At 32.1% G+C, this 72,089-nt stretch overlaps 1 protein-coding gene across 2 annotated transcripts; it reads left to right on the top strand.

Annotated features, from left to right (window-relative positions):
• Nucleotides 1-25,099: 25,099 nt before the first annotated feature.
• On the top strand, nt 25,100-65,973 carry LOC140441773 (uncharacterized). 2 transcript variants are annotated; one of them, XM_072532688.1, is made up of 15 exons: nt 25,100-25,206; nt 25,263-25,307; nt 31,605-31,814; nt 36,271-36,288; nt 45,886-46,050; nt 46,301-46,339; nt 49,088-49,294; nt 51,291-51,311; nt 51,524-51,781; nt 55,958-55,978; nt 56,173-56,439; nt 56,537-56,557; nt 58,128-58,460; nt 60,908-60,928; nt 65,844-65,973. In XM_072532688.1, exons 1-15 carry the CDS (start codon nt 25,200-25,202, stop codon nt 65,864-65,866), a joined length of 1,656 nt encoding a protein of 551 aa, XP_072388789.1. In that variant the 5' UTR covers nt 25,100-25,199; the 3' UTR covers nt 65,867-65,973. The 2 variants fall into 2 exon arrangements, with proteins under 2 accessions (XP_072388789.1, XP_072388788.1); XM_072532687.1 differs by having other exon boundaries at nt 58,116-58,460.
• The last annotated feature ends 6,116 nt before the right edge of the window (nt 65,974-72,089 follow it).

Here is a 72,089-nt window from a genome sequence, read left to right as displayed (position 1 = left end):
GCATCTATCGATGCTGTCTTAGGTTTGCCTTTGAAACGCTTCAAACGAACCGTCATACTAACAGGGTTGCCATATCAATTACTTTGTACAACACTTTGGCATATTATAACAAAATTTAATAGAAATGGTATCGGTTTGAACTTTGAACCGGTCATGCTGAAACTTACAGAGTTACAGAGTAGTAGATACTGCAACTTTTATTTTGAAAGTACGATATCATAAACTCTACACTCTACAAGTAATATATCTATAAAAACCTATTTAGTTTTAAAAACCTATTTAGGCGTTTTTAGTTAATTATTTCAGTATTTATAAACAATAGTGTTCCTTGCATAACCATTGGCGTACCCAGTGCCAAAGATTCAGGTATCTATTATCCTGCCTACCAACTAAAACTACCCTCTCTTACTTGTATGCATTTGACTGTCGAACGTACCGTACTCCGAAAGTGGGGTGACCACTGTAAAAATGACGACACTCACTTTTTGGAACCCTCCCTTCTCTTATCTAAATCTTATCTATTGTTCTGAAGCTATTTTCTTGTGGCATTTTAAAGTAATTAATATTGTAATGGGAATAAGCCACAATTGAAGGTTAAAATAAGTTTATAGATGTTTGACATTAATCCAACTTGTAAATAAAATACATTTTGGAGACGGCTATCGCCGTATTTTCGTCCTTTATCGCCAATCCTGCCGGTAAGGTTAAGGCAGGACCAGTCCTCCAAACCTTTCGATTCCATCGCTCTTCTAATTCCTTCATTCCATGAGCGTCAAGTTCTACCTCTTTTTCTTCTTTTAGGGGGCTTCCATTTGTGAAGTTTTTGGGGCCAACGTTCGTCAGGCATTCTCAATAGGTGTCCAAACCATTTTGAACCTCTTCTTTCTATTCTGTCAATGACCGTTTCTGTAGCATTCATGTTATTTCTTATAGATTCGTTGGTCTTCCTTTCCTGCCTTGATGTTCTAACATTTCTTCTCAAATGATCCATTTCAACTGCTAACAATCTTCTCTTCAGGTCTGCATTAATTGTCCATACTTGAGAGCCAATATCAGATGTTCAGATGTCTTTGCTTACTTGGTCTACTAGTAAGCATATAAGTTATAGCGTATTTGATAAAATTACTGTTTACGCAACTTAGCAACTCAGCCAATGAATGTAATGATAGAAAACTGCAATTTATGTTAGGGTTTGAAAATATTACAGAGTCATCATGTAGAAATCTACAATTAAGTTAAAAAATTTACCACAGCAGCATGCCGCAGTAGAGTAATCTCTAGTATCAGAATTAATTATCAAATTAATCGATGGTAAAGATCAACCTTAAGTAACGCACTATTTTCGTGGACACCATGCATAATAAACTTACCAAATATTTAAGAGATATTCAAGTGCTTTATACATTCTTAAGTGTAATGTTTTATAACGGTCAAATTTGTTAATATTTAATATTGTATATTATGTCAAATGTAAATCTGTATCTATGGCCCTTATATTATACGAAACTGTCATTGTATCAATGACTTCGTCGTCGAGACACGTTAATTAAAAAAAAAAATAGAAACTAAATATTTGTCTTGTCACTTTTATCCCATATTCATCTTGATTATTTTGGGAGCGATATCTTTTGTAGTGTTTTTGTACACCATTCATATTTTATACCGATAAGGGCTTTCCACAGTACATACTCAACTCAAATAATTTTTATTCTGGTAGAGTTGTTTGCTGGTCTTGTCAGGTATTTTAATTAATTCCAGCTAATTGAAAATAAAGCAATAAATTCGAATAAAGTAGCTGGCTGCAATTATTAGATGTGAGTATTTAATTTGCAGAGAACCAAATTAAAAAAGAGTGGCTTGTAAAATGCAATACTGTTAAAAATTCTGAATAAATCTGTTGGGGATTAATACTTTATAGTAAAAATGGAAGGAATAAATTTAAACTAATAATAAAAGCTAAGTATAAAGCGTGAAAGTTAATATATGTAATATGTCGAATTTCACAGAAAATATTTACTTCTTTGATGTCAAAATCATTTATTTTAAAAATTCAAGGTAAATTGAAGGAAAATTCTTTAGAATAATATTTATTTGTTCTTTAAGCCGGGTCCAGACTGTGTAACAAAACATGTTAAATAACAAAGTTGTACAACAAACTTGTTGTACAACTTTGTTCTGTAACTTGTTATAATATAACATCCCATCCAAACTATATAACAAAAAACAAATCAACAAAAACGCGCATAACTTTTAAGATTTTGATACAGGATTTAGATTTTGGATCTTTCAGGTGGCTGATCCCCAGAAATTTTTTGTCGGGGGGGGGGGGGAGGGATATCAATTTGCAACAACATTCATTTATTCTTATTTCTGTACGAAGTGGAAACATGAACTCTCGGAATTACAAGTATGAGGCGTATAGAAGCCTTTGAGATGTGTGTTTTTCGAAAAATGCTGAAGATTTCGTGGACAGAGCACGTGACCAATAACGAGGCGCTGAGAAGAATGGCTGAGAAAAAACTTCTAAATATTGTAAACAATAGAAAAACGAGTTACCTAGGACATATTCATAGAGAAGAAAAATATAACTTATTACGACTTATAATGGAAGGGAAAGTAGAAGAAAAAATAGGTCCAGAAAGAAAAAAATGCTCCTGGCTGAAGAATGTAAGAGACTGGACAGGCATGGACACACATTCGATACTAAGAACAGCTCAAGATAAAGAGGAATTTGCTGTAGTTATAGCCACCCTTTCGTAATGAAGAAGAAACTTTAAGAATAAGTGTAAACAGCATTTTATTTAAATTAATTGATTCAACAAAAAAAAATAATATAATTAAGGAATAGTTATTTCTATAATAAGGCATATTAGGCTATAAGTGCACAAATCGTCAGCAACAGCCGGCAACGAGTGGTAAATAAAAGTTCAGTGATTAAAAATACTATAAGAAAAGTAAAAATTATATAATTTTATAAAAGTGTATTCTTTTCGCCTATTCGATTTAGCAAATCGCTCTATGATTGCATCAACATTTTGAGAAATTTCAGGATACACATTGATGAGTGCTAAACCAGTTAACAGAAGTTCTATTTCTAAGCCAATTCTTTGGACGCTTAAGCGTAGAACGCTCTGTTGTTGCTGCACTGACTGGCAGTGTAATTAATATTTGCAGAAATATTCTGATATTTGGATACATACCTATGAAAATCGCAGTTTTCTAATACTTCTAAAATACAATCAGAAAGTTTTCCATTATTTTGCACGACTCTTTTCCACTTTTGAATCCACAGTGAAAACTCTTGTTCTACTGTGGAATATGCAGTAAGTAGTTGATCCAATAATATCCTGGAAGGTGGAAGTTAAGATATTATTTAAAAGGGGTAAATAAATAAATCTTCGGAAATATTCTCCGCAAGAGTTAGCAGATCTGTTTTGATGACAGGTGTGACGAGGAACTATACGAGGCATCTTCAATACAATTTGTTTACTTCATAGTAAAGCTTTCTAAAAACAGATTCCGCATTTGATCTTTTATTTTGAAGAATGTATTTAGTGTCCTCTATGGCCTCAATAGCTTACTTAAAATCTAATTTTGGCGACCGAAGAAGACAAAAAAGTGACACAGTAGTACCTAAAACATCACTAAGACAAGCTACTGTTTCACAGTTTCACAAATGCCTTGGAGAGCAGCCACCAGTTCCTTTATTTGTATTCACTAACTTATCAGACAGAGCTAATGCAACAACAGTATTCACTTTGATATTTAATATAGATAAATTATACAGTTTTAACCATTACAATACATATCCAAATTACAAACAACCAATTCGTAGACAAAACTGAAGATAAGAAATACCTAATAAAAATTAAAAATGTGCTGATTTCTTGCGAAAAGTCATGTCATATACATTGAATGAGCAATAATGTGTGAACGGTCATTCTATCACATCGATAATCGAACGATTCTCTGACACTCAAATGACTCTGGACCCGGCTTTAGTACTTAAAACTGAAGAAAAAAATAGTGCTGCCACCCAGAGTGGAGATAATCATGTCCTTTTTGTAAAATTTCAGAAATTGAATGAACGAAATAATAGTGGTTTTGTAGTGTAAAAATTTTGGGACTTAAAATCACTATAAAATCTGTTCAAAAGCATCTACAAACCTTTTTAAAAAAGAAAAATTAAGGTCTTTTTTTATACTTTTATAATAATTTTGGTGTAAGGGTCTTGTGATACGGCCAATACTATGGTTGTCATAAAACAAGAATAGTTGTATTTATATTGTTGTCAGATCTTTAGTTTTTTTTTTTTGGAAATCTAGTGAACTTCCTTATTTCAATTGGATCAACCTATATATTTTTTACATTTGGAGTTACAATAACAACTTCGACGTTTAAATAAAATAGTATTGTTGATGTCGATTTAAAGTCACAATGAAGATTTAATTGATATTTGGATGTGGTGATATAATATGTAGAAGGAGAACAAGAAACGTGTAATATATTTAATTATTTATAAGGTAATTCCGGGATAGTTGCCCCACAAAAAGAAGAAAAATGTCGAGAAAAATATTATTTATGTTTATTTTTATAACTATAAAGAAACAACATAGGCAATGTTAGAGAATAGAAATTGAAAAGTGATTTTGTTTTCACTGAAAAAACACTACAATACAAAAAATCGTTTTGGCCATCTATCTTACTTTAGCGGGTGATATGCCCCTAGTAGTGGGGAGAGATACTGTAAAAGCTCCTAAATACTTTTATCCAAATCTTTTTTGGCCTTCTTAGCTTTCTCTTCTCTCTTTTCTTTTTTTCCACAAACATTGCATTTATTAGTCTACATTGTACGCCATTCATGAATCCACTTTAAGCAAATTATACACCCTAACCAGTCACAGATTCTGTCGTTTGGAAATAAAATCCTTAACATTCGACACACTCTTCATTTTCACTCCCTTTTTCAGAGCGCTCTGACGTTCTTTTGTCTTTTTTGTCTTCTTGTTTGCTTTGAAGAAATTAAGGGCGTATGGGTGAAAGTTGATGTGTTGCTTTGATAATCCGTATCTAGTGGTGTTTCATATTTTCAGTTTCTAGCCTAGCCTTTTTTGAGATGCATCCGTTGTTCTTTTGAGCTCGGTTCAACCTTGTAACGACAATACAGGAATTTATCTCAAAAAGAAATTTCGATTGAGTTTTATCTGAAGTTTGGATAGTCACAACATTCAGCTGTGGTGGTACAATTTATTTAGAATTATCTGAGAGTGGCGGTTGTGATGGAAATTGTCTAGAAGTTCCTGTGACTGGCGAATGTGATGGAGATTATCTAGAATTTCCTGGGACTAATACATATTCTTTAACCTACCAGATAGGTTACTGGTAGTGATGATGAAGGAAATTGAACATTTATTGTTGCATGATTAATGGTGTTGGAGTTTTCAATTTGCTTTTCTTAATGTGTGTCTGAGATTATATATAAATGGTCCGGAATAATTTCTGAATTCAAAGGAAACATAACAGTAGCTTTATATCCCAAAAGCTTAATTTCAGCTGAAGCTGCTTTTCCCCAAGCTTTTTCATTTATTGAACCTGCTTGACGGCGAGAAATGCGCCTTCCAGACGAGTGGCCGTCTAAAATAAGAACTGTTCTACCTGGCGGCTTTTTCGGCTTAAAATATTCTTTAAGCCATGTTAAAAAGAGTTTTGAAGTGACATATAAAATTTTTTTATCTATAAATACTTTAGAACCGGTTGGAAGCCCATCTCCAAACTCTTTTTTTTTTCTCTTACCCCTTTAAAAATTAAAACTGGGGGCAGAAATTAATATTCCCTCTGCGCTACAACATGCAATAATTCAAACGTTTTCCCCTCTCTCACTTTATATTAATGTATGCACATCTTTGGATTCTTTTGTTTTCCTGTTCGTGCCTTCACTTCTTGCAATAGATAGTCCCTACAATTGTCGTATACTCAGTGTCTTATCTCGATTTAAAAATGATTCCAACCAATCGTAGCCGGCCAGTTCAGTTTCTTGGTTAAATCTATGGTTGATCACCAATTTTTTGGCAAATTGATACAATCAATGATCTTAAAGTGGTCCGATCTGGCGCACATCCAGCTTTTTCCAATCTTTGGATATGTTTCACTAAGCGCCTCTTATTTTCGGCACGTAACATACCTTGGGGGTCCATGGGAATCTCTTGTACTATACCCAACTGCGTTCTACTCTGAAGAGTTCGTGATGAAATCTCGTAGCTACGAGAAACTTCGTTGATACCCATTTCACCTGCCTCCACTTGTCTAACAGGTTCCTGCAGATTTACAAGGGTCCACTGTCTTCTTTTCAATTGATTTCGATAAACGTAAAGAGTTTGCAGATATTAATGGAAAAATGTTACAATCAATAGTATCCAATTTTTTTGGTATTATATTACTTTTTTAATTAATGGAAATGTAAATCGGCATATCTAAAGATACTAGTCATGCAACAATCCTCGTTGGATATGTAAATACAACACACAGTCTTAAAAAAAACTTAATATATAAACTGGTTATTGGAAAACAAGATCATACCTGAGTTGGCTCGGATATTTCCAAATCCAAATGAGTATTTTCGATTACATTTAAGTGAAGAAATTTCATTATTTGAAACTTTCAGAAAATAATAATATACGAAACGATAATATTTGACTGCAACAATATGGTGCTTCATCTCACTATACGCGTGTTTTAAGGCAATACCTAAATATTGTGTTTTCTAGAAGATGAATTAAAAAGGCTAGGTTTTATCGAATGCCATCGTTATCTCCCGACAGGAATCCTTTGGACTTCTGGTTACCTCAACCCATTAGCGCCGAGATTAATAAATTACTGATTTTGTATTATTTTTTGCAATATTATTAATGAACTGTGTTTAAATAATAAAAAATATTTTTTCTGAGATATTTCATTTCTGAGATATTAAGTGTTGCCTGAAAGCAACGCCAGGCCGTTACACTACCTAGTTTTTGTTGAAAATAATAAACCAAAAAATTAAAGCATTTGGGCTACAGTAACGTAGGAAATAAACCAAAAATAGTTATTTATTTATAAAAGATGTAATTCGGTGTGATTAATTATAAAAATTTACACTATCGATAGTAAAACGATATAAAACAAGAAGTATATAGTACAATATCACACTTTAAACGCACTGTTCTATCGATAGATTTACATATTTTAGACGCACATCTTCTCTTTTTACCATCCGAAACTCGGCTGTAGATAGATGCTGTCAAGGAAGCCGACGGTGTTCCACTTCCTTTACTAAGTACACTCTACTCGTCTAAATATGTGCTTACAATCTTTCTTGTAAAATCTAATTGTTATACACTTTCTCTGCCAATTTTATTATACAATATCCAACTATTTTGTAATGCAACATCGAGCATCCACGTAAAAATTGGCCAATACCATTTTTAGCCACGAATACTGATCCGATAGCAATTTACATTCTGATCCATTTGGTCAGTTCCTTCCATACTGGGCGATTAATTTCGGTCTAGAAACAATTATGTTTCGTTAGAGTTTCTGAGAAAATCTTACTTGACCTACTTCTTGAGTGCCACAGGATGATGAAATCATTATTACTACTGCGTTATCCATCCACCGGACATATAATGGTCCATCATTTCGGTTCAATAGCTGTTTCAAAATGACCTCGATCTTTTTTCAGAAACCCATTTTTAGGAGTTAACGGACATACTTTGGGAACTCTGTTTTCGCGAATGATTCCTATGGTGTTATAACCACGAAATTTAAAAAATAAAATAAGGCCGTTCCAGAAAACAAATTATCTATATAAATATTGTATCTTAGATTGCTTTTCTCGGCTAATAATAATAGATCGTCTAATAGTAATAACAAAGGACTGGCAGCTTTTCCAAATAGTTTTTTATAATCATTATTTGATTTTGGAGTTTTTCCTTGGTATAAGTCAAAGTTAACTAAATACCCATTTTTTTTGTGTTGATACACCACATTTAGTAGCCAAATCTAATTGGCTTTCCCCTAATAAACTGCTTGCAGCTATGTCTGCCAAAGTATTTTATCATACTTTCATCGTAAGATAAATGTTCTTTTGGTACAAAATTTTTACCATAAATTTTTTTAAGCATGCCCAGAAGAGGTCATATTTTCTACGCCTTGTCATTTTGGATGAGTTTGGTATTATCTGAACAGTGCAAAAACCGGCAAATCTGTAAAAATCGATCTCTTCGCATGGCCTTGGATACTGCATAATTTTTCATATCATCATTATAATCCCAATAATGCCGCTTGGATGGTAATTGATTATACCAACTTATATATAAAATAGTAATAAACAAACTGATCTCCTCTCCTGTTATCTTTGGATCGAGACAATTTAAAAATAATGCATAGCGACGACTTTCGTCAACTAAATGTTGGATAAATGCAGCATTTACAAACTGTTCAAATTTTTTTGTTGAAGACATTTGTTCATATTTAGAATAGTCGGATTTTGGAAATACCGATGCACCCTTTGGCACCCTTCAGCCATTGAGGTTGATTTCGAGGCTCAAGAAGTCTATCTGAAATCCAATTTTTTACCACTTCAGAATCAAAATTATCGTCACGGCCAGGAATGTCTTCATTCTGTATATATAATCTTCGTTCAAACCAATTCTTTCATTGTTTGGTAGTCGTATTTCTACTTCGGCATGTAATTGACGGGATGAAAGATTATCTACCAACCTAAAAATGGTATTAATATTACATTACACTACTAAGACCATACGTTTTTATTATGAAAGATTTGATTACTATATATGTTTATATGACTACATACCCTCCTCCAACTTCATCTCCTGAATCCTCTTCAGTGTCTACATTTGTATCTGGAGGTTCTACAAAAATCTCGCCATCTAATTCATCGTTATAAATTAAATCAAGGGTTTGAGCAAGCGAAAAACCTCGTCTAGAACAAAAATGATAAAATTTAAAATAAAGGTAATACAAGCGCCTAGCGTTGCTTTAAGGCAACGACTGGGTTACAACAGGCACTGACAAGTAGTTATTGATCAATTCATATAAATTATTTAAAATATGTTTTGTTAGCATAATCAACACAAATTTAACATACATAAATAATAAGTTTGATTTATATCGAAATTATGTTACTTACCCAAATCGAATGTCTATTTATTTTCAAGTTCTAATATTATACTCAACTTCAAATGCACCAAACTAACAAACAGTTCTTAACACCGCAAATAGATACGCATAACTGAGTGTGGCGATTATGGTTGATGGAATTTGCAAGGTCATACCTCTTTTATGACTGTCTTATGACTTCAAGCTCCTCTCAAATGCAGGCATGTCTGCCGTTGCTTTAAAGCAACGCACGGTGGTAATAGGTTAAAACACAAAGTTTATAAAATAAAACCTACCGACATTCAGTAATTAAATATTAGGATTACCTTAGAGATAGGAAGAATTGAAGAGTCAGGGATGAAACAAAATATATTGCAAAGTTTTTAAAATCGCACGGCTTATTCCAATGAAGTAAACGGACAATATTTTGAGAATTTTTTGTAATTGCTTTTACTGGTTTTTTAAAATTCTTAATTTTTCTACTTCTAAAATATCAATTAATATTATGAATTTATATTTAGCTGCTGTAAGTTGATTAAGTATGATTTGGAATAAACATTTTACTGTACCAGTTTCGTTCAACTTTTTACCAATTACAATTAGGATATAAATTATTGAAGAATATTCAAATTTAACTAATTTATTCATCTAAATGTAGTGCTTTAATTTCGACGAAGATAATGTAAAAGTAGCAATAACTTCAAAATTATGAAATTTAGGTGTAGGAAACATTACAAAAAAAATCAAAATTCCTGAAAGACTTAACCCGTAACTGTACCGACAAAAAGTTATCTCGCAGCTGCTATTGACGGGTCACTGTGACCCAGTTTTAAAATTCTGAAATAAAGAAAAAACATTAGCTAATACATTTATTTTAAGTCATAAACACTTTTTTATATAACGGTAAACTAATTTAATGTAAAATAAATTCCCATTTACAATTTGGGCATATTTTTAGAGCACATTGTAAACATATAGGTAATTTGCACACAAAACAGTATGTATTTGTTTTCCGGTCTTTTTTTCCGTCTCCGTCTCTTTTCCGTCTCCGAAATTGCGCATCTCTTCCTTTTAGATCTATTCTGTATTGGCAATGGTGCACGTGTGTCATCTATATCTACTCCAAGGATATTCGCTGCGAGACATCGAAGTTTCCGGGGTACATTTACGTTGTAAAGTCTTTTCTTCATATGTGGCGTGTACAGTGCAATGCCTAGTTCTTTTAAAAAATTGTAACGGGATATTTCTTTTCCTCGGGAAAACTAATATATTATTCGGCTGTTTACACCAGACACATTTAAAATACAGTGAAAAATTGCTATAGGCCATCGACGGGTTCTTCGAGAAGTGGAATATGTTGCACATTTTTCGTCCAAAGCATCTACACTTGCTTTGGTTTGGTTATAAAACATAATTATTTCGGGTTTCCCAGTGCTCTAATCAACAGTACTGTCGTGATGCATTGATGATATTAAAACAACAGATTTTCCCTTTTTTGGGACATATGATACCAGAGTATTGTCTGATGTAAATCCGAACTCTGAAGAACTAGCAGGTCTCTTTCTGTCGGCCATAAATTCTGGAGGAATTATTCTTTTATTTTTCTTCACTGTACCTACATATGTAATTCCTCGTTTTCTTAACTCGTTGGTTAATTCCATTGATGTGTACCAGTTATCTCCAGTGACATTACGGTTGGAATTTTCAATACATTTTATCATTCTAAGAACAACCTCAGTTGGATGTGAAAATAGCGATTTTTGTTTCTGTTGGAGAATTTTTTCTGTATAGACCACCGCGTTATACATGTAGTGTGTTTGGGAATCGGCTAAGATCTGCACTTTTTTACCATATTTCGCAGGTTTATTAGGTATGTACATTCTAAATGCACACCTTTCCTGAATGGTACCAGCATTTCGTCTACTGTTACGTGAGGACCTGGAACATAGTTCTGTTGGGAGTTTTTTACAAAAGTTTCAAATAGGTTGGATATAGCTGCCAATTTATTAGTTTTCACTCTTTCAGACCTTGTAAGATGATTGTCGAATCTTAAACAGCTTAGCAAAAATAATAATCGTGCAAGTGACATCGAACATCTAAACAAATCTCTCCCTGTACCATCTGTTGCCCATAATGATTTTAAATCTTCATGGTTAGACTTAAATATACCTTGCATAAATAAAAGTCCAATAAAAGCTTCTATCTCAATTTTATCTGTTCTTTCAATAAAAGTTGGGGCAAATTTTGAGAGAGAGTTTTTACGTCGTTTGAATGTAGCGTAATTTGAGGATACTAAGTCAATTCTTGTGTTGGTATGTTCAACAATAATTTCCAACATGTCATCAGTTATTAATAATTTCCAAGCTTCTTTAGGACACAGTGGTGGATTCTGACGGGTAGAACCTTTCAGTCCTGGTAAAACTCTTATAATGTTATGAGATTTTACTTTGGACCTTTTTGGCGATTGTTTTGCCCCTTTTGTAGAATCTTTTCCATACCAAGCTAATTTTGAAATGTTCAAAGTAGCTGTTTTGTTACTTAAAGCGTTATTCGTGGCATCATCTCTGTCTAAGGTGTTTTCATGCAATAGTTCAACCTCAAATTCACTATCAGAGTCGTGTTAACTGTAAATTTCATTGTCTAATTCATCGCTGTTACTTTCACCTGAATAGTTAAATAATTTGTGTGCAGCTTGCTCCTTATTTTCTATTTCTTGGAGAGTATCTGTCGTTTCATCGGCATCTTCCAAATCTTTCCAAAACTCTTCACTGTTTAGAATGTCTTCCATCTCAGACAAAGTTAAATGCTTACTTGAAGAAGCCATTTTATCTAAAACAAAAAATGTGTATTAAGCAAATGATATAAATATTTAAATTATTCAAGCCGTTAACATAATAAAATATATATATATATATATAATAAAAATAGGTACATACCTTTATAACCAAAAAATATTATGTTACTTAAATACTATAGACGGGTCACCGTGACCCAACTACGTAATTATTTCGAATTTGACACGATCAACAAAACTGCTCACTTTGCCTTTTTATAAAATACTAACTGGCCAGAGAATAGGTGGACAGACAGCTCCCCCACTATTAAACTTAAATGGGTAGGGCGGTTTAAAACTATTGATGGGTCACGCTGACCCTGTCGGTAGCAGTTACGGGTTAAAAAGTCAAAAAATATACAAGGTGGTCTATTTCAAATAAGCAAGTTTATTAAATTTTTAGGAATACGGAAGATATGACAACAATATACATATCACAATAATATTGGCCGCATCACAGGATCTGTATACACGATCCACAGGATATGATACATATGATGTACTGGAAACAAGACTCCATTTTCTATGGTGATGTAATTAAATACTGCTGTTGCTACTATTACATTCATAATCTCTTTAAAATTTAATCTCATTCAATTTTTACAAATTCTGAATTATATCGTTTCCTTTCCGTAGTCTGTATTGCCTTTCTACAACATTTCTTATTCGTATGGAAGATTCAATAATTAAGATTCTCTGCTTCTGTTCTAGCATCTTGTCTAGTTATGTCATAAAATATGATTTCAAATTGTAACCATACTGATCAACTATAAAAATAGTACAAAGCTGAGAAAGTGTCCAACTTTAAATCTTTGTATGCTACTATTACTGAATGTTGTTTGATCATATACAGAACCCAGCCATTTTGCAACAATATTTCTCACTTTTAAACTAGTCACAGATTTTTTGGACATTAATTGCATTTTTTTGTACTTGTTTAAAATCTTAACTGCTTTTATAAAAATATTCAGTAAAAATAATATAAAATCTTTATGATATAGATAGGAGATAAAAACATGCTATAATTTTAATATTGTTGTTGAAAATATTTTAAAATTATACTCAACTTTTAATCTTATAACCTTCTCATAATTAATTACTATGTAAATGGGAATAAGCCACAATTAAACGTTAAAATACGTTTATTGACGTTTCAATATTTCTCGTAATATTACAAATATTTCAAAATGCATATATTTAAATAAACAAACTATATTGGAAATGTCCTATCGTAACTGTCTAAAATTTCTACTCTCATAAGGTTTTTACCGAAGCCTCAGTATACTTTATTAATTTGTTTTTTATATATTCTACACTACAGTACAATAATAGTATTACAATATTAAAGACCCCAATAAGATTCTTAATAATTAGTTAAAAATCAACATTTGCAAACCCTAAAGTTTTCTCGGAAATAAGATTAAAATTTAATAAGACAAAATCTTTTACTGGTAAAATATTTTATTTTGCAATTAACTTTCCTCAACGCCAAGAAAATGCAGATGGTTTTAAGCCGTAAGGAAACAGAAAGTAAAATTTCCATTGTGGTTTACTTCTTGCTCTTATTTGTATAAAACAAAACCAACATTCTTTTAGAATAAGGATTGAAGAATGTTCATTATATGAAAGTTAAAAGAGAAATATTTTTGGATCCCCTTAGCAAACGAGATGCTATGAAAGAATTAAAATAATTTCATTAAATGAAAATTATTTATTTTCAAAATTGGATCACTTCATTTTTCATAAAAAGAATTATATAATATTTTGTGTTTTATTACCAATATTTTCAATTATATTAATTTATATTTTATAAATTGTAAATTGGAAATGGGTAGATGAAAAGAATATGATAAAAAATAGCCAAAGCGAAATTACAACCGACAAGTAACGAAAATGCCCACATTAAAACTAAATCACAGAAATGATGGAAAAACTTAACAATGATCAGCGAGATAAGGACCACGGAAATTATAGAATAATTTGGGATAGTATTATTTCTGCACTTGTCAAGAGATATATGTAAAAAATAATGAATATGTAGTAGTTACTTCGAGAATTAGTTTTTTAGCTAAGAATCCAGCTACTAAGCTAAGTGGCGCTTCGCCCCATTTTCTATAAAGCTGAAAAATCCAGTTTTATAGACAATTTTTGAACTTTTTAGTCTATAAAGATAAAACCTTCAGTTTCTTAGATTAGTGTTCATATCATCCGCCTATTTTCTATAAAGCTGAAACCGGATCAGTTTTATAAAAATTTTTGAAAACAATTGTCTAAACAGCCGAAATTGTCAGTCTCTTAGGTATAACGCCAACCTAATATTTTGTCTCCTTTAATAATTGTATTATCCTAATAAATTCTTCTCCTTCTTCAGATGCAAATCCATTAATGGATGTTAGCGATCACATTTTCCATTAATTCTCTATTTCTTGCAATATGTATCAGAGATTGTATGTCGTTAATCCCTGTCCATTGTTGTCCCTGTCCAACCCAACTGGTATTTTTCATTTCACATGATGTGATCTAGATACGCCGTTTTCCTTTTCTTGATGGTTTCGAAAAGTTGGCGTTCTTGGTTTATTCTTTTAAGGACATCTATATTTGTGATTTTCGCTGTCCATGGTATTTTTAGGATACGGCGATAGAGCCACATTTCGAAAGCTTCTAATCTGTTTATATCCCTCGTTTTGAGTGTCCAGCCCTCTACGCCATATAGCAGCACTGACCACACGTAGCACTTAGTAAACCTTAGTCTCAGTTGAAGATCGAACTCTGAACAAGTCAGTACCTTCTTGAATTTTATGAAAGCTTGTCGAGCTTGCTCAATGCGACATTTTACTTCCCTGTCAGATGCCCAGTCTTCAAACAGCCACGATCATAGGTATTTAAATTTACTCACTCTTTCAATGGACTTAGTATTCCGTGTTATGGTGGAGTTTTCAAGTGCATCCAAGTTTCTGGAGATGATCATAAATTTGGTTTTTTTGGTATTAATCTCTAATCCCATTCGCTTACTGTATTCTCCGATTATAGTGACAAGTTGTTGAAGATCGACTATGTTGTCACAAATTAAGACACCATCATCAGCATATCGTATGTTGTTGATTAATAATCCATTCACTTTGATTCCCATCTTTGCATCCTCCAAAGACTCTTGAAATACGGCTTCCGAATAAATGTTAAATAAAAGAGGGGAAAGCACACATCCCTCTCAAACGCCCCTTCTTATATGTATGGGTTTGGATATAGAATTGTATATTTTTAACTGTGCCGTTTGATGCCAGTACAAGTTTTCAATGCATCTTATGTCTTTTTGGTCTATATCAACTTTCTTGAGGATCTGCATTAACTTGTGGTGTTGGACACGATCAAACGCTTTTTGGTAATCTAAAAAGCATAGGAACACATCCTTCTTCTGATTGTAACAATTTTGGACCAGCACCTGTGTTGCTACTATTGCTTCTCGTGTTTCTAAACCTTGCCTAAACCCGAACTGGGAGTCACTGATGTCCCATTCACATTTTTTGTATAATCTTTGATGTAGTATTTTTAAGAATATCTTTAAAGTGTGACTCATCAGGCTAATGAGTCTGTGATCCTCACATCTTTTTGCATTGACTTTCTTGGGCAGGGGAATAAAAGTAGAGCGTAACCACTGTTGAGGATAGCAGCCAGTTTCATAAATTAAGTTAAATATTTTGTGTGGTGCTGAAATTCCCCTTTCATCCAGTAATTTGAGTATTTCTGACGGAATTTCATCTGGTCCAGGTGCCTTATTGCTTTTTGGAATTTAATATTGCCTTTTCTATCTCCTCTTTGGTGATTGAAGTGCCAGTTTGCTGGTCGTCTGTATAAACTTCACTGTCCATTCTAATAAATTAGTATGGCAAAAGATAGATTTCACCCTTAAGTACTAACATCTTAAATCAATGGCGTAAACACTAACTAACCGCCTGACAGACTGGTTTAACATTTTAGTGGATATTTTTTTTTGTTAAATATATTAATGCAAAAAAATATTGCGATGACTTACTAAAAGTATTAGTTATCTAAAAAAATACAGTATTTAATATAGTTTATCTGTATTTATTAAAATAAAAAACATTATAAAAAGAATGGATCGATAAAAATTAAACAAACTGAAGAATCTTGATAAAAATTTAAAATCGGGTTAAGCAAAGAGTAAGAAACATTAAAAGAATAAGATTTTTAAAAAACGTTACCACAAAAAAAACTGACAGTCACTAAAGTTGGTAGAGTGTAGCGTACCCAAAACAAATCCTTTTCACGCATTCCAAGCAAATTGGTTATTGACAATAAAAGCAGACATAAGCTGTTCTTCTTTTCTCGTTACAGTGACAGTAAGAACAGTCCTTTTTGTTCTAAATTGTCCCACTCTTACTTCTGGACGCCGATGAGGTTCATCTATACCCAGTATCTCGCATATGCTCAACTTTAGTTTTTTTAGGTAAAGAGGAACTTTCTAGTCTTCTGTTTAGCTAAGGTTGGATAAGTTGAAATGCCAGTTTTCAATAAAATTGGGCCTTCCTAAATGAGTATTATTTTTAAAAGACTCATAAAGAATATAAGCATTTACTGTACTTATCAAACATTCTAAAAAATATAGCCATAGGCCAAAGGCAAGTTCGAGGACTACTTCGTAAATTTGGCACATTTTTCGGCCATATGAGCTTTTTTAGTGTCCGTATCCTCAATGGCTGCGTGATGATACCAAAATTACAGCTTTATTTTTATGTGTTGTGTGTGAAAGTAAAGTAATGTGATTTCCAATGCACTTTTACTTCTCAATACCTCTACTAGCTCTATAGATGTAAACCAGTTGTCAAAGGTTACAGATCTGTTGGTCCCTTAGAGAGGAGTAGATAAGCGCATAACAGCCTATATCGTAAGGGATCAAATGGTATCGAAAATTATCAGTAGAATAACTAACAGGAACTACGCTAATAAATGCGTATTGTGTACATCAGATGGTAACGAAGAACAAAATGTCCATCACCAAATTCAAAGAACAAGTTGTCACTCAGCTTTTGGACGATACAAGACCTTCTCCGCCTAATAACATCAACGAAAATCATATTTTAGTGAATGATAATAAAAAAAGAAGATGTATGGCTTGCTACAAAAGGCTAACATACATCCACGATTGGAAATATGCCTCAGCCAAATATTCGCAAACTCGCCACAAATGTAGTGCTTGTAAAAAATTTTATTGTTTAAATTTTTTTTTTATTTCTCATTTAAATTAATTATATTTTATTTTTAACAAAATATGTTTAATTATCACCTAGTAAAAAAAATCGTTGGCCAAAAAAAAATTTTGAACCAACCGGCTATGCTTTATAAGTCCCCCATTCAATTAAGTACAAACCCTGCATTCTTTTGAATTCAGCTAGCCTAAAGTGAACGTATTCCTTTATATCCGTCTTGATACAGGTGGCCAAAAATGATCAAGGTCATTTGTATCTAATAGGATACAAATGGCGCTTAAGGTGTTAAAACAACGTGTCTATAAGATTCCCATAAACATTCGCAATCAACTATGGGAAGAACTAAATACTGCAGCAGTTTCTTTAGAACCATTGATGCTAATTAATATGAGACGATCTTTTATGGAATATATTGACGAATGAATTAAAGAAAATGGAGGATATATCGAACACTTACTTTGACAAAAAGTTATGTTATTTAGTTTAACTATTTCTGAATTTGGTTTGTAAACAAAATGTTTTGATTATGACTTTAATTTAACATAAAAAGTAAAATGTTTGATGTAAAATCCTATTATTCTGTTTTTTGTCAAATCCTGTTATTAATTATCCTGCTGATATATTTATTTTATTTAATATTTCGTTAACTATTAACTTAAAGTTAAAGGTATATTACACCAAAATTTAGATTTATTAATGTTTTTGTCTATTTTTCCTTCGTTGCCTGGAGTAATTGCCCTCAATCAGAATTATGCAGCTGATTTGTAACATGCAAGTATCTCGAAAACTGTTAAGTTTTGAAGTTATTAACAGGTATACCTTTTTTTTATTAAAATAATGTATCTTTAATATTTTTTTTTACAAATACAGGTAACTCAACGAGAAAAAAATTTAAGTGCAAATTTATGCCACATACGTGGCATATGTGGCGCCTTCTATCAGCTACAATAAAGTGTGGATCAAATTATAATTTCTCATATTTAAAAGTACCCAGTTGTAAATTGTTATGCCTAAATGTTTACAAACATGAAAGTTATAGCGAAAAATAAAATTTTAAATTTGCACTTTAACACCCTGTATATTTCTTAATATCAACATTTTATAAAAGCAATTTGGCTTAAATCGTAATATTTTAAAGTGTAGAATCTACTGTTTCTTTTTGTACAATTTTTAAGAACCACCCTGTATAGTGCTAATTAGATTAAAAGGGACCAAATTTATTTTGATAGTACCTCGCATAATTTTGATACCAGGAACTAAAAAAAAAAAAACAAAAATAAAACTCTCTTTAAACATTTTTAAAAAGTTTGAGTGAGCTTTTCCCGAAAAGGAAATATAAACTATTCGATTTGAAATTAGACGTATAGGAACCTACTTTCATGGGCTACAACTCAACGTCTACCAAGTCTACAGACTTCATAAGTACTCCATTGTTTTTGTTTTTTTATAAACTTCTTTTTTGGTTACAAATATTTTTTTCGAAAAATACTTAATCTTTGAGATAATTGAGGGTTTTATTTTAAAAATTGAACATTTTCACTCACAAATAACTTAAAAAGTATTGGCAGTGAAAAAATTGTATGGAACAAAAGTGACTAAGAATTAGTTAGTTTATCTATTTCTGAAATTATTTCAAACGTATGTTTTTTACCAGCGAAATGGCTTTCATCCCCCAAGTAAAAGCAATCCTGGGTTCAGGTCCAAAACAGAAGTAGAGGTTAAGAAGAACCTGAATCCTTCAAATCCGAATTTTTCGGCAAATCCGTCTTGACGAGGAAAATTACACTCTAATACGGATATTTACTGGAGTACTGAGCATATAATATTTTCTAAAAATTAACTCATGTTGTTAAAAGTGGGAATATCTTAACTAATATGCTTCTTTTATAGATGCCATCATTTTTTCCGAAAAAAGGTAGATTATTGTATGTTAACATATTCTTTTCGTTAATTGAGCTTGACTTTTTAATCCACTTTTCCATTTTAGTCCCTTTATACAATGTTCAACACCTTTTGTACCAAAGCACCGATTTCAGAACCATATGCACAATATACATATTCATAAGGCAACCTTGACCTGAGTGAAAAATTAAAATTATGTGAGATCAAATTTACTAATTTGATAAGATAAGGTACATTTTATTCTAGGATTTTTTCTTAGTAAATAGATAAAATCAGTAGCAGCATCCTGTTTTTTTATATTTAGCATAAAAAAAACCAACATTATCTTGAGTTTTACGTTTTACAAATGTACCTTCTTTATTAAAACAATTTCCGGTGATAATAAATTATAAACGAATACCAGATAAAGTCTTTTTAAGATCATCACTTTAAAATTATTGTCAATTTAAGTTGATTTGCGAATGAAATTAAAAAACCTTTGATAAAAATATATTGTCAAGAGGTTTCAAGAAAGAGATAAGTTGTGATTTTATTAATATTAAAATTGGGTATCATTATAATTGTTTACTGCTTTAATTCATATTTTAAAATATGTTAAGTTACAGGGTAACATAGATAGTGTACGAGTATATTTTGTAGACTTCAAGCATACTTGTAGCATTTCTTGTAATTTGGAAGATTCCATTTTGTGAAACTGACATTCGCTTTTATATGATGGTGTTTAGTGAGAGTTTGGATTTTATTGCATTTATATTGTTTGTTAACATACTCATGGATTGCTCTATTTTAACACTTATCTCCTAACTTGGAACTTGAAGAATTATAAAGAGACAAATTATTCTTAAAAATCAGAAGTTTTTAGAAAAAAATTTATTATTTGTAAAATTTTTTATAGAGAAACAAATTAGATGAATTTGATAGGACGTAAATATTGACACACCTTGACAAAAAAAGCAAAAATTATACATGTATATGTATGAGAGCAATAGCAATTAACTTTGAGGTTACATTAAAGTTAGAAAACCTTAATGGTATTTATGACAGCAACCAAGAGTAACCACGGAGTAAGCTACAACTACCTGGGGAAAGCGTTTAAAACAAATAAAAAAGGTTATTATGAGCCTTAATATTTTCAAAAGAAACATTAACAAAAAACAAAAGTTAGGTGAAGAAGAACTATTATGGTATTTGGAAAATTACTACAGTAGTAATGAATTTAATCCAAATATAGATGACGATGAGTTCAGTTCAAGCTCCGAGACTGATGAGGAAAATAGCAATATTTCTAATAATATTACTAATCAAGAAGTACCAAGTTCTTATATTAAACAATTGAGTAATACGGGTAAGCTAAAGCAACTTGTGTTTAAGGAAACTCAAAATTTACTAGTGCCAGTACCAGGAGATAGTACACCACTAGATTTTTTTTCAAATGATCTTTGACGACACATTCCTGCAAGCTGTGGTAAATAATACAAATTTTTATGCAGTTAAGGTATTTTTACGTCTAGAAATATCTGCCAAATTTCGAATTACAGCTTGAAAACTGTTAACTGTGAATGAATTAAAAATATTTTTGGGCCTGTTGCTTCACACGAGAACAATTTATTTGAATCATCTAAGCAACTACTGGAAAACTGACTTTTTATTTGACATACCAGTTTTTAGAAAATATATGGCACAAAATAGATTCCTTCTAATATTAAGGTGTTTGCATTTTACGACTCCACAAAACACCTGCAACTTATCTTCTTGGAAAGATAAGATCTGTAGTAGAGTTTTTCAATAAAAAATGAATGAGATTTGTTACCATGGAAGAGAGCTATCGTTGTATGAAGCTATGGTGCTGTGGACGGGCCCTCTATAATTCAAGCAGTTTATTCAAAACAACCGTCGTAACCACAACAAGAAATAAAAACCCGAATACAAATGGCAAGACAAGCTTTTGTGAAATTCAGACCGCTCCTATGTAATTAAAACCTACATTTCGAAATACGCTACAGAATGGTCAAGTGCTACATATGGTCGATCTTGCTTTATGGCATGGAAACGTGGACTTTGAAAAAAACATCTATCAACAAACTTGAAGCATTTGAAATGTGGTCATTAAGAAGAATGATGCGCATACCTTGGGTGGATAGAGTTCGAAACGATGACGTCCTTAAGAGAGCCGGCGTGGAAAGAGAACTCTTTAAATTAATTAAAAAACGCAAGATTGGTTACCTTGGGCACATATTGAGAGGAGCAAAATATGAAATACCACAGTTAATCCTATAAGGGAACATCGAAGGTAGGAGAGGAGCCGGCCGCAAACAATTATCCTGGTTAAGAAATATTAAAGAATGGACAGGAATACACAATACAGGCGAGCTGTGTCACGCCGCCAAGAACAGAATTCTAGTAATGAGATAGTCGCCTACGCACTTTGGTGTATGGCATGTTAAGAAGAAGAAGAAGAACCGTCGTAAGTATGGCATTAAATTATACATGCTTACAAAAACAAATTGCCTAATTTTGAAATTTCGAATTTACGAGAGATCTTCAGATGTATATAGTGGAATCGGGCACTTGGGAAAAATAGTGTTATATTTACTTGAAGAGAAACTTGGTAAGGGACCTGCCGTATATCTAGATAATTTTTATAATAGTGTTGAGTTGGCGTCTAAGTTACTACAGAAAAATATATACTGTACTGGAACTCTAAGAATAGATAGAAAAGACAATCCAAAAGTTGTTATGACAGCAAACTTAACACGGGGAGAGAATATATCTGCATTTTCTGATGGAGTACATGTTGAAAAATGGCGTGACAAACGTAATGTGTCATACATTTGTACAGACTTTGGCAGTGAAATGAATGTTTTTAGAAACAAACAAGGACAGGAATCAAAAAAACCAGAGTCTATTATTGGGTACCAATGCGTTTATGTCCGGAGTAGACAGGCAAGACCAAATGACGGCTTATCATCCATGTAATCGTAAAACCATCTGTTGGTACAAAAAAATATTTGTACATGTGCTGCAAATGAACCTTATAAATGCACATTTTTTATTCAATAAGTATCCTAAGTCTAATAACATCTAATAATTTACGTTTGTACGATTTTCGGTTACACATAATTAGGAGTTTGCTAGCCGGGTGCGATATTGTATATTTACCTACAGGTTCTACTCATAGAGCGAATACTGCTCATACTATTAACAAAATAGAAGAAACAACAAAAGAGACAAAAGGAACTAAATAATCTAAAAGGGTGAAAAGCATGTATATTGAGGAAAATTCAGAAGCAAACACTCCATGAATGTAAAATATGTCCTGGAAAACCTGGTTTTTGTCTCCAATATTTTAATTAATATCACAGAACTGTATAAAAAATTATATTAAATTTGTTTTTGAAATGCAACATGTCTTTTGTTTAGTTTTTAATACAATATACTACTTGCAATTATGTCGGGAACAAAACGGGAAAATAAAGATATTCTTGATATGTAAAAAATTATATAAATATTGTTTACGTAAAATATAAGGTAAAAAACTTATAAACAAAAAATCAAACTTTGACTATAAATTATTATTATTGTTAAAAAAAACGCATGGTAAAAATACGAGTACTGTTTTATCTACTCGTCATCTAGTAACCCCACCTATGTCTTAAAAGCTTTAGATATCTGTGAAAAATTTTGCCGTGAAATCGATTATTTTTGCCTAACCAGACTGGGCTAATTACGGCGTTGTAGTCTTCCTCTCCTTGATCGCTTAAGTAGATCTGGGGCAAGCGTACTTGGATGGTTCAGTAATCTATTTTTGTAAGTGCTACTTAGTGAGACAACAGTACCTTTAATGACTTGGATCTGAAGGTTTTGATGTATAACATAATTGGGCATATACCACGATGCATTGGTAATATATTTCAAAACTTTAGATTGGAAACCCTAAAGTTTCAGTAAGTGAGAATTGGATGCTGTAACCCATATCTGTATACCGTAAGTCCAAACTGGCTTTAGAATACATTTATACAGTAATAATTTATTATGTAGACATAATTTGGATTTTTGTTCATGAACCAGTACAAAATCCTGTATATTAATCCTCGTTGCAGTCGTTTTGTCCAGATGTGCTTTCCCCAATTAAGTCGGCTGTCAAAATGTACTCCCAAGTATTTAACATCACTTCTTTTGGATATTATAGTATTGTTTATATGCACCGATGGTACACTCTCCCGGCTTAAAGTAAATATTCTGAGGTATTCCCGATAGTATTGACGATACGTTTAATACTGCTTCATTGTGTCTGACCTGGAAATATCGATTGGTAAGATAGGATCTCAGAAGTGCATACAGACAATTAGGAATGTGAGTTTTTATTTTAGATAGCAGCCCCTCGTGCCATACTTTATCAAATGCTTGTGAGACATCCAAAAAGGCTGCAGTATAGTATTCTTTTTTTTTTCAATTGCATCTTTTGCTACTTTGGCAAACCCTATGTACCTGCTCAATTGTTTCGTGTTGTTGCCAAAATCCAGACTGATAATCCGGTGTTCTTTTTTTTCTGTAGATTATAGAATTCATTTTTGAATTAGTATATTTTCAAATATCTTGGAGATAATGGAAAGCAAACTGATTGGACGATAGGATGATAGTTTGTGGGGATCTTTATTTGGTTTTGCTATTAGAATGATTTGTGCCATTTTCCATTGAAACGGAGAATAGCCTAACTTTAGTATAGTATTAAATACGTACATAATCAATCAAAATCCTTCTTTAGGCAAATTTTTGCAGATTTTCCCGATATTAAATCATACCTTGGAGCTTTTATAATATTAAGATCTTTAATTACATCTTTAATTTCATTTATTTTGATACTTTCTATAATAGATGACATCTGGTAGGATGCATTTAGGTTCTTGTAAATAAATTCTTCTTTTTCCATTGAGACAGTTTTTGATTTAGATGATTGAGAAACTTGGCTGAGATGATAAGCGAATGCTTGTGATTTATCTTCATCGGCCTTGGCCCAATCACCATCTTCATTTTTAATGGGACCATCATGTTTAATCTGATGTTTCTAAGAGAGTTTCCAAATAGAGTAATTTGTGTCATTCGTCGCAGTGAGAAATTATTTATCCTTGATCTTTGTATTTGTGCAGTTCTCTATTAATCAAACGAATAGCCCTATTCAGTTCAGTTTTGTCCTCAAGAAATCTGGAAGTTTGCCATTGTTTTTTGAGTTTTCTCTTTTCGTTGAGAAACATTTTTATGTGATGTGAATATGGTGCACAGTTATTACTGTTATTTTGATCTGAGGCTGCTCTCCAAGCTGCCTGTTAAATGATTAATGTAAGGTGATGAACTGCTTTGTCAATATTTTCATTTGTTTTAAGACAAAGATTTAAATTAACTGCAGTTTAAATATTAACTCTAAACAGACACCAATTTGTTGAATGATTTGAAAACGTGGGGTATTTATTTGTATTATATACATGTTCCATTACATCCATAAATATGGGAGAATGATCCGACAAAATTTCAAAGGAAATTTTAGTATCCAAAAAGTTGCTACTAATTCCTTTAATGATAGTAAAGATAGGTTAGTTGTCCAGTAGAAATAAGAGTCAAATTATTGTAGTTTAAAGTTCTCTTCGTGTTGTAATTAATATTGAACCCCATCTTGTATGTTTTGCATTAAAATCACTGGCTGCAATAGTGTGATAACCAAGCCCATTAAAATAACTAAAGAAATGTTTCTCTTTAATTATTTTATCAGGAGGATAATACGCAACTGACATCGTTATGTGTCCTTTACTAAGTTCTACAGATATTGTTCCTAAAAACTAAAATACTTAAAAAATTAAATAATATTTCTTTATGAAAAAAAAAATCACATTCCATTTTTTTAGATTCAAGTGTTCGTTATCAAATAAAATAATAATTACAAGTAATTGATTTAAATATTTGTCATTCATTCTTTAATTTGTATATGAATAAGATGAAGAAATCAAGGATAAGATAAGAAGTTTTATAATAAAATAAAAAACCGATCATGGGAAGATTTAGTGTTAAACGTTTTTACGACACATTGAAACATGATGGGTTAGTATCCTCCGTAAATCATTTTAGCTATTTTTTAACATCTGCTCTTGTTTTAGGTGTTAATGGTATTTTGTGTACTTTACTTGTGGTATTAAGTTCAGGTAAGAAACTTTTTGTAGGTATAAAAGCTAAAGATTTTGAATCAAGTAATATTTATTATTTTTTTAATTCTTCTTATCCAGCTAACGATTGTTTAGAAACTTTACAATCAATTTTGTAGACGTATCAAAAATTGCACGATCCATTTTGTCATATAAAATGGATCATGCTGTGGTTAAATTCCTTACTTCGTTATTTGCTTAACTTTAAAACTTTAACACAATAACTAAAATATATTTGTTACTTTGTTTATGAATTCTAATTAACGTTATCACGTAATTATATGTGTATTTGAACTGTTAATTATTTCCATATTACGGCCTTGGTTGATTATTATCTTTTAAAATCCAAGAACCTTAGTACACTTTGCAGTCCTTAACCTTTAATCTGTTGTATTAAGTATATTCTGATTTACTTCTGTCGTATTTACTATCACTTTTTTTAAATCGGTCTCATCCATTTTTGTAAAGCTCCATTCATGTATCCATAATTTTTAATAATGTTTATTTTATTTGCCATATGGCGAAATGGGATAACTGTGGCACCCATTAATGTTTTTTTAAACTAACAAGATATTATAAAATTTACAGTACATTCTTGTTTAATCTCTTTGGTAGTAACTAGTAACAAATTCTGGAGACATTCACCTACCAAAACGAAAATTCAATTACCTACTAAAAATCTGACCGCCATCTTTTTATTAAGGTCAATTGCTTTGTAGTTGAGTTAAATTTCAAAAACTTGGTTCAATACAGAAGCAGTCCTAATTTTTCATACATGCTTCTGAAAGTAAACTTGAGGTGTCATCTAGACCTCGGTAACAGGAGTATGAGAAGAATAGTCAGCTATTTAAAAAGGGGTCTGACATGATACGTGATTGATGCAACTGTGGACGGCGATACCAAGACAACTGTGGTTCCAAGAGTTTCTAGGTTAGTTTGTTTACAACCTATTCTGTGGATGCACAACTGCCAAGAAAATATAATAAAAAAACTATCAATCGTGGTGTCGAAAATAGGTATTCATGAGAAGCATTAGAACTAGCAATGAAAGATGTAAAATCGGGAACTAACAACGCAACGATACTACGCAAGGGCAAACATTTATGGGACAATATGTTCGGTATAAATGAGTATCCAGAGACATCTTATTACGTGTCGGAAATTGGTTGGATGACTGAACAAGTATTTTTTCTATAGTTCAAAAATGTTTTTTAGTTTAAAAATGTTTTTTTTTAAATTAACCCTAAAGGCCTGCTCTTTTGATTTACAATGGTCATTTACCGCACATTTTACCCAAACTAATTGCGATGGCTATGGCAGAATATGTGACTATACTTAAATTACCGCCATCTACTTTTACAATATTGCAGCCTTTGGATGTGTCTGTTTAAAGTCTTCATGAGATTCTTTAACATATTGGTAGCGTAAAAAATTACGAAAACAACTAACGGAATGCGAATTTTCCAACCTTTTGGGAAAACTGGACGTAGTATTCGATAAGTTTAATCCCGAAAAGTTAAAACAATATTATAAAGGGAAGAACATTCCTGAAACTATCACCGACAAGCAAGTAAGTAAACTCCAATCCCATGTACATCTACTACAGAAAGCCAGAATTGCATTGCATCAACTTCCGTTACATTGTGGTAGAATGTTCTACTAGCAAGTGAAACTTTCTTCGAAGCTTCCGTTCACAAATACTTCACTTCACCCTATATTATTTATTTACCATATACAACCCTGTGTTATTCTTTGCTATGTTAAATATATCGTTTATTTTTTATAACTCCTGCTACTGCTTTATACAATTTGAGAAAAATTTTTTCATGATATTGTACGTATATTATAATGAAAACTTAACCATAGCTTTAATTAATAGAAAAGTTAAAATTAAACGAATTCTAAATTAAGTTCATAATTTTCTTGCAATCTCATATTTTAGTATCATTAACATATATTAGATTTGTTTATTTTTCTTATATGCTGCTTATTCGTCTTTCAGTTCGGATTCTACCGTTTGTCTAACTAAAGGGTTCGGTGCAAAAACCAGTAAACTCCAGTTTTTTTACAATTTGTGGAAAATCAATAAAAACTTTTTTTTTCTACTTTATGTTTTAACTCAAAGCAACTTTTAAAAAGAAAACAAAACATAATAGAGACCACATGGGAAAAACAAATAATGTGATAAAAATAAAAAAAAACAACTTTTTAGCAAAGAAAACTGATCAACATGATATAAAAAACTAGAAATCTTGACTTTCAACTTTGTCACTGTCACTCTCCAATTTTTCTTCTTGTTGTTGTTTATCTTGATTTGTGACTCGTATTAGCTTGTACTATCAGTTATTGGTGATACGTATTTATAGTACAGAACCAACTATTATATTTTGCAACAAAAATATTACGTTATACTGATATTTGCTGTTTTTTTCTCTTCCCTCTCCTGTAGTCGGGCGTTTCCTTTGTTCCATTGACACAGTGATTAATCCTCCTAGCTAAATATCTTGTTTAGTTTTATCTCCCGTACTATAAAACTGCTCAAGTATGTTCTGTTTGTGGGTATCGTCTATTTTAGTAAAACATATTTTTCTACAATGGCAAGTTGGTCCAGTAGTTGCTTTTTAAATTAGTTCATTTGCTTAAATTAATTTTGCTTCCCCTCTACCCTGTTTACTATTTAGAACGTTTCGTTTTAATTTTTATTTCATCCTTATCCGTTATTTGCTTTTTTTTTATTAATGGTTTGAATATTTGAAGTTTTTGTATTATTACGCATAGACGTTTTTTGCTGTTCATTACTTTTATTGGTACGTTTTTTTTAAGATTGTTTCATTGTATTTTATTAGCAATGTCGGTAAAGTTCCGTTTCTTGACCATTTTACTATTACTTATTTAAGAAATCGGTGTCTTGTTGGAATTAAAATAAGAGCTGAAAACTCTAAGGACCCACAATGATACGGGAAGATTTTACAGAAAAATGAACGACACTGCACTGCGACTGCGACTGCGACTTTGCACTAAATGCAAAAACTCAAATCGCGCCTAAACCTATGGAGATATAAAAATAGAAACATAATAATGGTACCGTTAACTCTCCTATGTAACTAAACCAATCCTAGAACCTTGTAGGGAAAAATTGGGGTCCTCCAAAAAATAAAAAAAAAAACAAAAGCGCCAGGAACTGATAAAATCCTGGCAGAATTCGACCAGTATGGATGTGAGCACCTAGCAAGCGAGTCTACAACATAATAGCAAGAGTATGGGAAAAGGAGCAAATGCTTGAGAAATGGGAAATCGGTTTTCACTACACAGGAAAGGCGACCAGCTTGTAGGTGGCAATTACAGAAATAACACATTTGAACACAGTTTATAGGATATTCTCTCACATAATTTACTCACAGCTAAACTTCAAGAATTTGTCGATAATCGATAAATACACATACTTGGGTCATGAAATCAAAATAACCAGAGACAACCAAACCTGCGAGCTAAATAGACGAATCACGTTGGGATGGGCGGCATATGGAAGGATGAGAGACATTTTTAAAACAAATACCCCAATTCACCTGAAAAGGAAGGCATTTAACCAATGCATCTTACCAGTCTTGACCTACGAAGCAGAGACTGTAACTTTAACGAAAGCTACTGCCGAAAAACTGAGGGTAACACAAAGGCGAATGGAGAGATCAATGCTGGGCCTGACCCTGAAAGATCGCGTGAGAAATGAGGAGATACGACGACGAACTGGCGTAGACGATATTATACTGCGAATCAATAAACAAAAGTGGAGGTGGGCTGGACATGTTGCTAGAATGGAAGACGGAAGATAGACGAAGAGATTATTGGAGTGAAGACCAAGAGCCGACAAGTGAAGTCGAGGCAGACCACCCACCCGATGGACCGACGACCTAAGGAGAATAGAAACAAACTGGATTGCAGCAGCTAGAGATAGAGAGAGCTGGAGACGTTTGGAGGAGGCCTATATCCAACAATGGATGTGAAAATGGAGCTAGATGATGATGATGAAATTCCAAGAAAATTTTTGACAATATTAAGAGTCACTTATAAAGTTGAAATCCAAAGTAGCTACTAAAATGAATTTAGTAAAAATAGAGAACTGGGATAGGGAGATGCGTTGACGTGCCTTCTTTTTAATATCACCCTAAAAAAAGTTATAAGAGCTGCAGAACTAAATGACTAAAGTACAACTGGATATGCAAATGACGTGGACCTTGTTGTACGTACGACTATTAAATCCAAAGAGATGTGCGCTGCTGTTTCCAATTTGGCAGAAGATAAAATATGGTATAGTCATCAACAAAAATAAAACTAAGCTTATGGCATTGGGAACAAATCACACAGTTAGAAACATAGACATAGTTAGAAACATAATATTCTTCTTCTTCTTCAAGTGCCATCTCCGCGGCAGAGGTCGGCAATCATCATAGCTATTCGGACTTTTGTGACGGCTGCTCTGAAAAGCTAATTTGATGTACATCCGTACCACTCTCACAGGTTGCGCAGCCATGACATTAAATAAACCAAACATAATATTACCAACATAATATTAGATAAACCAAAAAATAATGCTTGCAAATAGAGGGCTACCCTGCATGAAGTATTTCAATAGCGAAGCAGTTGAGAAGTTAGAGCAAGGTTGATATGAAGGGATGATGTAGACGAGGATTACAGAAAGATCGGTTCTGTCAACCGGCATTAAGCTGCACAGATTAGAACCGAATGGAGAGATCAATGATAATGATGATCATCAAATCTAAAACAGAGATAATTTTTCTTGCATTTTCGATGATTACTATGTATAAATGAATCCTTTTTTAATGCGTAGTGGTAAGATAACGTTGATTTTGCCTGCCTATTTAGAATTATGTATATTTAATGGTTCCATCTTCTTTTAATAGGCTTTGGGTCTGTTTTGTTCAACACAAATGTTGTGGTAATATTGTTGATGTTGATTGCTAACTATCCTACTATCTTTAAAAAATTATTAGTAGAGGTTTGGTACCTTTTGGTGTTGAATATCTTTTTATTCGTGCCAATCTCTCACTATTTATTTATTGAACATTCTGGTTCCTTTCTCGTCTTCGCTCTCCTCACCACACAATATTCTCTTACAAGGGTATTACTTTTATAAGAATTATTTGTAATACATTCTATAATGTCTTTTAGATTGGTTTCTTGCCATATACCGTTATTTGATATTCTGCCTTTCAATATCAGTTTAGTTGCCAAGGAACTGTACCTCAAATTTCATAAAATAACATATTTATCAGCTAAAAAGTAAAATGATAAAACGCCATAAATATTTATATATATAAACACGTATTTCTAATATATATTTTAAGCGGCTCTTTTAAAGTATGTTGTTCATTTAAAATACCACAATTTACAAATACATTAACAAGATCTTATCTTTAAATCCAAGGTACTTTGCTAGATTTAGCTTTGATGTTAATTGTATTAGCTGATTTAGCTGCTTGAACTGATTGATAGAAAGATTATGATTTATAATATTTTCAATATTAAATATATTTCGATGCATCTGTCAAAAATTTTGAATATTTCGGACTTACTTAAGATGTTAGTGCAATATTGTTAAAAACATAACAGGCATTGTAAATAAAATAACTGAATTCTAACTTAATCTTCAAAACTACAGACATACCATGGTACATAACATCAAATAAAATGGTGAAGATATAATTGATTTTAAATAAGATAATCATGTACTTCTTAGTACTAGAGGAAGCTAGAGATCTTTGAAGATGGTGCCTTGTAATTATTTTATTGTAATTCCTCCAGAACAGTTCCAGTTAAAAAAATGAAAACTGTTACGATTATTTTTTATCCAGAGTTGAATCGATTCTTTCAATTACAAATTTCTAGTACCGGTCATAGGCGTCCGTCCGGGTAGGTCAACGGATATTTTAACGCTTATGTAAAACTTTTAGATCGTCCTTACGAATGAGAAAAATATAAGTAAATTAATTAATAAATTTTTTATCAGAGTAACAAGAACAAAATAATTTGTTTTTAGTGTTTGAAAATCTTATATTTTAAAAAGAATATTGACTAACGAATTGTCAGTCAATGATTTTTCCCACTAGAAATAATTAAAGTAAAATTTAATACAAACCAAAAGTTTGAAAACACATTATCAGATTGTCATATTTTTAAAATTAAATAATTAGTGCTAATAGGCACTAGCTGAGTACTGGTTCTTTTAGTAGATTTTTAATTTGATAATTAACTATTCTTAAACTATTTTTACTATTTTAGCTAATTATTGCACTGCATTGTACAATGCATCTCACGAATTATATACACTTCCATGTAACCAAGACGATTTGAATTACCGTGCCTATCCATATGACTGTCACAAATATATAGCCTGTGAAGATAATTCCCTAGTAGTCATAGACTGTCCTGAAGGTTTCATTTGGAGTGAAGATCGCAAAGCTTGTGATTTCCCTGAAAATGCAGAATGCCGTAAGTAAATCTTTAATTTTTTGTGGCAAAAATATTTTTTGTCTAATGCCATTTCTCTCTCACACACACACACACAATTTTTTGTGATGATTAAATTTCTATCGTTTATTAAAATAAAAATTTAAATGAGTATCAAGATTAAAAATTAATCTTTAAGTTACTAAATTCACCAACACGATATACATGGTCTATTTATAATTATTTTTGTAATTTGCTTTAATGTGGACCGTGTGTGCCATATTGGCTCACACCAGGAAGATAATCAAATACCTTCTCCCTAAGATATTTTAAGTTTAAAAATATAAAAACAATTTATTTTTTCAAAGAACATGTATGAATATTCACAAAACACTTCACACATATATGCGGTAGCAACGGCACATGCCGGACAAAAAGTGTACACCCTTTTGGCATTCTTTATTGCTGATGTTCCTCCTTCACGGTTCAAAAAGTTCTTATAATATACTGAACACTTTCCCCTTTTCTCTTTCTTGTCCAACGTATGCAGAGTTGTTAAAGTGTCTTCAGAAGTTGTTTGTGGCATTCAAAGACTTTGAACAATCTGTTCACAGAACTCAGTAATTGAGAGCTGTTTGCCACTTACAGATTTGTAGAGAACTAATGAGTTCACAATTGCGGTATGTGTTAGTAATTCCACAGCCAATTTACGATACCACTTTATACTTCGTCGAACAGGGGAATTATATGCAGCCTTTTGATCCGACACATCGATAAAAGTCAACAATGGTCGATGGTTTGGAAACAGGTCCACGTTTTGTTTGAACATCTATCATCAAAGGAATATCCTTGGTCATTAAAAACAAAACATCCCATTTATCTTTATATTTTCCGATAACAACTTTTGTATTACTCTGTAGATATTTCATGTCACCTCTTTTTAATTTTGCATCTACACCCACTTTTGGATTATGTTCCCTATTGACACGTAATGTTCCGACTAATTGGGTTTTTCTATTATTTAAATCATGGACCAAGTCAACACGCGTGTAAAGATTATTAGTATATAAAGTTCTGCCTGTATCTAGAAGCGGTTGCATAAGTTCTATCACCGCTCTGAATAATAACGACTTTTCAGATGGTTTAAAACTCTTTTTCACCGTATATTTTACGGCGTACGTATATCCATCTGCGACGCAAAGTTTAAACAATTTGACTTCATATTTGTGTCTTTTTCCAGGAATTTATTGCAAAAAACTAAGTCTACTACGAAATGGCACCATAGTTTCGTCATTACATAACGATTCTCTAGGAGTATACATTTTCTGAAACTTTTTATTTAGTATTTGTACAAGAGGAGAAATTTTGTAAAGTCTGTTTCCAGGTGGACAGCTCTCGTTATCTGAAATCTGAAAGAATTCTGATATTATTTCTTCTACCTTAGCCTTCTAGCCTTCTACTTATTTCACATATTTTAGAAGCTTTATTTTTGTAAAGTAAATTGTTACTCCAATAATCTCTGAATTTTTTTTTTCTGTCTAACCCCATCCAAATAATGAGAGCCAAAAATGAAAGCAATTCTTCCCTGTCAATTGGTCTCCAGTTACTCATAAGTGAATGTTTCGTTATTGATTCATTTACAATACCAGCGATTATTGTTTGTTCAGCGTATTTATTAGTTTCAGTAACCAACAATCTTGCAACTTAACGGTCGATAAACAGTAGGTAGAAATCTATTGATTTGTGGTCTGTAAGTTTTGCAATTTCTTCCTGATTTATTGCTGAAGTAAAGGATAGTTCAAACTTATTGTGACCATCTGGATTTGGCACATCGCTCCATGTTACTTTATTTCTTGATACAACATCGTCAATAACAGCTTCCAGGCTAACATTTGCAGATTTAGCAAAGCTACAAAGATTTTTTCTACAAAGCAAAAAAAAGTAAGCTACAAACAGAAATTGTGCATTCCTAAATAACTTACCTATCCTTCTTGTATCAGGCTTCTTTTGGTTGGAATTAGAACCTGCAGTAAATTCTTTGCAATTTTGTGTTTTTTTGCAAATTTTAGCTTTTTTTCTACGAGACTCATATTCACTACTGCATAAGTATGAAGAACCATCAATAACATTTTCATTGTACACTGGATCGAAATCATAAAACGTACTTTCAGGCATACTGATATTACTAAAGTCACTCTCCTCAGCAATTTTGCAAAGTTCGTCTTCCGATAGTCCTTTATGAAACTTATCTACTTTTTTAGGTCCACTCTTTAACAAAAAATTGAAGAGAAAATAGTCTTAGCCTCGTTAGACGTCAAACCGATACTGACTGAAGTATGTTAGAAATTATAACCTAACCTGTTTGTGAACACGTGGTTTAACGGACTAACCTCTGATTTTTTTTACCTCAGACCGTTAACAGAAATGTATACATAAGAAAGCACGGCAAATGCGATCCTCGACGAGTCACAGCTTTAGGAACACGACACTTCGCTGTGGCCTGATAGGTACACACGGTCCCAGATAAAACTAGAGTGTGTGCCAGTGCGGTACACATGGGGCTTAACGTGTCAAACCAGTCTCTTACAAGCTGCCCACACTTCATTGCAGCAAGTTTTTCTAGTCCAAATTATTTACCTTTCTTTATTTATGTAATGCTTAGGCAACTAAGTTTTGTGTTTTTTTGGTAGCTATTCGGTAGAGTCTATATTACACTAGTATTTTATTAAATTCGTCTCAAATATATCTAACCCGCTTAAATTAGTTCCTTTTTTGCTCTGTTTGGCCACTTTATATGTTTTTAACCTCTCTGCAATGAATAAATCTATATACTCCTGCTTTAAGATTTTTCTAAAGCTACTTCGAGTTTTTTTTTTGGTGTCCTTACAATAATACTATTTTTTTGCCGTGCTTTTTATCTCCTTCTAAACTCTAATGATTTTCTAGATGATCTAAATTTTCGAAGTATTTCAATTGCAGCATACTACTCCCATATTTTTCAAACGTATCGTGGAACTTTCTTTCACGTGATTACTAATTGCTTCTTATAAGTCCAATACTTTTTCTCAGCCTTTGTCATTTATTTTTGGACATGGGCCTCTCCGAACTATTTTCATCGATATTTATTCTGAGCCACGTACTTCCAATTTGTGCTGGCTATTCTTTTTATGTCGTTTACCCATATCATTTGTGGCGTTCTCTAGGTCGTCTACTTTTGTGAGGTTTCTAATGTTGTATTGTGGCGTTCCAATGTTGGTCTTTTTGTCTAGCAGTAAGACCAGCAAAGCTCCATTTGAGCTTGACAAGTTTTGTTGTGATATCATTAACTTTTGGTCGTTTATACTTAGTCGTTTTTTTATCTGACAGTCGTACACCTGACAATAATCTTTCCTATGCCCTTTCTGGTGTGGCTAGTTTATTTATATTTGCCTTGATTGGGGTCCAGGTTTGACATCCATATGTCATGATAGAGAGAATGCACTGGTTAAACACTTTTCCCAACAAGGATTAAGGTACTTTGCGGTTCTTAAGTTTCCAACTAAGTTTTCCAAATCCTGTCCATGTCACTTTTGCTCTTTACTAATTTCCGTACTTTGGTTCTCTTTGTCAAATTTCAGAATTGGGCCTAGGTCGATATATTCCTGGACTCGTTTTAGCTCGGTGCTGCTTATAGTTATAGGTCTAGGGTCATTTGTGTTTGTCATTATTTTTTTTTCATATTCATCTGCAAGTCTACAAGTTCCTTCGTCATAATTTGTTATTCCTCGAATGTGCTCCAGATAATCACAATGCCATCAGTATAAGGTGGTTTAACCTGTTGCCATTAATGTTAATTTCATATCTTGACCAATTTTTAGTTTTGAAGACGTCTTCTAGGGCTAGATTAAAAAACTTTGGAGATATTACTGCGCCTTGTTTAACTTCTGTCTTAATGGGAATGGGATTTGTATTTTCATCTGGTTAAACTATCATAATTACATTTTCTTATTATTTAATATATATATTGGTTGTCTATATTATCTCGAATCTATTCTACAAATATTAATAAGTATTGTATGTATTGTTTCATAGCCCATATCTTAATATTGTCAAATGCCTTTTGCTAGTGTACTAAGGTAAGAAATACGGGTAGTTATTAGTCATTTGCCTTTCTATCAGTGTTCTCATTGTCAGCAGATGGTCTGATATACTTTATCCTTTGCGAAAGCCAGCCTGTATAACCGTTCGGTAATTATCGATAAAGGTATATAATTATTTAGCTCACATTTGTCCCCTTTTTTGTGTAAGAGTATTACTAGTCTCTTACTACAGTCTTTAGGTATTTGGCTATTATCGAGACATCTATTATGCAAAATAGATAAATTATGAATTCCAAGAAATGTTAGTTTTTTTTTTAAATTTTTTTTCATTTGTAAGCCAGTTTAGCCAAACCGTTGTATAGTTTATTAAAAATTTAATAATTTGTATATGTCAATACTAACTTTGTCTTTTATTTCAGATGAAATTCCATTTCCAGGTGAGTACAAAAAATGTTTTAAAATTTTATATTACAAGCTGATAAGTATCGTAAAACTGTATTTTTGATATATTTTAATTATTAAAGATACTTTGTTCGTCACTGTGGTTCTAGAAAACCCCGTAACTCATAAACTAGAAAGCAAAAATCTAACAATTTTTTTAAACCAGAAACACATCAAACAAATTTGTAAATAAAACAGATTTTTACACAAAACTTATATAGTCCTATATTCAACTGTATATACTGCTATTTAATTTTGAACTTAAATCCATTTGTTTAGAGGCTATAACGTTAAGAAATGTTAGTAATACATTCCTAAAAATGCAGAAATTCATTTTTGTTACACCGCACTACAAGAGTAAGTAGAAAAAATAATGTCCAGTATTTCGCACTTGCGATGTCACCTGCAACGTATATTATCAAGTTTATTTCCTAGGACTTCCAGTGTGTTGAATGGTGTACTATACCTAAGCATGTAAATAATTATCTAAATTGTGATAAATGTATAAAACACCACTTTATTATCACTGTATTCAAAGTGGTTTTTTATGTTAAAGTTTAAATCGGGATCAATTGAATTTTCAACTATCTCTACAACACATCTCAAGTCAAATTTCTAGGAGAACAAAGGGCCAGAAAAAAATGTAAAAAATTTTAATTTAGAGCTTATTTTGTTGAGATTCATTAACTTTGAAATTTTCGTCTATTCACCATCGTACTAATTAATTAAATTTCAAACTTACATCTCGATAATATTTGAGAAATATTGGAACTTTGAGCACGATGAGATTTAATACTTTTAATACTTTTGTATTTGATACTAAGATTTAAACGAAATATATGCTCATCCGAAAGAAAATTATTAAAAATTGTACGATAAATATTTTTCGTTCAATTATAATTTTTCAAAATTCTAAAAATGATATACTGTACAAATAAAAACGTACCATATTTTTACCCTGCTTACTTTTAGTTTCAATAGATCCAGTTTTTATTTAGAAACATTTTTTCATCATACCTTAGATTGCAACGCTCTGCGCTTTTGTTCCAACATTTAATCGATATTTTCATATTGAAACAGTTTCATACTAGATAGAGTTTTTAGATGGCTCTTTGTAGCTGGTTGTCATTATTTTGGATTATCTGCTCAGCATCGCCAAAAAGTAGTGTTTTTATTTGTGTATGTTGATTGATATGTATACCTATCCGTATTCTTTTATATCAGTCCGTAACTACTTGTCGCTCAATTAATAACGGTTGTAGAAATAGAATAAACAGAAGAATTCTATATAAATGTTATTCTTAAGTCCTGTTTAATATAACTGCTGGAGTGATACTACAAATTCTCATAATGTATGTTTGTTCGGTAATGATTTGTAGGTCGAAGATATCTATTTTAGTTCTATTTGTTTTAATTTATTACCCAAAAATTTCTGTTGAATGTAAATTATTTACAATTTATAAATTGAGCAATATATTTTGATACTGTTAATTTATGTTTATATTCAATAATATGGTATATTTTTAAATGCAAAGTTTCTATTAATTTATGGCATTTGATATGAAATTAATATTAACTTTTTGGTTTATATTCATATTACTTAAATCAATGGACATACTTCTAATCAAATTGTCAACATTTTGTTGTGGTAGATTTTTTCATAAATTAAGATTGACATAAATTTAGAAACAGTAAGCGAATAAGTCTACCTGGGACAGATAATGAAAGTTAACAAAGAAAATCAAACTGCCGAAATTACCATGAGAATAAGGTTAGCATGGGCAAAATTTGGAAAACTGAGTTGGATCTTAAAAAGAACTAAAATAGAACAATATTTGATAACCAGAATTTACGATCACTGTATCCTCCCTATACTCACGTATAATTAACAGACGTGGACACTTACCAAGTCTAATATGGATAAAATAGTAAAAACACAAAGAGCGATAGAAAGATCAATGCTCGGCGTGAGACTTATAGGCAAAAAAAAACAAACAAATGGATTAGAAGCAAAACCAAAGTAAAATACGCAGCCAAATTAAAATGAAGCTTTGCAGGCCACAATGCACATACAAAGGATAAAAGATGGAACAACGAAATACAATAATGGAGATCATGGCTAGAAAAGAGAAGCAGAAGAAGACCACAAACGAGATGGGCTCATGATATTAAGAAGATCGGAAGACACAACTGGAAGCAAGTGGCGCAAAATAGAAAACACTGGATTGATTTGGGGGAGTCCTATGTCCAAAGTTGGATTACTTAAAGCTGAAGAAGAAGCTGGTTTCATTCTTCAAGAGCTCCGTATACTAGCTGTACGATGTTTTGTGAATTATTCCAGCAAGGTTTAATTGTTCTATTAAGTACATCCTACAAATGCCTTATGGGATTAAGCTCAGGTAACTAAGCAGGCCACTCCAAAATAGTGATATCTTCTGCTTTAAGAAAGTCTGTAGTCACTCTGCTGGTATGTCGAGGTACATTATCATGCGTGAAAATTAAATTTTCTTCCTTTCACCTCTTCAGAACTTAACTACAATTTTTAGACCTAAATCAACATACCTGCGAGTTATTAAAGTTGGTTGGATTAAAACTAAAGGTGTTTTTCACCGATCATAATTGCTCCACGGAACATAACACTTCCTACTTTATCTGTATACAGATTTGGCAAACTCTGTTCTTGCTTGTCTTCCTTGCACTCTAAGTACACGCATTTGTTATTCATCTGATTTTACATTAATCCTTCTTCTTCTTAGAGTGCCGTCTCCCTACGGAGGTTGGCAATCATAATGGCTATTTTTATTTTTGAACTTGCTGCTCTAAATAAATCAATCGATCTGCATTGCTACCAATCACGTAGATTCTTTAACCATGAGTTTTGCCTTCGGCCAACAGATCTTCTTCCTTGAATCTTTTCCTGTATTATGAGTCACAAAATTTCATATTTTGGTTCCTTCATAACGTAGCCTAGGTATTTCAGTTTTCTGGTTTGTATAGTGGTGATTAGTTCTGTTTCTTTACCAACCCTCTCCAGTACTTCTTTATTTATAATTCTATCAGTCCATAATATTTTTAATAATCTGCGGTATAACCAGAGTTCGATAGCCTCGATCCTGATTTGTCTGAAAATAGCACATTTTATTAATTTCCAATGTTTAAGTTTGAGTTTTGAAGACATCAATGTATGCGATCAATTTGTGCTGCTTGGATAATTCGAGAATCCCTAACTGTCTACTGCTATAGTCCTTGGACACATCTTGGAAGTCTTTTTCTTATCGAGTTAACTGAAACATTTACACCTGTAGCAGTCAAAAGTTGCATTTGGAGCTGCGGTCGAAAAATTATAGGGTTTCTTCTAGCCACTTGTTTAATTCAAGGATCGTGGCGAGCCGTTGTTACTTTTTGGCGACTTTATGTCCCTCTGAGACAATACTTGTTACACAAAACCAATAATGTTATCCCCTTTGCACAACTGATAACCCCAAAACGGCTTTTAAACGCAAAAGTTAATTTATGCATTCTTATTTAAGTTACAACTAAGGCAAATATTTTTAATAAAAACTTTTATTCTTCACAACAATAAGTTTTTTCAAAAGAAATAAATATTAGTTCGAAATACACAGTCATTTGATATCACATACAATATAGAAGTTTGGGTTTATGTAGCAGTCTATAGAGATATTTTTCGCTATGTTTTCGATGAAATACTGTGATAATTAACATTTAAAACACATTAAAATACGTTACTTAAATACTTAATCTAAAAAAATTTTGCCTAAATATAAGGATCAAAAATTGATTGAAATATCCATTTAAAAAGAAATTTATGAAAAGTTGAAAAGTACACGAGTGAAATGAAGACACCAAAAAACTAGAAAATACAGAAGGATAAATCAAACATTGTATACCGGGTGTCTTAAAAAAAGGTAGTCTTTAAGATATGAAAAAGCTAAAAAGTTATTGAGGTTCGCTTCATAAAAAACTTTTGTAACGTCAGGATAAATGGCGTTAAAGAAAAAAAAATACACATTTTTTATGACTACAGAAAATACTGGCAACATTGTAGTAAAAATTTATATGTGTTTAAAGCTGGTACCGTTCGCGTCATAAAAAACTGGTACAACTCTTATAACCAGAAATCGTGTTTTTTAAGTTGTGTACGTTGATCTTGTCACATGCGTCATTCTAATTTCTAGGGCACCGTTGCCAGTTCAACGAAAATATTATATGAAACCAGCTAAAAGCAGGGCTGTGCGACAGATAGCCAGTTTTGAGTATACTAAAAACTAAAACATTATCGATCATTCTCTATCAGTCAGTCACATTTATTTAAACATGCATCCTAAAAAATTCCCATATTAATTTTGTAATTTTCCATCATCTCAATTAAGTACCCATACATTGATTTGTGTCTTATTATAATTTATGAGAATATTTCAATTCAAAAATAATGATAGATAATCGATCTAGACATAACTTTAAATTATTATAATAAAAAATTACAGTCGGATATTGGATTGTAACTGTCATGTTTTGAAAAGCATTTTTTCGCCCCGGATATTTTATAGTTTATAATACGTAGGATAAAGTATAATATTTTTTATCGTTCTTGTACTAAATAATCAATTAATCTTACAGTAGACGCATTCCAATGTTCCCTGTGCCAATACCCTAGGTTTAAAGATCCTTTAAACATTTTGGATATTAACTCAACCCTATCTCTGGTTATTAAATTAATTAGATACGGTTTTTTGTTGTTAATGATGAAAATAATATCTATCTACATTACAATACAATTACAATAATACATTTTTGAACGTTATTTTTTTTTTATTTAGATTTAGTGCAATTCCGTTATCTGTAATGGCAACAACGAATTGATTTACGAACCATTGTGTCTAGTCTGAACACAGGTTTACATTGGGAAAAAAAGTGTACCAGTTTTATATGACGGGAAGTGTACATCCCATAAATTGGTTTTTATATCTGACTCTCATAGAGTATCTGACTCTCATAGAGGCCGTTAGTTACATGGTTCATATCAAGTATTATTCAATATAAATAATAGGGTTCGCCTGGGAGACATTCTAATTATATTAATAGAAAATAAAACACCGACCAACATAACAAAGATAGTCCATAACCTAAATAACAACAATGTAACCAAAGTTAAAGCAGGAGACCAATTCACTGAAAATATCCCAACACCGGAAAGAATTAGACAAGGCGACAGTTTCTTGTTTAACCTACTCATGGGCAAAATTATAAACAAAGTAACATCTCTCAATCTCAGATACAGAATGGGCAACAAAAGAATTTGAATGGTGTGTCACGCAGATGATGCAGCAATTATCGCCGAATCAGAAGATGATCTTCAGAGACAGCTCTTTCCGTTCTTTTAAATAAGCCGCCAACTAAATATGACCATTTCTACCGACAAAACTAAATGTATAAAAATACCAAAAGATCCGCTCAGATGTAAGTTAGTGGTTAAGAACAACCCCATAGAAGAGGTGATGCAATTCAGGTATCTGGGCATAGATATATCAAGCACTCACGACTCAGTAAAGGACCTAAGGAGTCAAATCAACAAAGCATCCGCATTGTTGGGATGTCTGCGGGAGATAGTCTGGTCAAATCCGTATATGCGCACAGATAGTAAAGTTAGAATCTACAAGACTTGCATACGACCGATCATGACATATGGCATAGAACTGCCCAAAGATACCAACAAAACGAAACAGATGCTAAGGGTTGTCGAAATGAAAACCCTAAGAACAATAGTGGGCAAAACAAGAAGAGACAGGGTGAGAAATACAAACGTCAGAGAGCAGTGGAAAATTCAAGATATTGTAAGATGGGGAAGACAGCCTAAGAGAATGTGGTACAATTATGTAAGACGAATGGATGAGAATAGACTAACAAAACTTGTCCTAAAAAACAACCCGCCCTGTTCAAGACCTCCCGGAAGACCACCTAAAAGATGGAGGGATAGTTGGCAATCTACCTTTTAGGAAATTAACCAGAGGCAGCTTTAGAATTAAACAGATCGAAAGATTTTTAAAAAGTAAAAGAATAATTATTAATAACAATTCCTAGTGAACTTTAATACCATACAATTTTATACCAAAAAGGTACTTTTGGTAAAACTCAATATTCTGTAGCGTTTTAGCGGTTTTATTTTGATTTGAAGTTATAAAGTAATAAGCGATGCTGGTATAAAATAACGATAAAGTTCTTATAGGCATATCTCGAGTTTATCTAAGTTTGCCATGAAAAATTGACATTTATTGTTTGATATGACGATAAGTCAAAAGTGATTGGATTTTTGAAACCTTGTTATTTGTAAAATTAGATATTGTTAATTAAAATGTACTCAGATTGTTGAATACACCGACATGTGGTTAATCTTAGACAAGTATTTGGGAAACTCTATTGCAGCATTTACGCGTTATGCAGAAAAGTTTCCTAGAAGAGGCTTACCAAGTAAAAAAACATTTAGAGCTATTGAACGATGTTGTCCAGAAACTGAAAATATAAGACCAAATAAAATATATTCTGTTAGACCAAGAACAATAAAAACAATTGATAATAAAGAAAATATTATTTTAAAAGAAAATATTACTTGATTAAAATTAAACAGTTAGCGTAAGGAATGTGGCAAGACAAACAAATAAGTCTTCTTCAAGTACTTGGCAGGTACTTAAAGAGCAGCAGCTACATCCTTCTTACTACAGGCAAGTCGAAGAGCTCTTGCCAGATGATCTACCGGTTAAAGTGGATTTTTGTGAAACATTGGAAGAAAGGACAGCCCTAATCTAATTTTTCTTACAATTCATTCTTTCTACTGACTAAGCCACCGTTACGCGACAGAGGTATATTTAACTCCCATAATGCACACTACTGATGTAACAAGAATCCACGAGTCAAATGGGATTACTTACACACATTAACAATACTCATTTAAGGTTATTGTTTAGACAGCAACTTTAGGTAACAAATTAATTGGTTATCATATTCTACCTGGAAATTTAAATAGCAATATGTACCTTGGTTTTTTAAACCATCATTTATTCGAGATATTAGAAGATTTAGCGCTAAACTAGCAATGAGCTTTATTTTTTATGCACGATAGAACTCCGCCGCAATTTAATAAAAGGTGTCGTAATTGGTTAAAAAACCATTTTCCGAATGGATACATTGGTAGGGGTACAGAAGCTCTGGTGCATAGGCCTCCTCGGTCATGCGATTTTAATCCTTTGGACTAGACAATTTAGTCGTATCTTAAAAAAATCTATCTATGTTATAGAGATAAATTTACGTCAAGAATTACAAGACAAAATTCAACGTCACTTTAATGACATCATAAATGACCCCCAACCGTTTGGGAGATAAACGGATTCTTTAGAACAAAAAGGTGGACTTGTGTATTCGTGAAAACGACATTTTGAACACTTACTTTAAATAAATTTTATTTTTTATTATAAATCTTTTTTTAGTGTTCTTTTTGAGATTTTTTTTATTTGATAACTTTATCATTGAGTACTTTATATCAGCGTCGGTTAGTACGTCACAATTTTCAAATCAAAATATTCTGAAAATGGTACAGAGGATCGAGTTTTCCAAGATTAACTTTTTGGTGTAAAATTGTATAATGTTTAAGCCCACTTAAAAATTTTAATTATTAATTCTACCCGTATAAAAGTTATGTTGAGTAATACTTAGTACGAACCTTGTAACTAGTGCCCTTTATGGGAGTCAGATATAAAGTCAAATTAATGGGATGTATCAACTTAAAATATATTCGTATAAAATTCATTAAAATGTTGCCGATAACTTTGGCAAAATCGTAAAATTATTCAACGCCCTATATCTTCAAAACGGATGATGTTCCAAAATATTTTTACTAAGCAAACTTTAATTATTTTTCCATTTGTTACCTATCGTAGAGACGGTGTTATCTTTTTTAAACACTCTGTTTATGTATATTTTAAAGATATAAAGATATAATAATTGCAATTTATTTTATTGTCTATTCTTAAAGTGAGACGGTAAGTGATAAAATTCTTGATTGTGTAAATTTGACCCTTTTATTTATAGTGCAACCATGCAAATATTTAGAATATTATGGATGACTCATTTGAAATTTCTAAATATCATAAATACAATGAGCTGGTTGTTGCAATTCATTATTTAAATTAATTAATTAATTCATTAACTAATTAATTGCAATAATACTTGCAATAAACAGATTATATTTTGATTTTCCAAAATAAATACTATCCAAATCAATTATATTCTTTTAAAGATTATTGATAAAAGAATTTTTCGTCGATGTGAATTATTATTTTAATGTATTATACATGACATTAATAACCAAAATTTTCAATGGCAAAGGAGAGGAAAAAAGGGAAGCTGGACTTAACCCACTTCAAAGAAACATCAAAAATAACACGAAACATATAATTAGAAGAGAGGACAAGCGACTAGAACATGCAGAAAAAGGAAAAGAGGTGCTTTGAAAAAACAGCTATAAGAAATTCTAGAGCACAGCAACAGACAAGAAAGCAGACAATTCTACAAAAGAATATTAGAAAGCGAACAGTCATTAGGCCAAGATTGAATAGAAAGACGCGGAAGGATAACAGAGAAAAAAAAAATTAAGAATAGATGGGGTAAACCCAAACAAAAGAATAACCAAATGATACAACATGTAACACTGCAACTCACTGATGTGGTGAGGAAGATGTGGTATATGTATAGAGAAATTAAGAAATAATAAAGCGCTAGGGACGCATTTCATAATGCAAGGAAAGATAGATGGCAAAAGAAGCATCGGAAGAGGACGAATTTCATGGCTCAAAAACCTGAGAGAATGGTTTGGATGCAGCTCAAAACAACTATTTAGAGCTACTGCCTCAAAAATTAAAATAGCTGTGATGATTGCCAACATCCGTAGCGGAGATGGCACCTGAAGAAGAAGAAGTGACGCATTGAATTTCAGCAGAATTATTAAAAAAACTTCCTAAACTGTTGAAAAAGATCTATTATCTAATAACATTGGATATATAAGCTATTGGAAATAAGATAAGACAGAATGCCATAATTATAAACCAATTGCATTGCTAAATTTAGTGTACAAAATTATATCTATTTGGTATTAACGATGGAGAATGGGACAACAGAGAGAGATGAAAACGGTTGAGCGAGGAAAGACAGTGAGTACTGTGAGTACTGTAGAATCCCTGAGTATATATATATATATATATATATATATATATATATATATATATATATATAGGTCAAAAAATTGTGATAATAAGTAAATGGTATTTAACGATAATGATAATGATGGTGAGATAAATCGACAAAAAAATAGACATCCCAGTAAATATTAATTTCAAAAAGTAACAGCAGCATAGTTTTTTTACAGCTTTTATTACAGGGAGTTGTTTTCTAGGACCAACCAAAGTAGTACCAATATGATCAGATATGATATTCATTATGTTGCCTTTAAAAAGCTCATAAAATTTCTAAATATAAGTGCATAATAATGAAAATTTAAATAATATAAAAATTGTCTTATTTTTCAGAACCCGATTGCTCAGATGGCAAAAACACTTACTGGAGATATCCCTTCGACTGCAGCCAATTCTGGGAGTGTTTAAATAAACAATTGTATCTTTTGTCATGCCCTGATGATTACTTCTGGGATGACAGCATTAAAAAATGTGATATTAATGAAGCTGTTGATTGCTGTAAGTATTAAAGTAAAGATTATAAAATATTTGTCATAATTCATTCATTTCATTCAAATTCATATCATTATATGATATCCAACACATTTATATCAGTACTAAAAGCATTTTTAAGTCACATTATCTTTTTATTGTATGCATACGAGCACTTCTTTTGTAAAACATAATAGAGTCAAGAACTACACTTTGTATTAAAATTAGGTTATATCAAGAAAAAAAAAACAAACCTAATTTATTATTTATTTTTCAGCTGGCATCATTCCTTATCCAAGTAGCACCAGTTCTGAAGGTAATTTTTTTTCGTAATGAATTATGTAGTAGTGAACTTATTTTGTAAATATTTTTGAAAATAATTTTTGATAATTATTCTTGATTTAATTAGATTTAAGCATTAAGGTACTTTTGATGCATTTGGTTGACTCATACTTTAAAGGAATCTACAGTCTAACAGTTCATTTGTTTAAAATTTAAAATAAGCAACATCAATTTCATTACGGATTGCATCTATTAGATCTTTAAGGCTGCGTTGATTGGGATACTCTAGGCATGAATACATATTTGTCGACTGAACCTGTCCACAATCACATACATGCTTTATGGCACGAATAATCCCTACCTCTGTAGGTTTTCTTTACCTTTAGTAGTCCCATATCGTAGTCTGTTAAGGAATTTTCAGGTTTCCATAATTTGTTACATGGAATCTGTTAGATAACACACTATCTAGTGTTCAAGCTCCTCTGAATATATACTTCCTTTATGGGCGGCCAACTCCCGTCGATCTCTTGTTGGAGCGACTGCAGCTAAGTGGTAGATTTTTTAAGATAGTTTAATTTTAGGTGCCCCATAATGAGCCTACACGTTTTATCATGTACACGAGTATGCCAAAATATGATATGACAGGAAAAACAATGACTTAAACAGTTCATTGAAAGTGAAAGATAAATGTTCCAAATAAAGGTTAAAATGTCTCAATCCGCGGGACAAGATTTATTAGACTTTAACACAGAACACACACACACACAGTGATCAACCCTGGCACTAAGAAACATGTGTATACCATTGTAAAGTGGGATCCACATCCACGAAGATCAAAACGGTCACACTTTGCTATTGAAGTGACACCTATCTGACCCCTGGGCTTTTCCTCCACCGCTCCTCAGCGTGTGACTTACGTGAGGTGGCTTATGATCTGAAAGTCACTTTGGGTGCCCTGAATAATGGAACACCTTTTTTTTTTCCTTGATTGTGGTTAGGCCACCCAACTGTGGGGCTAGCACATATCGGCTTTTTCCTTATTTTCTGTACTGATTGTATTGAAGTTACTCTAACTTGACATCGGTACTTGAGTCTCTAAAAAGAGAAAGTGTGCCACCGATTTGTGTTGATGAGGTCTCTGTCCAAAATATGTGTGTGCTCGGCCACTCAACCGCCGATTTGGTAAAATAAATTTTGTTCTCCTAGCCGGCTGAGCATCCGAGAGAGGTCCGGCCACCGAGCCCATTTATACCGCACATGATCTCCGTACTCAGAACATTTGATCCATCTGAAGGGCCTTGTTCACCATTTTAGTTGTTATAAAAGACCTGACGGTTCTTTTGTACGTGTATATATTTAATTTATATTATTAATTCACTTTGTATTGAAGTGATACCGCGATGACTTATACGGAAAACATTTTTTTTGTTTTTTGTTTTTTTTTACCTAAACTAAATAATGCTAACCTAACTAAAATTTTGAGTGAGTTCAACACAGAATAACATGAATTTGTAGTAATTATACAAGTACACCTGTACTTGCTATGAAACAGCAAACAATGTAACTGGTGCATAAAAGAATATGTACTCTACCACTTGAAGTAAAGATAGTAAACTGTTACCATGTAGCGAAGACCCCTGTCTTCTTGGCAGGTCAAAAACAAAAGTATTGTAAATGTCAAAGCAGTCTCCACCCTTACTAGATGGAACGACTGTCTGTTACTCACTGATGGAACTCGTCTCTGTTGACTGAGCAGCCCCCACACCTACTGGATGTAACGACCATCTGTAACTGACTGATATTGACTGAGACGGCCGTTAGGTAGAGTGATTTTTCACAAGTTGGCGCTACGTGTGGGCGATAATTACCCAGGGATCTACACTTTTAAAGAAAGCCACTTATTTTTCTATGGATCTTTTTAAAAATACAATGTACGAATAAATAGACCGATATACTGCAACATTGAATAACCACCTTTCACTGTTGTATATCGTCTGTATTTTTGTACGCTGACTCTTGACTGAATAGACGACGAGAATTAAAACTAACAAAAAGTCTGTTAATATATTAACAATGCTTATATATAGTTGCGAAACTGTAACATCTACAACATTAAACTTCTGCTTTCTTTAGTATGTTTTATCTCTACACACATTTTTCGTCAAGTTTATTCCTTTCAAAAAACTTGTACAAAAGTAAAAGACTTCACATTTGTATTTAGGTATAAAACATAATCAAAACTTTTTAAAAAGTGTCGTCAAAATTTATACAGGAAACCCTCACGTTTTCGATCTAGATCAGATCATCCTCGGTGCCTTTTTTTGTAATTGAAGCTAACACTAAAATTGTAGCTGTGACATTAATATATGGTTTTACATTGTTCCAAATTTAAATTCCAATGTGACTCTAGGTCGATGACATTGGATAAAAATTTAATACTTAAAGAGCAATACGTTTATTTGACACAGACCAACCTAATTATATGTTTTATACAAATTAAATACAAATGTGAAGTGTTTTACTTCTGTATAAGTTTTTTAAACGATGGTATACAGCCAAGTACTGGGATTTTCTCATTAGTTTTTTATTCTTTTCATTTGTAACTCCTTTGTTTACTTTTTTAGGTTTAGTTTTGTAAAACTATAGTTTTGTAAAACTAATAAATTTTTTAAATTTATACATTTCAGTGTATTGGCCGGTATCTCTATTTTACCAGTGAATCACTTAACGTGTTATATTAAAATATTTTAAAAACGTTTTTATATTCAATTTTTAATTTCAGCTCCAGCCACGACAACTGGCGAACCTCTTCCATACACTACTCCTGAAATGATCTGTACTAAGGACAATACCTTTTTCCCAGACATTTATGATTGCTCAAAATACTATGAATGTTCCAATGGAATACCAGTTCCAATGAGCTGCCCCCCAGGAGAATTGTGGAATATTAAACTAAACACCTGCGACTGGCCTGCCAACGTTGATTGCTGTAAGCGTTTATTTTTTATTTATTTGTTTATTGTGTCGTCATATTTGCTAAGAATAAAATAAAGATTCAAATTAAACTAAATAAATATTTAACTTATAAGAAATATTCTAAAGTAGTATAATAAACAGGATTATTTAATACTAAGTGTAACTACTTTTTCGTTTCATTCGTATAATTTTCATCCAATTAATTCATTAGTACTTCCCACGTTTTTCAGATAATGTCTAGTACCAGATTGAATAAAGTAGAAGTAATAAAATAATTGATAAAGGAAAGATTTCTCAAGAATGGTACAACTCCGAAGTCATTCTACTATTTAAGAAAGAAGACAAAGCAAACATCGAGAATTACCGACCAATATCCTTGCTATCACATCTGTATAAATTACTAACTAAAATCATAATCAACCGCCCAACACATAAGCTCGATTTTTATTAGCCTATCGAGCAGGCTGGATTCAGAAAACATTTTAGTACCATAGACTACTTTGTACACCGTAAGAATACTGATAGAAAAATACACCGAGTATAATGTTCCAACTTACATGGCGTTCGTCGATTTCCATAAAGCATTCGATTTCATCGAATTATGGGCATTGCTTGAATCTCTAGAAAATGCACGTATAGATTCAACATAATCTAACATAATTATAGCATATATGAAAATGCTACCAAGCAGATAAAGCTGGACGAAAGCACAAAACTAATCCCATAAGACTACAACGGGGAGTAAGACAAGGAGACACCATGTTTCCCAAACTACTTACCCTTGCTCTAGAAGAAATTTTTAAGAAACTAGAATGGAACAATAATACCTTTATTCAACGTCGACGGATCATACTTAAATTACTTGAGATTCGCATATGACATAGTTTTAATTGCCGATAATATCCAGGAACTAAATGATATGTTACAACAATTTTCAGGAGCGGTAGGATTAAAAATGAACTACAACAAAACAAAAATACTGAGCCGAGACCAGACAAATATAACAATATAAAATCATATTATGTATATTTAGTTCATGTCATCAAACTGGGAACACCAAATCAAGATGCTGAAATTAAAAGAAGAACACAACTGGCATAGGGCGCTTTCGGCAAACTAGCATATATCTTGAAAAACACCTTCATTCCTGTAAACTTCAAGAAAAAGGTGTATAACACATTCATACTACCAGTTTGTACCTACGGCTTGGAGACAGTAGCACTTACCAAAAAATCTGCTAAAAAATTAGAAACAACGCAAAGAGCAATGGAACGAATCATGCTTTCAATATCATTAAGAGACAAGATTAGAAACACCGAGATAAGACGTAGAACGAAGATTAGGGATATTCTAGAAGAAATTATAAAAGTGAAATGGCGCTGGGCAGGTCACGTGGCCATATATAATGACAACATATAGACATGGAGAATAAGGGCGACAACAAGAAGCATGGAAAGACCTAAAAAAAGATGGGTAGGTGATATAAGAGCAGTGGCAGGCAAACAGTGGATTAGATTAGCGCAAGATATAGAAAGATGGAAGCAATTGGGGTAGACTTACATTGAGGAGTGGATGTAAAATGGTTGACAAAGAGAGACCAGATTGAATACTGTAGGACTTATTTACGTAGGAAGACTCCTTATTTAATGTTTGTTTTGTACGGTATTATTGGTTTCACTCTTTTCTCCAATTTCGTTATAACTGTATCAATTTTCTAGATATTTCCCTCTATATTAAGTTTAGTTCTATTCATATGTCGTATTACTAGGCCATTTTCTCTATTACCTTATATTTTACCTTATTAATAAAAAAGTTTACCAACAATTTGTAGCTGTGTATGTTATGAAATATGCAAGTCTCATATAACTGATATAATAAATTCTGTATTGTCCATTGGTAAAGCGAATAGTTCTTTATACCACGATTTTAAATAAGTTTATATCTATAGTAAAATTATAAAATAATTACTAATTTAAAAATTATTTTACTAATGATTTCTTTTTTTACAGCGTATACCGTGTCAACTCCTGGTAAGTATGTTACCTAACAATAATATGTTTGATTAGAAAATAAAACACTTATAGCATCAGATTTCAAAAACCTCTGTTATACTATTCACATTATGTATTAGTCGTAGATAAAGTATATTATTAAGGTATGACAGTACTTCAACCAAAAACATTAAACAGGAAGTTTTATGTAGATTTTACAGCTTAATTCAATTTTTGTGTTTGCATTTTAGGAACTAAAGCTCCACCTACATCACCAGTAACCCAAACTCCTGAACCCGAAACTCCAACAGCAGCTCCAACAACTTCAATACCATACACAACACCAGATCTAATATGTACAGCTGACAATGAATATTTCCCTTACATTTATGATTGCTCAAAGTATTATGAATGTTCAAACGGAGTACCAATTTTAATGGATTGTCCTACAGGAGAGTTATGGAATATTAAAATAAACAATTGCGATTGGGCTGCTAATGTCGATTGCTGTAAGTATCTTCTTATTGATAGACATAGATAAAAAGTTGAAAACATTAAATAACGTAAATAGTTCCTTTTACAAAAACCAGACACGCGTATTCTGTAATATGGACATTTTAAATTTAATGCGTTTAATGTCGCCAGATTTACCATTTTTCTGTTATCATTAGCCACTTTGGTTTTTTAAATAGAAAACTTTGTATATTTTATTATTATTATTATTATTATTGGAATGCTTAGTTCAATAGTCACAAAGATCTTTAATAAATCAAGCTCCTCAGTCTTTAATAAATCAAGAAAATAAATTAGAGCATAAATGGCACATTTATACATAATATTAAATAAATCTTGAATATGTTGCATGTGTGAGTCCATTTCAAATGGGGAAATGGAAAATAAGAATAATACTTACTCACAAACAATTTATTCTATCACCAACGACCGGTTTCGCATACCATAATTTTCTATACATCTTCAGCTCAACGGTACATGGTAAACTAAATGCTGAAAATATAATCAGTATTAGGGTGCTGTCTGGTACAAAAAATATAGCAATTATGTTAATATTATATGTGTGTGATTTATTAAACATGAATTTAAATTAATTAAATGAAAATAAGGCGATTAAGAAGTAAAACATAATTTAGTGAAAATTTAAATTAAATAAATATTACTTACAGGCTGATATAAGGATTATGTTTAATTATTTGAGAAAATATAGTTTAAAAATCCGGTATGGTATACCAATGACAGGTGATAATAGGTTTTACTTCAAAAATTTGACACGGAAAGGGATAATTCTTAAGCGGAATTGATATTAACAATATCAACAAACAATTTACATAGTAATTTCATTCCTAGCCTAGTTGTTAATATCAATTCCCCTCAAGAACTATCACTTTACTCGTTAAATAGTTGCAGTAAAACTGATGATCACCTGTCACCAGTTTATTATCACGGATTTTTAAAATATGTTTTCCTAAACATTTAATATTAATCCTTGTATCGGCATGTAAGTAATATTTATTTAATTTTAATTTCAACTAAATGATTTTTCACCTAATTTTTATTTAAATAATTTAAATTCATATTTAATTAATCAAACACATATAATATTTGCATAATTGGTATATTTTTTGTTTTAGCAGCATCCTAATATTAGTTATTATAATTTTAGCATTTAGTTTACTATGTATCATTGACCTAAAGTTGCATATCATGTTATAGTATGCGAAATCGGTCTTTGAAGGTAGAATACATTGATTGTAAGTAAGTCTTATTTTCATCTTCTTTTTACCTAATATTAAATAAATAATTTAAAATGCCGTCCAAACTAGTAACGCTTATCCGATTGATGATGACGAACACAGGGAATCAGGTACAGATATAACGTGAACTGACTGATACATTTCAAATAACATAAGAATTCGGATTTTTGAGAAAATAGAAACGTTTTATAAAAGACTTAACTATGAGTGTGATTTTTTTTTTAATTTTTAAATTGATTATCGAAAAAGTTTTTGAGCTCATAAATGTACGTATGTAAAAAACGTATTTTTGGACAATTTTTAATGTTCTAAATGCCTCATTTTTTTATAAATACATATAACAAATAAAAAACCTCTATTTGGGCTATTTTGAGGTTTATAAAATGTAGAAAATCCTCAAAACCCTACAAATTCAGCTGTTCGAATTTTTGAAGATAGCACACCCTACTGAATAATCTGAAAAAATCGATGATATAGCTCTTAATCAAATACACAAAATAAACAAAAATTTAAAAAAAAAACACTTTTTAATTTAACACTGAAACACGTAGTTAGAAAATCGTCAGAAGGTAGAAATAACATAGTTGCCAACTGGCAGCATATGCAAATGCTATAACATAAATATCACGACCAGAATGAAATACGCATACGTTTTGAGCTCATAAATGTACGTATGTAAAAAACGTATTTTTGGACAATTTTTAATGTTCTTAAGGCCTCATTTTTTTATAAATATATATAACCTATAAAAAACCTCTATTTGGGCTATTTTGAGGTTTATAAAATGTAGAAAATCCTCAAAACCCTACAAATTCAGCTGTTCGAATTTTTGAAGATAGCACACCCTACTGAATAATCTGAAAAAATCGATGATATAGCTCTTAATCAAATACACAAAATAAACAAAAATTTAAAAAAAAAACACTTTTTAATTTAACACTGAAACACGTAGTTAGAAAATCGTCAGAAGGTAGAAATAACATAGTTGCCAACTGGCAGCATATGCAAATGCTATAACATAAATATCACGACCAGAACGAAATACGCATACGAAACATTAATGACATGCTAAATAAATAGATCTGTCAACAACACAAAAAGGACTAAAATCTTAGTACAAAGCAGATCGAAAAGCAATACGATCCTACCTCATAGTTGACAACTTTATACAAAAGTAGATAGAAAAGGTGAAAGAAATAATAAGTTAGACTTACTCACAATCAATTTAATTTAACTAATGGGACGACCGGTTTCGCTTTCTATAATATGCAAAGCATCTTCAGGTCACGATACAAAGTTTATTTAGTGGTTTATTTATTGATTCATTACAGTTTAATAGACGATGTTACCAATTTGTGGGTCTTACCTTGTCTGCTTAAACATTTTAATTTTTATTTTTTTATTCATTTATAAAACCACAGACATGTAATATTGGCATAATTACTGTAATTTATATAATTTATATCACCTACCTATGTTTTTTATCTTTATTAGACAACACCCTAATATGGGATTATTGTTTTCAGCATTTTAACTTTGTATCGTGACCTGAAGATGCTTTGCATATTATAGAAAGCGAAACCGGTCGTCCGATTAGTTAAATTAAATTGATTGTGAGTAAGTCTAACTTATTATTTCTTTCACCTTTTGAAATGGACTCACACAAGCAACACATTCATGATTTAAAAGTAGATAGCTTTACCTATTTAGAAGTCAACACCAAAAACATCAACACATCTTTAGGATTCAATTTTCCTGCAGGTAGTATCTGTGAGAGTCCACGACTCAACTTCGTATAACATATTAGGAAAGATACAACATTTTAGTAACCTGATTTTTATGGGTACTGATAAATCATGGTATATACGTAGCAGCCATTTTTTATAAATACAGATCCTGCTTATTCTATTCTACATTTGATTTCTAGGGAATGAGTTCAATATTCATTAAAGTTCGTACCAAGGTAGGTGCATGTTTTTGCTCTTTCTATTAATTGACCATTTACACTGATTCTTCCAATTTGCTGTTTCTTCTTAGAGATCACCGTACATTTTGTTTTCCTAATGGTTAGTAAAAGTCCATATGTTTAATTTCTGTAATTCTATTTAGTAATACCTAGAAGGCTCCTTAACTGTCAGCGGATACCACCGTGTCATTCGTATATCTGATGGTATTGATACATTCTCCGTTAATTCCAATTCCGTCTTCAACATCTTTTACTGCTACTTGAAAGATTTCCTCAGAGTATATGTTAAACAGGAGGGGTGGCAGTATACATCCCTGTCGGACTCCATACCTAAGCCATACTAGGCCCCATAAATAAGAACAGCAGACGGTTCAGATATAATTATGAAATGTACAGAGAACTACATTTTGTTTATTTTTCAAAGTAAAAAAAAAAGATTAGATCCATATAATTGATAAATTTGCAAAAAGTGATTAAAATAGTCTAAAATGTAAAACCTCCATTCCTATTATACATAATAAGGTTAAATGTAAGCGTTAATAATCGATGATATAGATATTCACGAAACCTAAATGTGTACCAGAATATAGTAGAATGTGTAAGTGAATATGCTATGGAAGCTTTAGAAGAATCATAATAAGACAGTCTAAATGAAAATGTATAGTTAAGTAAAGACATTGAAGTAAAGGTAGCAAAAAACTGGGCACAAAATATCTGGCTGATTAGAATAGACACAGAGGATGGGAAATACTATACACAAAGATGCCAAAAAGCAGTAATATAGAGAAAATCTCTATGGCACAATAAATGTAAATAATCGAATGAAATTAATTATGTAATTATTTTGATCCGTACGAAAATTTTTCTGCTATTTATTAAATATTTTTTATATCTATAACAAATGTATCGAGAATTACCAAAAAGTGATAATATTTTGTTTTATTTTTCAGCTTATGTAGTTTCCACAACTGGTAAGTTTTCGTAACAATTTGAATTTTATTATGGTAATATTCCATTATACGAATTAAGTAAATTATAAATTTTAGCCTTTTTATAAATAATTATACTATGTATTTTAAACAGCAACTAATATTTTGCTAAAACATTGAGTGTCAATTTAGGATTAAACTACAAACAAAGACTAACTTAACCACTTATATTTTAGCAAATCCTTCATCTGCTCTACCAGATATTTCCACCTCAGAAGCAAACACTCCTTCAGAGGTTCCTACAGAAGTTTCTACTGAACCTATACCATACACAACACCAGATCTCATATGTACAGCTGACAATACATATTTTCCTTATATTTATGATTGCTCAAAGTACTATGAATGTTCCAACGGAATACCAGTTTTAATGGATTGTCCAACAGGAGAATTATGGAATATTAAAATAAACAACTGCGACTGGCCTGCTAATGTTGACTGTTGTAAGTACGATATCTTACACCTAAAAAAATCATTCATAAAATAAAAAAAAATAAATACAATAATAAATAGAAAATACAATACTCTTTTATTTTTCAGCATACGTTGTAACCACAACTGGTAAGTCTTAATTAAAGTATTCATATTTCTAATCAAAAAGCAGATATTTAAATAATTGACATTTAAAATTTTCATTTACATTATTGTTTATAATACGAGTATAATAAGAGAGACAATTTTGAAGGCAATATTTTCGACTGATATGAAAGTTTGTTGCCCGGAAATTTTCGCGAATTATATTTTGACAGTTAAATCACGAGACGTCAGTCGAGTGATTTTGTCAAAATTTCATAAGCGAAAATTGCCAAAAGGCAACAATCTGGAATAAAACCAGAAGAAAATTTTTCCGGTAAACAATTTTCTCTCGAATGATATTCTTGCAACAATTAATGCACCATATCAACGAAACATAAACTTTATTTATTTGTTCACAATATTAAATGTACAATTATTATAAGCTACAGTAGTTTGCCCAATCTTTTCTACCAAAGCATGATTTTGTGTATTATTGACCTGTAGCATTTGAGAACTCAAAAGTCTAGCTGCATTTGTTATTCTAAGATTTCCGATCAACTTCTGGTGGTGACTGGAATATAGCTGCAGACATAGTTTTAGAGACCTTACAGTTAAGTGACCCGTTAATTTAATTAACTTTTGGTTATAAACACGTTGCTTGAACAGAGCTGACACAGCTGAATATCAAAGAGAATGATTGGTTATTTTATGTTAATCCACTTTTTTCAGCTGAAATTTTTGTCTACTTAGATACGGTGTTGATTCTAAGTGGACAGTTTTTGTACCAAGATCCATCCTTACAGTTGGGGTGAAAGGTAATAAAGAGTCTGTCTGATAAAACCTTTAATCCCCATTTTTCCAATTTCAAAGATAATCTAACTGGGCATACATTTTTTTAATGAGTTTCTTACCAGCCATTTTCTGCTTGCCAAACTATTCGAACGGCTTGATTTGTTTTGAAAAAAATGCAGATGTATTCAATTCGGCCCATAAATTCTTCCATAACATCAAATTTTTTCTGAAAAAAGTGAATCTTGCAGTTTACGGCCTCATTGCTTCTCCAAGCAAGTTCAAATGAGCAAAGGCGAAAAAACTTTTTTTGTGTTTCATCGGAGGTTTCCTCGTCGTAGCTCTGGACGATTTTTAATAGTTTTTAGGTAGAAAATTTTTTTATTTCTTCACCTGACAGTCATTTAAATCTTGATTTTTCATCTGGATTTATTATATCTGTCCAAAATTGATAACGCTCTATGACGTTTGTCAAACAGGCAACATTAGAATTACACCAGACACCCTATTGACGTATATGTCATAATTTTGTCGCTGAGCAATCATGGGCAAAAAGGAGTTTTGTCCATAGGAAACGTGGCGTTGCTATGTCGTTTTATCAGTTAAAAAAAGTCTAGTGAAATAGTCGTAAATATACCTTTTCTTCTGTAGCAAAAATATCCTTGCCAAAAATGAACAATATAACAATATGGCTCAATGAAGTTTATGAAATTGTGATAACCCTAAATTTCTTATAAAAAACTAAGAAAACAATACATTTACTAAAATTTTAGATTCAGTCATTACAAAAAAAATATATTTACGCTTCCTACAGGAGCATCTACAGAAGCACCTACCCAAGCACCTACCCAAGCACCTACCCAAGCACCTACCGAAGCACCTACCCAACCACCTACCGATGCACCTACCGAAGTACCTACCGAAGAACCTACTGAAGCACCTACTGCTGCTCCTACTGAAGCACCTACTGACGCACCTGGACCAAACACAACACCCGAAATTATATGTAAACAAGATAATACTTATTTCCCATATATTTATGACTGCTCCAAATACTATGAGTGTTCAAACGGAAAACCAATTTTAATGACCTGTCCTAATGGACAACTATGGAATAATTTGCTAAAAACATGTGATTGGGCCGCGAACGTCGATTGCTGTAAGTTTCTTACATATCTTTACTAAAAAATGATTAATTTTAATAAACTTATTTACATTTAAGCCAAACCGTATAGTTAGTAGTTTACTATAATTTTTAAAATTGCCTTCTTAAATCGTCAGCCCATCGTGTAGGTGACCGAACGATGCTTCCCCTGTCCTCTATTGGTCACCATTTCAATAACCTTTTTGCCTATCGCTCGTCTGTTATTCTGGATATGTGTCCTGCTCATCTTCATTTTTGTCTGGATATGAATTTCATGACGTCAGTCACTTTGTTTTTTCTTCTTCTTCTTGCAGTACCGTCTCCTATCGGAGGTTGGCTACCATCACAGCAATCTTTACTTTGTTGGCTGCAGCTCTGAACAACTGTATTGAACTGCACCCATACCACTCCCTTAAATTTCGCAGCCAAGAAATTCTCCTACGTCCCACATTTCTCTTTCCCGAGATTTTTCCTTGGATTATAAGTCTAAGCAGAGAGTACTTTTCTCCTCTCATTATGTGGCCCAGATATTCCAGTTTTTTCGTTTGTACGGTTTTTATAACTTCGCGTTTCTTCCCCATCTTCAGCAGAACATCTTGATTTGTTACTCTTTCTGTCCATGGTATTTTCCACATTCTCCTGTAAAACCACATCTCGAATGCCTCAATGTTTTTGATGTTTATGTTTTTCAGTATCCAGGCTTCCATGCGGTACAGCAGAACGGAGAAAACATAGCACCTTAACATTCTCGTTCTTAAGTTTATATTTATGTCCCGGCTGCATAGGAACTTTCTCATTTTGACAAACGATTGTCTTGCTATCTCTATTCGCCTCTTGATTTCTCTTGTCTGGTCATTAGTATCAGTGAAGCAAACCCCTAAATATTTGTAGGACGTAACTTTTTCAACTGGCTGATTATTTATGGTTAAATTCACATTGGTGTATAGCTTCTTTGTTACAATCATGAATTTAGTCTTTTTGGTGTTCAGTTTTAGACCATACTTTTTGGTATGAGTGTTTATGTTTTCCATCAAAAACTGTAAATTTGCTAGGTTATCTGTTACTATTAGCGTGTCATCAGCGTATCGTATATTGTTAATTAACTCTTCGTTAATGTTCATACCAATGTTTTGCTCTAGGAGCGCTTCCTGGCATATTGTTTCGCTATATATATTGAATAATGGTGGAGAAAGCACACAACCTTGACGCACACCTCGACGAATCTCAATTTCTTCGGTTAACTCATTATCAACTTTGATTTTGTTTTTTATTTTGTCTCAAAGAGTTATTCCTAACATGGATCGGTCCTTTCTTCTCTGTATGACCCTTGGTCTGGTAGCTGCAGCTTTTATTAAGGTAAGTGTTTCTGCTCCATAGGTCAAAACTATGAGGATGCATTGATCAAATACTTTTTTCTTCAGGCAATATGGGCAGCTTACTTTTAAAAGTTTTTCTCAGTTTTCCGTATAATGCCCACCGAAGATCGATTCTTTTTTTCAGTTCATGTAATATTTTGCTTAGTACTATGTCATAGGTTTTATGAGAATCGATAAATATTGGTACTAATTATTGGATTCCCTCGTTTTCTCTATGGTTTTTATGTTTTATAGATTGTAATTAGTTCCGTAATTTTTGCAGAATCCTGCTTGTTCTCATGGTTGATAAGTCTCTAATTTTCTTTTCATTTTTTTAACTATTATTCCGGTAAACAACTTAAATTTTAAGTATTTCTGACGCTACTTCATCTTCGGCTGGGGTTCCATTATTGTTGCATATTGTTCTTTTTCTCTTGATCTATATAGCTCTGTGTAGAACTCATCGACTATTGTTAGTATTTCATATCTGTTCGTCGTTTCTTCTCCAGCTCTGTTTCATATTTTGTTAATTTCTATTTTTAACTTTTGCAGGATCCTTCTTAAAACTTTCATGTCCTTATTTTGAATTTTGCTCTATTGCTTGTTTGCTACTTTGCTAGGTAGCTACTTTGTAGTTTCTTATATGTTCTTATATATTTTTTTACTGCCTTTGTCATCTTTGTATTTATCTATACTGTTATCTCTTTTTATCTCTCTCCTTAGTTCTATAAGGGTTTTCGTAGGGACTTGGCTTTTTAGCCTTTTTGTTTTCTGAACAATATTTAGTTTTAGTGTTGACTATTTGTTTTATATTGATGTCTGTTGGTTTCTGTCTTATAATTAATTATTAATATGTTATTCCTTCTCCTCCTGACTACTGAATATTAGTTGGTTTGGTCTATCTCTTTGGTTGTTTTTTATTTATTATTTTGTTTACTAATCTTAATAAATCTTTGCGACTTTTGCACATTATCGATAATAAAACGTTACCTTCATTTGGCTTGACGTTATAGGTTTCATTTTTGTTTTCTCGAACTTAAACTTGGCTTCGATGTCTGCAAAATTTTATTAGATAATAATAAATAATATAATATTGTTTTATTTCAGCATACGTCATATCCACTCCGGGTAAGTTTTACATTAATGCATATATTTTCTAATTATATGATGTAATAGAAAAAAAACAGGTTAAAAGTTTGTTCTTTGTACTACGTGTAAACAAAAATTAAGCACATTGAGAATGCCATTAATCTAAAGTTTGTATTTGAATAACTAAGCTATCTTGTAATTAGCCAACTACATTTCTTACATTGAAACATTATAAAAGAAAAAAAAACAGGTATTTCCGGATTTGTTCTCTTACTACATCTGCTATTATTAATGCTGTTTAACATTAAGAGCAAATATAGGATAAAATTAGTTTATGATGAATTAGATGGAGCCATTTTAATAGGTGGAATTTCAGTTTTTATTACTTAAATATAGGTAACTTTACGTTGTTACTTGATCTATTAAACATAGATCCTAATAAATACCAAAGTTATAATTATCGAGAGCCATAGTACGATGAGAACTAAAAATATTGGTGAATCGTCTTGTTTTTCACGTGCCATATTAAAATTATCCAACGTTGATGATCACCATTGCGAAGGCTTCTCGATTTTCTGCCACTTGGAATAATGATTGTCCTGCATTTGATACCTGAGTTCATTCAAAAATGTCACTTGTTTTCTTCCTGTAGCTCTGCGGGCGGCATTTTAATTTACCTTTAAGTATTTTCAGTTGTTCAACAGTCTGTAATAATATTCTACATTTTGTTAACCCTCCTTAGTACATCCTTATTAGTTTTTCCTGCTGTCTTACTCTTCCAACTTTCAGGTATTTTTCCAAAACTTAAAAATATTGTTACAACAGTAAATAATACATGATACTCCAGAAATATGCCAGAAATAACTTGGACCGCGATATAAACAAACACGTTCTTTCTTAAGGAGGTGAGCAACCGACCTGCTTTTTCTTAATTCATAAGGATAAAAATTTTTAAAAGGCTAACTATAATGGTTCAAATAAGCTGCTTGTTTAATACATGTTCTCAAATTCTCCCATTCATGATTTTTATCTGTTTGTGTATATTGTTAGTCTAAACATTACCTTAAGCGATTTTTGGTAAAGATCTCAAACATTTACTTATTATAGCAAATACACTTGAGATATCACAAACTAGCACCACCTACATATTTAAAAAAAGAAAAGAAAAATAAAGGTATTAAGCAGATTATAACTTAGCACAAAGGGTATAACAAACAAGATTAGTGACCTTAGATTCGCAGACGATAAACAAAAGGGATTCCATTCAGACAGATCTTGCACAGATACCGTTTTTGTCCGAAGACAAAAAGCAGAAAAATGAATAGAATTTAAATGGCCTGCTCATATATATTTTATTGATCTAGCGAAGGCATTAGATTTTATTTTTAAGTAAAAAATATGACACTTCTTCTCTTTGTTGGGAAAATCAAAGTCAAGCTAATAAAAGGAGAACTTAACAATACCATATCAGCTGGGAATTGTATTTATCAGAGTGACTTACCCGAGAGCCCGTTGCATTTAAACATTATTATGAAGGAGATAATAAAGAAAGTGCTAAAAATAAGAGAAAACAAGGTAAAAGTCTTAAAAAAGAGGTCTTATGAATATGGTGCGACATGATATAACTGCCGAAAACAAGGACGATCTACAACGACTCCTACATCAATTGAACTTCAAACCCGAATCGTTCAATATGATTTGTTCAGTCGCTAAAACAAAATGCATAACATCAAAGACACCTGTAAGATGTAAACTCGAGGTGAATCAATTGTCTAACAAGATATGAAGTGTAAATACTTAGGCATAAAACCAAGTACACAGGCCGAGTTTACAAGCTACTGATGTCGGAGCAGCTGATTCTAGCGGGAGTTACGGTTGACGCTGAAGTGATTAAAAACGAATATACGAGTACAAGACGACAAAATTTATATCAAATTTTATAAGAAAAACCTGTGGCTAAAAACCGTGAATAGGACCACGCACGAATTATGGTACATCAAATAATTAACTGTAAAGACTGAAGAAAGCAAATCCTACGACATATAAAAATACTTTGTACACTTGTTAAAACAATGAATTATTACTCGTGTTCCTCTATTTTATTTGTTTAACAGATTTCGATTGAATACTGTAGAGAAACCAAAAATACTTTAACAAATATTTACATTACCATTTTTACAGTATTGTACTCTCAGAAGCACTATATACTAAGAACACATATTAAGTTTATAGACAGATAAAGAGCTATTTTTAATTTTGCTGAATTTAGTAAGTACTGTAACTTAAAAATCCGATAATTATCGACAATCGGTAAGTTACTCACACCATATCTTGTAACACCAGACAATAACATGTGTTTTTTATACGCCAGCTACTTGTCTACTTATTAGATAGTGTATACTCGACTACAAGCGCACTCAACGACTCGTTAGCTTTTTGAAGCTGGCTAGTTAGCTTGTAAACACGCCCAATATAGAAGCCTTAGTTTATACTAATATATCTACTTGCCAATATGCACACTATTGTGCACAATACTACGTAATATAAAAAGCCTTAACAACCGAGCTAAATAGATGCTTAAAACTATTTGTCATCACCTAGGGCACATACTCAACAGGAATCCCATTAATAAAGTTTCATTCCCTCCAGACAAACTTCCACACTTGACTGGTAATGAACTTCCTGGTAAGTATTACGACGTTCTAGAATTAACTCCCCCAAATATCTCAGAAAGAACATATAAAAAGCAGATAGATTCCAAAAACGCTCATCAGATTTAGAGCCGTCCTTCTCAAATAATTAGTGGCAGCAGAGATGCTTCCTTCTTGAGACGTGTTTTGGCTTTTTATTTCTCCTTGACAAAAGAGAGCCATCTTCAGTTTTCTACTGTTTTGCTAGCAGCACACAGCCACTCTTCTATTTACTCACGTGGCTCTATCACTCAAAAACTTCCGCAAAAATAAAGGAGGGCGATCGATGTGCCCTTAAAGAGACACATCGCCTAAGCCAGGTTCATAACGTTCGATATTCGTCGAGTCAAAAAGTAAAAATGGACCTTTTAATATAATATTGAATGGCTATCGTTCAAATGACACGCAGAACATATTTTAAATTGGAGACAGCGTTAGAGCTCGTCACTCATAGCCGGCAACAGCATACTTTGCTGTATTTATGAAACGGTAGATAGTTAAAAACTATTATATCTTATGTCAAATTTAGTCTTAAGACTAAATTCAGAATAAACAAATATACAAAGAACACACAAAGCTGATGTTGAAAGTAGGTATGTATATGGGAAACCGGAAACAACAACAAACCAAAAGATTGCTTGAAACAACAGAAATGAAATTATCGTGGCATAGCTGGAAATACTCTCCTAAACAAAAAAAAACGAGACAAAATATAAAAAATATATGTAATGTCTTCTTCTTCTGGTTCCTATCCGTTTCGGATGTTGGAAATCATATTGGCAATCATGACCTTGCTCGCTGCGGCTCGAAACAGCTCCGTTAAGGTTTTCTTAAACCATGTTCTTAAATTCCGCAGCCATGATATTCTCCTTCTACCAGGTCCTCGCCTACCTTTGACTTTACCTTGCAATATAGACTGCAGCAGGGAGTAACGGTGCTATATATATGTAATGTAGATGATGGAAAAGGGGAAAAAAGAACGGAATGAACATACTAGCAAAATGAAAGGAGAAGGAACAGGTGAAAATTGCTTGAAACTAATTTCCAACTGGACGGAGGAGTATAGGTAGACTCCGATAAACGTGGTGGCGCAACCTGATCGTTAATCTAGGTGGATGAAGTTTAAACAGATGATTCTCCTAGAATAAAGACAAACGAAGAAAAAGAAAAAGTGTGAAACTTTTCGTCGACTTTTGGAAGTCAGTTACATTGTTTAACTTAGTCAATAATATTCCAATGGATAATAGTCAATTAGATAATAGTCAATATATTCCAATGGAAAGAAACGAAGGCAATTTTTGTAAAAAAAAATTTAAAAATTGCTAAGAAAGAATCTGGTTTGGTATCGTAAGGCCTAGTTATAATTAACTATGTTAAAGAGCCATAAATTCACTAAACCTGCAGCTAGATTTTCCTAAAATTTGTGGAAAACATTTTTAAGAGTTTTAATTATTTTCTTTTCTTGTATATGTTAGTGTGTTTTATTTAAAAACATTAGAGACACTTTTTACTTTGTTTATATGGGCGGGATTCTGATCGAAAGTCATTTGGACCTCTGTTTAACTAAATTACATGTATAACCTCTAATTGATCCAATATATTTAAAGATTTTTTTAACTAATTTTCTACATTTAAAAATAATTCTGTTTATTATCAGTAGTAATATCCCTAGGACATTGATAATGGACGAGATAATTTCATGACAATCGAAAGCTCGTTCCTTGGTAACAGCACGAAGCCGAAGGCTGAGTGCTGTTACCAAGCAACGAGCTTGAGAAATTTGTCATGAAATTATGAGGCATTCATCAATGTCCGAGGGATATTCGGCGGAAATTTTTTGAAAAAAAAATCATATTCCTCAAATATATTTGTGACTGTAGGTTGTATTTCTGAGAATTTTTTCTTTGATTAGCGCATTTATACTTTGAACATTCCCATTGCCGAAACGTGACATTTTGAAATTTATTTGGATGAAGTTGTCAAACTCGATCGTGTTGTCATAGGGATTGAAAATTGCACTGAATGCAATTATCAGTCTAATGTTGACATGATTGGTTGAAATTGTTCCACATGACACAATATGACGAAATTTGAACGGTTGTTAGAACAGTCGAAAAATTATCTTTATAATTTATCTGTTATATTTTAACTAAACTCAGTAATTTTACACTTTTTACTCAGTACAAAATACAGTGTAAACATATTGTAAAAATATTTTAAATAACTTTAAAACATTACTAATTAAAAACTTTTTTATTTTTTAGCACCAGCAGCAAACGCAGCTTAAGATAAATTAGTTATGTGATAAAAGAATGTAAATCTTATTTTTTTATTTTTATTTGTGTCGAAAACAATAATACTCTAAACGAATAAAATCGTTAGTTACTGCAAAAAGTTAGTTTTATTTGCATTGCATTATTTCTAAATCAATCATATATTTTTTTAAGTAGAAGTTATGGTTTCGAGTAGCTATTCAATTATGCATAGTATTGTTGCCGCGAGGGGGCATTTGGGCCTGTAGGACCCATCGCCGGCTCTGCGGACTTCTTCCTGTCCTGGGAATTAGACCGGGTGTTGACCATCTTTGCTTGTCACTGATAAAATGGTTTAATACTTCTACTGGTATAAAATAACGGTTACCGTGACAAGTATCTGTTATAGGTAACAATTCCAAGGAGCAGTTACAAAATAACAGATCAAAAATAGAAAACAGAACAGGTAAAATAGTCTAAGTATTCCTTGACTTACGGAAGGAATAACTTAGTAAACAAGAAAAATAAAATGGTATAAAAGTACAATGCAAAGAAAATGTTTCTAAGTGTTTCTTGACTTACGGAAGAAACAACTTAGAATGAAAAGTAAAATACACAAGATAAAAGAATAGAAAAGTGCAGAAATATTCCTAAGTGTTTCTTGTCTTACGGAAGAAACAACTTAGGACAGAAATACAGATAAATGAAATATGTAAATATGAAACAAGGTATGGAAATATTTCTAAGTGTTTCTTGACTTACGGAAGAAACAACTTAGAGTGAAAACAAACAAGAGAATCAAATATGGAAAAATAAGAATACAAATACTTATAAGTGTTTCTTGACTTACGGAAGAAACGACTTACAAATACGAAAAAGCAAATACAGAAAAGATGTGGAAATATTGCTAAGTGTTTCTTGACTTACGGAAGAAACAACTTAGCATAAAATAGAAAATGAAAGAGACAAATGTATTAAGTATTTTCTTAACTTAAGGAAGAAAATATCTTAGATAAAATATCGGAAATAATAATGCAACAATGATTATGAAAATATTTCTAAGTGTTCTTTTGACTTACCGGAAAAGAACGGCTTAAACGCACAATTAAAATAACAAGTCAAATATTCAGAGAAATATTTCTAAGAATTCTTTGACTTACCGGAAAGAACTACTTAGACAAAGTACAAATCAAAATATAAAATAGAAAAAGCAAGATAAATATTTCTAAGTGTTCTTAACTTACGGAAGAACAACTTAGACACAAAATACAAGAAAAATAAACAATCAAAATATTCAAATAAAATATCAAACAATCAGTACATGAACAAATATAGATCAATGTATTATTCTAACCTGAAAAGGTCTGAATATACAATAATGCTAAAATAAATTGGTATATAAAAAAATCAGAAATAAAACAATAACTTAGTAGGAACAATAATAGCACTAACTAGGTCTACAGTAGAAGAGGCAAGCTCGACTGATCGATGAGAGAAAATCTACCTGCTTTTATGTAAAACAAATCCTTTGTTTTACGTAGCGAAAGTGGAATTTCCCTTCATCGAATCAATTAGAAATTTGGATTTGGCCAACCTTGGAATTCCCAAGTATTTTGACCGATATCCAAATTCCTTGATGCCTCCGGCACGGCTGTCGCGCCTCCGGAGGACAGTATATGCTATGCTGTTACAGCTGTCATTCCATGTTTGGTGCACCACGAGGCTTCAGAAGTTCCACCCAGAAAGGGAAAATGAGAAAAAATTATTTAGACCAAAAATCTAAAATAAGAAATCTTGTGTTAGCGATTGCACACCTTTTAAAGATCTCCTTACCATAGAAAAAACAATTTTTTTAAGGATATAGCTGATTACAATCATCATTAAATAAATATAATTTAAATGTGTAAAATATAGTATAATAAAGTATAAGTGGATATTAAGGTCTTTAAAACACGCGCGATTTTTCGAGCAAGACGGCGCAGCCGGAGTGCTTGAAATAGAGCAAATGTTTTAAAGACAAGTTATCCATGAATACTTTATGCTATTTTTTTTATTGGTAAACTTTAAAATCAAGTATTATTACTACAAAAAATTAAAATAAGAGCTTATAATATAAAATGGTTTTTGAATTTTTTAAGTACATTAGTATACCCTTTGTTATTAAGGAAATGAAAAAAAAAAGAACAATTAATTTGCTATCTGTCACATAAGATTAATTGTTATTACTGGATGTATATTGCTTAAAAATGAGTTCTAACATTAATTACTTAAATAGTAAAGCAGAATCGCGGTTAATATCGCAAAAATCGGAAGTCGTTTATAAAAAAGAATACTACAAGTTCATTAAACGAATGGAAGAGCGAAAGGTAACAGAGACAGATGAACCAGTTGCGCTTGCTTTTCTTCAAAAAATGTCGAAACAGTACCAGCCGTCAACTATGTGGGCTATCCATTCGAAATTGCAAAGTATGTTGAGGATAAACAAAGGGGTCGATTTAAATTTATTTGTAAAAGTGCATGCATTTATTAAGGCAATAAGCAAGAATGACATGGCCAAGAAGTATTTATTTATTTTATGTATTTATTTTTAAAGGTGGTAGCCATTTGTTTTGGCTCTTGCAGAAGATGTGAATTGTGCGATTTACACTAACATTACATCAAGAAAGAATGAAGTGTATAGCTTATTAGTATCTGACCATTTAATACTGTGATAGCTCAAAATTTTACAGTTGCTGATAGCTATGGAAATAATTATGTATGTTTGGTGAAGAAGTCAACAAATTAAATTCATTTGAAATGTGGATGTACCGCCGAATGCTAAGAATAAGCTGGACCAGCAGAACTACGAATAAAGAAGTACTAAGAGCAAGGAACACACGCCCTCATCTGGTCAATACTATCTACTAAGATTGAAGGTAATAGGGGCATAGGACGGAAGAAAAAATCTTGGCTACGAAACATCAGAGATTGGACCTACACAAAAGGAAATTAATTAGTTTATCAAGCCCCACAACAGAGAGAAATTTGCCATATTGATCGCCAACCTCAACAGAGAAGGTACTTAGAAGGAGGAAGTGAAAAAGTATTTATTATTGTTGTTAGTTAGTTGGTATTTATACATTGGGATCATGTCCCTTGCAAATTGCATCTAAAATAATTTCTTCACAATACCACAAGCCAAAGTTTTAACTATAGAGATGTGTTTGCAGGAACTAACAAAGAGGAAATCTTTGTTCTAGGAAGAGATCTACAAAAATTATATTGAATAGTCAGTCATTTAAGGCGCTGTAATGGAATCGAATTGATTTTAGATTAGTTTAGAACTTTCTTTAAAATCTGATTCCACTCAGAAAACGCAACAAAATACATTTAGCCTGGGTGTCTGCAGATATTGATATTAAAGGGAACGAGAAATCGGACATACTTGCCAGAGGAGGGGTACAAGAGACATTCATAGTCCCAGAACCTGTTATTTGTATAGCAAAAAGAATAGCCAAAATAACGATATCAGACTGAGTGAAACTGATAAAATTTAACCACTGGTATTATAAAATGGGTCTCAAATATTTGATGGCTGTTATACATGAATCTTTAAAGAAGAGATCCAAAGATTTAATTTACATATTATAAAAATAGATAATAATCTACGAATTATCGTAGTTCTCCTAGCATGACACTCAAAACGTTTATCGCGGTCCCTTTTTAGATTCATCTGTCGAATTGCTTAATGCGCTTCCCCATTGTCTTCGATACAGGTGGCATAAAAGGTAAAGAGCGTTGCTCATATTCTTCTGAATAAAAGAGATGTCCGTTTTTGTCATGGGTTTATTAAAATAAAAAGTTGCAATCTTTTGGTGAATGATGTTTGATGGCTTTTCCTCTTGAGCGTTCATCTCGCAGGAGTTGCTAATGATTTAACGGGTTAATTGTCGCAGGTCGCTTACGTTATTGCAGTGATCCTCAGCCTATGGGGCGCGACCCCTATGGGGCGCGGTATTGTTAATGGGGAGGCGTGAGCCTATTAAAAAAAAAACATCAACAACATTGACTAATTTACTTAAATCAAAGCAAAACAAAATTCTTACAAAATAAAAAATAAAATACACATGAACACTGATATGACAGGTATAATTATAAAGAGCACTGAACACTAAATTATGAACCAGTTTAATAATAAATCAGTGACTTCCTTGAGCTTGTTTTGTAGAGCAAAGTATATGGAAACGGGGTGTATTATTAGAAATTAACGTTCTCAGTTCTTTTTCTATATTTAGCTGCGATCTGTATCTGGTCTTCAAAGCAGACACCGCAGAAAATCCTGTTTCGCAAAGGTAGGATGTTGAAAACGGCAATAGTATACAGAACGCTCTGGTTTTCAGTGCAGAAAACTCATCATTTACTAGTGAACAAAATTCAAAAAGGGATTTATTATTAAACTGTTTCTTGATTTCATCATTTGCCAAGAAGTCAATGCAGGTTTCTTCTTTGGCAGTAGAGAGCCCTTTCGGTGTAATTTGAAACGGATTCCTAACCCACTCGTAACTACGTATTAATTTGTCGTCGGCAAAAAAATATCTTTTAAAATTTTTAGTCAGCATCGCTAAATGATTTTCAATGGTTACAAAAACAACTTTCACGTGTTGTTCTTCAACCTTGTAAGTTTTAATATATTCATCCAAATTTGCAAACATTTCTAGGTTTTTTTGCTTTAAATTTCTGCTCCACAATTCCATTTTTTTACAAAAACCATTAACTTTATCACTCGTATCCAATATATGTGTATTGGCTCCTTGAAGCTGAATGTTTAAAATATTTAGTTTCTCGAATATGTCAACCAAGTAGATCAATTTCATCAAAAATAAACTATCTCGAAACATCTCGGCTTCCGGTCTATTTTCTTCTTCTAGAAAAATGGCGATTTCATGTCTTAATTCAAAAACACGTTGTAAAAATTTTCCACGTGATAACCATTTTGCCTCACAATAAAATAATAATGCTGAATGTAATGCACCCATGTCTTTACAAAGTGCAGAAAATATTCTGGTTTTCAAAGGTCTCATTTTTATGTAATTAACTACTGTTACAACCGTTGTTAGCACAATATTCAGGCCAGGAGACATTTCTTTGGAAGCCAGAGCTTCTCAGTGGATCATACAGTGTGTCCATATACACATTGGAGACGAGCACCATCTGTGCATACTCCACGCAATTCTTCCACTCTATTTTTGCTTTATTTATATAATCGTTTAAGATAGCAAATAATGCGAGCGACGTTGCTTTCAGTTCTATTGGTTTGCAAAAAAGTAGTTCTTCTACTAATGATATGCCATCATAATATCGAACGTAGGCAATAAAATGAGCATCTTTATTGCTATCTGTTGCCTCATCAAAATGAATCAAAAACAGCTTGTCGCGCAACTTCCTGATCCTGTACATCTTCAGCTATATCATAAATTTGACGGGCAACAGTATCATTTGATAAATGTATAGACTTCAATTTTTTGGCAAAATTATCTCCAAACATAGTTTCTACAATTTAAATTGCAGCTGGCAAAATAAGCTCTTCACCAATAGTGTGAGGCTTTTTACATCTAGCTATTTGATGGGAGGTTTTATAAGAGGCAAGTAAAGCTTTTTAATTTACAGTCAAAGTTTTTTTTAAAAATGATTTTTGTTTTTCATGTGATTTTAATTTTGAGTATTCATTTGACTCTCGACCTGTAAACATCGATACGAATTAGGCGAAAGTTTATAGTGGTGATTAAAAACGGGCTCCGGTCGCGTTTTTACCGTCATTATCGTTCAAGTGGATATACTATTTATAAACTATTTAAAAATTAAAATATACAGTTTTAACAATTAAAATGAGTGCTCCACCAGATTTATCGGTGAGTGTTCCTTTTTATACTGCTACTGTTAATGGTCAAATAATAAATACTCAATATCAGCAACAGCAAATTCAACCAGAATGCCCAAATGTCCTTTTTCCACAAAATTTCCAACCAAATTCAGCACAAATTTTAAACAACCCACCAACAACAATATATTATGTTCCTAACCAAGTACTATCACAATCTTCCTCAAACTGTCAATACAATCCTAAAATAAATCCCACATTATCTTCACCTCAAAATGGAGCTTACGATTCGATTGAGATGACACGTACATTACAAAGTGAAGAATCTTCAGGGGAAATCAGCGACATTGAGTCATCGGACATCCACGAATGGCAAACTATATAACATAGTAACAAAAAAC

The sequence above is a fragment of the Diabrotica undecimpunctata genome, chromosome 5 (genome assembly GCF_040954645.1).
Source record: "Diabrotica undecimpunctata isolate CICGRU chromosome 5, icDiaUnde3, whole genome shotgun sequence".
NCBI lineage: Eukaryota > Metazoa > Arthropoda > Insecta > Coleoptera > Chrysomelidae > Diabrotica > Diabrotica undecimpunctata.
This window is presented reverse-complemented; position numbering and strand designations above follow the sequence as displayed.

Coding starts and splice junctions, on each gene's coding strand:
- LOC140441773 (XM_072532687.1), top strand. Junction 49,295..51,290: donor GCCTGCCAACGTTGATTGCT/GTAAGCGTTTAT, acceptor CTTTTTTTACAG/CGTATACCGTGTCAACTCCT. Junction 56,558..58,115: donor ATACGTTGTAACCACAACTG/GTAAGTCTTAAT, acceptor CGCTTCCTACAG/GAGCATCTACAGAAGCACCT.